We start from the raw sequence: 72089 nt of genomic DNA, 5'->3' as shown, positions 1-72089 counted from the left end.
TTTAATTTATTTATATCTCCTTAATATGACTAATATAATATGATGTTTAGAAGGACATAAAGTTAGAATAGCATATATTTTCAAAATGAATTAACCTAATGCCCTACTTTAGAGACATTTAGTAACTTATCCAATGTCTTATTGTTTATGGCAATCTTTATGACTTTCAATCTAATACTCCTTTAGAGCAGATTAAGTGTTATGATTTGAAGCATTCAGATAATAATCTGGACCAGCAGAACAATAATATGCCTATTTTGAGAATAACTCCTGAAATACTATTTAAAGATCCATTGTTTTACATTAACAATGTGTTATCCATAATCTATTAAACGGGTAAATTATATTATGATTCAGAATCCATAATTTATGAGGAAGGACACCAAAGAACGATAGAGAGAAAATATCCAGAACATGAAACTCTGAGTCATAAAGTAGAAAAGAAGCTTTTTCGGCAAAGGTGGAACTTCAGGGATGAGTCAAGGCATGCTATCTTTGTTTGGAATTAGGATAATGAAAACAAATTTCATCTATTTCCCAAGTTTGCTTCAGGCTGGCCATACGTAATTCCATGACAGAAAGCTGTTGATTTCTCTAATTCATTTTATTATGAATATAAATATTTCAAGAGTAAAATTCAGACAATAGAAATGAGAGGAAAGAAGCTTTTCTCAAGGATCTTTTTAATAACAAATTAGCAACTGGCAAAATCCAAAGTCAAATAATAAATAATCATGATTGTCCCTGAGCAAACATTTTGAAGTATTATTCCAGAAATTACTTATATGAATACATTTAAATTCCTTTACCATTTCAGGTTGGATATAATAAAAATTTGATTTGTTATTATGTCTGATGGCCACAACATAATTCAAGAAAATACTTTATGATGGTCTACTTTCTAATTAAATTTCAATTTCAAACATGTTCTCCTTTTTATCCTCACAAATATTATTCCAAATGCTTTTTTAAAAGCCCAAAGTACAAACTCCATCTTCACTAAAACCAAGAGAGGAACCCCAAATATATACATAAAATTGGAGAATAAATGAAAAAAGTTGAACATGACTTAGAACAGGAATTGAAAATCTAGCTTCCTACAGAGAAGGACACTGACAAAAAGCTAGTCAATTTACCCACAGAAGACTGGAAAGACTCAGGGATCTGAGCCATGGAAGGCAGAAGTGAGAAATGGGGCAGGAAACATAAGGATTATTTGAAAGTCTCTAGAGAGAAAACTAGATTATCTTCTCTGTTCTATCCATAGGAAATGTGGTATTTATTCCCTTGCTATTTATTCAAAATGTTCTATGAAGACCAGCAGCATCAACATCACTCAGAAGCTTAACAGAAATATAGACTCTCCAGCCTAACTTTAAACCTAATAAATCTGAACTTGCATTTTCATAATATCCCCAGGTATTTCACATGCACATTAGTTTGAGAAACACTGTTATCAAGAAATTTACCTACAGGAGCATAGGATTTTGGAATATCAAGCAGGAGAGGGTAAAGGTGAGACACTAAGTGAGGATCTCTGTATTAAATGGTACAACCCTCAGCTACCTTCCCCTACCCAGCTCTAAAACACCAGCAGACTGATTTCCTGCCTTATCCTCAACTCCTGCTAAAAATCTGGAGAACCATCTCTAAAGAAAATGAACCCCTAAAAGTAATGTTCTCAGACAAGGATCAGCAAACTACAGCCTTCAGGCCAAATTTAGCTCACTACATTTTTTATAAATAAAGTTTTATTGGAACACAACCACACCCATTCATTAACATATTGCCTGTGGCTCTTTTCACTCACTATAAGGGCAGAGTTGAGTACAGATCTTCCTCAACTTACAACCGGTCACTTCCCAATAACACCATCATAAGCTGAAAATACTGAAAGTCAAAAATGCATTTAATACACCTAACCTACCAAACATCATAGCTTAGCCTAGCCTACATTAAATGTGCTCAGAATAACTTACATTAGCCTACAGTTGGGCAAAATCATCTAACACAAAGCCTATGTTATAATTAAGTGCCGAATATCTCATGTAATTTATTGAATACTGTGCACTTGAAAGTGAAAAACAATGGTTGTATGGGTACAGAATGGTTGTCAGTGTATGGATTGCTTACCCTCATGATCGTGTGAATGACTGGTAGCTGTGGCTGTCTGCTGCTGCCCAGGATCAGAGGAGATTATTGTACTGCATATCATAGCTCCAGAAAAGATCAAAATTCAAAATTTGAAGTACAGGTTCTACTAAATGCATATCACTTTCACACTGTCATAAAGTCAAAAAATCGTAAGTTAAACATCATAAGTTGGGGACCATCTGCAGTTGTGATGATGACTGTACATAAAGTCTGAAATATGTACTGGTCCTTTATAGAAAAAACTAGTCAATCCCTGGTTTTATATACTGACATTTGAAGGTCAAGAGATTTTTTTTAAAAAAGACTATTGATTGGTTACCTGATGATCCTCAAGAAAAACCCATGATTTAAACATGCCCACCAATGTACTGGGTTAGCCAAAAAAGTTCGTTCAGGTTTTTCCATAAGATCTTAAGGAAAAACTCGAACGAACTTTTTGGCCAACCCGATATATAACTTCCGCTAGTGTTTTAGGGACTCGTTCTAAAATGAATGGAAAGACAAGAAACACCAAATATACAAGCAAAATCTCCATATGGGAATACATACCAAATCAACAGGAAGAAAACAAAGAAATTCAGATGACACAGACAATGGCAGGTACAGAAGAAACTTTAAACTATGAATAATATTCTCAGTGACATAAAAAATGATAATGCATCTATTAAAGACAAAATACTACAAGGATCAAAATGAATATTTATAGAGCAAGATAAAGTTCTCAGGTTTTAAAAATATGGCAGAGGGGCTTCCCTGGTGGCGCAGTGGTTGAGGGTATGCCTGCCGATGCAGGGGACACGGGTTTGTGCCCCGTCCGGGAGGATGCCACGTGCCGCGGCGTGGCTGGGCCCGTGAGCCATGGCCGCTGAGCCTGCGCGTCCAGAGCCTGTGCTCCGCAACGGGAGAGGCCGCGGCAGTGAGAGGCCTGCGTACCACAAAAAAAAAAAAAAAAAAAAAAAATGGCAGATGAAGGTTTTTTTTTTCATGAGTAAAGAAAGGTTAGATGATAAAGTCAAATATATCTCCCAGAATGTACTGAGAGAGAAAATGATGGCCAGAAGGAGAAGAAAGGCAGGAAGACAGGAAGGGATGGAGGCAAGAGAGAGAAATAGAACAAGTGGAAAAGAGGGAAGGGGAGGAGCAGGAAGGGAAGAGGATGGGAGAGAAAATAAAGAAAAGAATGAAGGAGTTATGGGATGGCACAAGGAATCCCAAAGGTGAATTAAAAAATTTCCAGAAATTCTATTGTGGTAATATTTCACAATATATAGATATGTCAAATTTATCATGTTGTACACCTTAAACTTACACAAAGACATATGTCAATTATATCTCAATTAAGCTGGGAGGAAGAAGCACTCCTGGAAAAAAAGAACAGAGAAAGTGGAAGAAAGGAAATAATTTTAAACAAAAACTACAAGAAGATTTTCTAGAACAGAAGGAAATGAGTCTCCTTTGAAGAGTGCCCAGCAAAATGGATGTAAAAAGATCTACACCAAGGCACATCCTTATACAATTTGAGAACAACAGGAAAAAAGAGATGATCCTAGAAGGATTAGGTCACACAAAAAGAATGAGAAATAACATTATCAATCTGTCTAAAAGCCACACCAACATGAAGGTTAGAAGGCAGTGGAACATGACTTCCTTATTTCTAGGGCCAAATTATTTCTGGCCTAATGTGTATATCAATCCAAATTATTAGTCAAAAAATAGGGTAGAGAAAAAAACATTTTCTAACATTAAGCATATCAAAATTTTACCTCTCATGAATTCAGTATCATGAAGCTACCAGAGGAAATACAGCAAGGAAGAGGAAGACATGGAATTTGGAAAACTAGAGATCCAAGGGGAGAGGAAAAAGGAATTCCCAAAATAGCATTTCTGCAGATCTTAGCAAGCAACTATAGCTGAGGAGACCGGAATTGTGTCAGATTTATGAGCAATTTACCAAAGACAAACAAAACTGGAACAGATATAGTAACTGATAAGACTTGACTCCGTGGAAAACTGTAATGAAAGGCATTTTATCGAGCTCCTGGGGAGGATAAAAGAACCAAGATGTCATAGATTAAAGAAAGTTAAGCAGATGAAAGAAAAAAAATAAACAAAAGGAAAAGAAAATTAGGTAATTCTCAAAGCAGAAAAAATATGATTCTTAGCTGAAAAACAAAATGTTGTACAAGAACAGAAATGTAAACAAGGCACACTACTTGGCTTGGCAGTTAACCTTTCTTACGTAATCATACTATGGAAAGAATGACCATGGATTTAACAGAAACTTTTAATATCACCATACACAGTTAAAGAAGCAGAAAAGGGGGACATAAAAGAGGTAAAATCGGGGCTTCCCTGGTGGCGCAGTGGTTGAGAGTCCGCCTGCCGATGCAGGGGACACGTGTTCGTGCCCCTGTCTGGGAGGATCCCACATGCCGCGGAGCAGCTGGGCCCGTGAGCCATGGCCGCTGGGCCTGCGGGTCCGGAGCCTGTGCTCCGCAACGGGAGAGGCCACAACGGTGAGAGGCCCGCATACTGCAAAAATAAAAATAATAATAATAATCATGCAGTATTTAATTGGTTAGATACATGGAAGTAAATGCCAGAAGTAATAAACAAAACACTGTAAGATAGTGTTGGGGAGGTGGCAGGCATGACCATTTTTAGTAATGTTTAGCATTATTGGACATTTTAAACCATGATTATGTATTTAATTTAAAATATTTTTAAATTATAAAGGTAAATGTAACACTCCTACAGGAAACTCACCACTGTTATATGAACAACTCTCCACAACTTTTTTTTTTTTTTTTTTTTTTTGCGGTAGGTGGACCTCTCACTGTTGCGGCCTCTCCCGTTGCGGAGCACAGACTCCGGACGCTCACAGGCCCAGCTGCTCCGCGGCATGTGGGATCTTCCCAGACTAGGGCACGAACCCGTGTCCCCTGCATCGGCAGGTGAACTCTCAACCACTGCGCCACCAGGGAAGCCCCACAACTTATATTTTTTAAAAAGACTACTCATCTCTTGAGAACTGTGATGACAGATATAGCCCTGGAGGCCTTTGAGAATTTGTGAAAATACAGACTAAAATAAAATTCAGAAAACTCTTTCATATATTCCCTTTAATGAGCTCCTGTGCTATATAACTAATTCTATCATTTGAGACTCCCAGATTATCTTGATGGCAACATTTAGAATTTTTGGTATTGCAAAAAAAGTGGAGACTGCTATGTTAATAAGTCCCACGTGTGTTGAAACCCAGAGTTTCATTTTACATTGCTTCTTGGCCCTTTTAATTCAATTTTGTGACTCAAAATGCCTCAAGATTTGATCTGTGTGTGGTCCAAATGCTGTCAGTAGCCTAGTGAAAGATTTGATATTTTTATTGTCAAATATGTCTCCAAAAGTTTTAACCTCCTTAATCTCTCCATTACTCCTTTGTAAAGCAGGCTAATGCAATATTGGCGTCACAGTGAGTCAATGAAGAAGCAACTCAAAATACAAGGAAGGAATTGTCAGTTGTTGGAGGCTTAGCGGGACTACTTTTCCAAACCCTTAAGGATAGTAAGTTTGTTGGCTGTAGGACTGTTACTTGGGTTTTTTAAAAAAACACTTGTAAACCAGATTCTTGTATGGGAATTTATTTACTGTGTCTAATTTGTTGGAGCTTAAATTTTACTTTTAAAGTAATTAGAAAAAAGAACTAGTAATTAAGGGAACTGAGATCCTAGTCCCAGTTCTATCAATCATTCAATATATTCAACAAACACTTAATGAACACCTCAAAGCCCTGTCCTAAGATATTACAGATGTGTTAAGTGGATGGCGAACAAGATCACTCCCTAGGAAGAAAGATCAAATTATCTGCACTACAAGCTTACAGGTTTTCCAGATAATTTTAAACCCTTGATGATAAGGTGATGTCAGACCTTTAGAAACTCCCTTTCAGGAAAATGACTCACATTTAGAGGATGATTATTGCAAAGTATAGACTCTACTTCATCTCAAGCCTTGATTTTAATTATTACACATAACCACAGTGTCCCTGAGAAATGCAGGGAAACAAAGCAATTAGTGTTCCACAGGGTTAGAGCTGACCTTAGGTACCTGACTTTTATAAAGTAAACATTTGGAATGTTAACTCCTATTTTGCTATTGCAGGAGGGAGAGGTGTTGATAAGCCAACAGAGCCTGCTTTGAAACACTTTCATATTAAAAGGAAAGGATTTTGTTTGTATATCCAACCCTCATGGGCATCTTCCTATACTAATTCCTTGACTAGTCCCTTACTCCTTGGTCTCTGCATCATTACATACCTCTTAAGGTACTTCTCTAAGTATTTCAAATGGTATTGAGTATGAAAATAGTAAAAGAAATAAATATGCTAAGAAAGCAGGAACTTTAAGGTCTATAGGGAAATTCACCTAATATAGCTCTCTTTGTATCTATTAATAAAGACGTAGAGAACAAGGAAACAAGTCATCTATTCATTAGCTCCTGGATATCCCTGAGACATTTTTATTCTAGTCTGAAATTTTGCTCAGTTGAGGAGCATTGTGAAAGCTATTAAGGTTTAAAAACTCTGACATTCATAGTAAGTAAGGGGGTGAATTCAGTTGCTTAATTATAGACATTTGAGTTAGGGAAATGGATAGCATCACAGTGCTTACTGTTATTTAAGACAGAAATTATAGTGTACAAAAATTCAGTTCAACTCTTCTGGTATAATCTCTCCCCAACCCAGCTAAAATAATTACTCCATTAGAGTAGCCATTAAGTCTTGAATGTTCCTTCTATGTGAAAAGAGTGTGCTTTTCTCTCAAATTTAAATCGCTCAATATCTTTCTAATGTCTTTTGCATGTGTATTGAATCCACAGTAATCAATAATCACTCATTCGATTCTACCGAGATTTTCATTCCTAATAGTCAAATATTCTTTTCCTATATTTTACCCCTTTTCACAATGTTTTCTCAAAGCCCACTTCACATTTTCTTCTGCCCACCAGTCCAAACACCAGCACTCAATGGCATAACCACTGCAGGCAAAATGTGAATTTTATTTCTCCCCTCACTGAAGCTTATCTAGTCCCATTTCTCCCCAAGTTGTTCTACAGATTCAACCCAATTCCAAATAAAACCCCAGCAGGCTTTTATATAAAAATTGTCAAGCTGATTCTAAAATTCATATGGAAATGGAAAAGACCTACAATAGGCAAAACAATCTTGATAAAGAACAAAATTGAAAGACTAACACCCCCTGATTTCAATATCTAATGCAACATTACAATGTGGTATCAAGATCAACAAATAGATCAATGGAACAGAATAGAGAATCCAGAAATGAACCCATACATATATGGATAATTACTTTTTACAAAGGTAAAGAAATTTCAGTGTAGAAATGATGGTCTTTTCAAAGAGTTCTCAGATAAAACAGCAAAGGCATGATTCTATAAAAAGCAAAACGATAAACTGGACATCATCAAGATCAAAAAACTTTTCTTCTGCAAAAGGAAAAGGAAAAGCTATATAGGGTGGGGAAAAATATTTTGCATATCCAACAAAGGACTTATATCCAAAATATACAAAGAACTCTCAAAACTCAGCAGTAAAAAATAAATAACCCCATTTTTTAAGTGGGCAAAATATTTGAACAAATACCTCACCAAAGACGACATGCAGAAGATGTACAACTAATAAGCATATGAAAAAAGTCCCAAACTTATTAGCCATTAGGGAAATGCAAATTAAAACACTGAAATAGTACTAGACACACCTAATAATATGGGAAAAAAATTTAAGGCTGAGAACTGACACCACCCAGTGCTTGTCAAGATCGTGGATAAACTGGAACTCACATATTTTGCTGGAGGAAACACGAAATGGTACAGCTATTCTCAAGAACAGTTTAGCAGTTTTTTTACTGAGTGAAATATATACTCACCAACGATGCCACATTCCTCCTAAATTTTCAATCACTCCTTCTCAGTTACCCTCACCTGCATCTGGTGTTTTACCTAGACTATACTGATATCTCTAAAGGCTCAGTTATTGTCCCTCTTTTATTCTTATACTCCTTTCTTATACTGTGTTTTCTACCCAGGCAATCTAATCTACATCTATGACTTCTATAAACATCCAATCACTAATAAGTCCCAATTTTATATCATTATTTTTGACCTGTTCTACAGCTTCAGATCTACATATCTGCAAGATCTCCTGGATGTATCAAATGGATCAAAGTTGCCTCAAACTCAACATGTCCAGAAGTTCTTTCCTCCTAAGCTAGTTTACTTTGATGTTTCCTTGTTCACTGAATGGTACAATATATTCAGTTCCTCAAGACTGAACAAGAATCAACACTGACAAGTCTCTCTTCTTTACCACCCCTTCCTCTATGCGCTATTAATCACCAGTCTAATGATGTTTTCTTTAACTGTCTGTGAATTCCATCCTTTCTTTTCATCTCAACCTTATTAGAAGCTACCATCATATTTCCCCAGGACCACACCTAGACCCACCCAGCTTATGCCATTCTCCTTTCATCTACACTGTCTCCCTTCCCTAGTTCATTCTCAAAACAGTACATGAGCTGACCTTTTAAAAATACAAATCTGATTTTATCATTTTTCTGCTTTAACCTTTTTTCATATTGCTTTTAAGATGAAATTTCAAATTCTTATATGGCCAAGTCCCTCTGTAATCTCCATCTCTAGCCTCGAGTCACACCATTATCGCTCTTTTATCTAAAGTCAGGTCCTTGAAAGTGCTGGCCCTTTGCACATGCTGTTTCCTGTTCGTAAAATGAATTTTTTTTCCCTTCCTTGCTCTTACCATTTTACAAAGTATCTATATTCATTACTCCAATCTCAAATCAAACATAACTTCTTCAGAGAAAACTTCACTATTCAATCTAAATTAGGCTCTCATATTATGATCTTTCATAGTTCACAATACTGTCCTTCACAACAGTTTGCCAATTTGAAATAATAGGTTTATTCGTGGATATTCTTAATGCATCTCCCTCTCTATGCTCTAAGCTCCATTAAATCAATAACCATAGCTGTTTTGCTGGGTACTGTAACCCTAGCACTTATTCCGCGTCTGGTACATAATAAAGACTTAATAAATATTTAAGGTAGAAATACATCTGAATATTATAGATACAGAAACTGTAACTTAGAAGGATAATAAAACTTGCTTCTAAGTCACACTGCAATAAGGAGGAAGCAGAATTCAAATCCAAGTATGTAGAATTCTAATGTCAATTCACTTATTCAGCTGAACCCCTCCCTTTACTTTAACTGTCTCAGCTAATCAGATATACAGAGAAACTTATGACAGGTTTGCCCATCCTTTCCCTTTAGTTTAAATAGCTTTGATGAACAGTTTCAAACAGCAATTATTATCTCAGCACAGTGCCAACTGCCTGAGCCTACAGTACCCACTCCACTTATGCAGTAGCAAATTCTAGATGACCAATGAGAATGACAGCCAGTCTATATGACTGACATGTAAGCATAACTAGTGAATCAAAATGTTTTTTACGAGTTAAATTTATCCTCCATTTTGTCCAGCAGCTGGCAAAGCTATAATTGGCAACTGTGAGGAAACTGTTTGCCACATGCAGGTGGTAGAAGAGAATTAAATTACAAACACATGAAAATGTGGTTTTCAGCTGTTCCACAGTGCTACTTTGTTGGCCAAGAAATCAGTGGAATTTCTACTGGCTTGAATTTCCTGAGATTTTATATTTGAGTCAAATGAGTTCAAATTAAGGGCAAGACTTCCCAAACAACAACAACAACAACAAAAACACGTGGCTTTTCCTTTTGTGTCTCTACTATTTCATATCGAGCCTAAGTTGGAATTATTGAGTTATAATGCTGGCTGACTTGGCTAACGTTAACTGCTGACATTGACATTTTTTCTCTATTATTAAATGATTGTCCAACACAGTTTAATAACTTTCTTTTGAAATTCCCCTCATAAATTTTGACAAAAGTTTTGTCAGAATTTTGAAAATAAAAAAAAAAAAGCTGAAGTGGTATCTTCTATCACCCAATTGGCAGGAATATCTGTTTCTTATAAATATAGAAAATTATTATGTCTGTAAATAAGGGAAAGTTGATGTTTAATATGATAGGTTCCTCTGATAAAAATGTGGGGGGTTTTTTGTCTTCCTTTTCTGTTACTTTCCATTTCCTATATTTATATTATCAGATTTTGGATAGTGTTTGCTCAGTAACTTTCGTTAAAAGTCTATCATTGTTCTTCCTGTTCACTCTCACCCTGTGTTGCTGAAAAGAGAAAAATCCATTTTAAAAAAACAGAATTGAACAAGAAGAGGTAATATATATCAAACTGCAAGGTAATATATATAATACAATTAATATAACAGTGTAACATAATACAAATGAAATGTGTGAAGGTACAATTTTGCTAGGTGGTGTGTGGTTACAGGTATTCCTTAACCGTAAGAATTCAGAGAAAACAGAAGCAGCTTATCCAAATCTATCCCAACGAAGTCACAAAGATTTAATGAAATTATCCGTCTTAAAACAATGTTTTAAAGAGCAACTCCAACTTCCCCTTGCCCCCAAGTCTCTCACTCTTCATTATGTCAGAGCATTCTCTTGTGGTATTTCCTACCCTAAAATGAATACTACATTAAAATAGTGATTCCTCTGAGATCGTGACTGCCTGTTCCTGGGGCCTAGCTTCTCTTGCTTCCGCAGGAGGTGGAACCCAAAGAGTTGGATCAGGCATCAGCCTGATAATTCAAACAATATATACACCCCTTCACCAAGACTCATCCAACCCTAGTGATGCCCCTCTCCTGCCACCAAAATCTGGGGTCTAATTCTATGAGACACCCAAGATTGTTACATCAAGTAAGGTTTTCCCCTCTCCGCTAGCCATGGACACATTCAGCACTTGATGTTTTCTCTAACAGGTTTCCTACCATCAGCTTCTTCCTTCCCTTCTAGTAAATTCTATTCATTCAATAAACATTTACAGAACACCTACTCTTTTCCAGGCTCAGTGCCAGGCATCTCTCTGACAATGAACAAGACAGAGACCGTCCCTCTTCTGGCAGAGATTAGACAACTAATATGAACATCGACATGAGTAACAAATTTGATGTTATTGGTCTCTCCCTTATTGTTCACAACTCACATGCATGATTCCCCCACATGGACTTCCTCAAAACAATATTTCAATAACTAGATTTTTTAAGTTTCTTTAAAGGAACAATAACTTTTAGAGGTACATATAGCTGATATTTTTACAACACCTCCTGGAATGCCACAAAATGAAGAAAAACAGTAATTCTCTATTAGTATTAGTATGATTCAGAGAAAAGAGTCCCCAGTTTCCTCCCGTTCTGGTTTTAAAATAATGAAGCTTAGACGGGGCGAGGTGCATCATAGTTAAATTTCAGTATTTTTGGTTTGGTTCCCCATTAATGCCTGTAGTTTTATAACAGATGATATAAAGCAGTTAATCTCGTAGTTTTTGCTCCTCACTAAAAAATGACAGGAAAGAGTTTTGTGGACAAGTCGTGTAATATTGTGGTTCTCAGCCCTCATGAGATCACCAGAATCACTTGGAGAGCAAAATAAACCAAGACAAAACAAACCTTGTTCAGGCACCTCATTGGCGCTGGTATTTTTTTTTTAAAGTACTCCAAGTAATTCTCATGTGCAGCCAGAATTAAGTTGTAACCTGCAAATCCAACATAACCATTTGCTTATGGACTTCTGCACTCTCTGCCAGAGTCTCCTTCCCAACTTTTTATTCACTGCCCCATGTCCAGAGTTTCATGTAGATCTTTTTATTGATAGAGTATACGTTATTTGATCATTTCAATTTGCCCTCTGCAGCATGCTTACAGAGATACTTTTCATTTTTGCTGACTGTCAGGTAACTGATTTCTCAGTTTTTCCCATTCTAGTATCCAAACTGCCTAGAAAGTCCTACCTAGATCATTCCAACCTTTGCAACAAAGCATATCATTGCTGCCTTTACTTACAAAATGTTATGCCAGAGCCTACTGAAAAGCATTACAGGTTTCATTTCGATGATTTCTAGCAATCTGAAGGAAAGTGTTTCTACTGATGCAACACTATTGCTCACAGATTTTTCCATAGTCATGACAAATGGCAGCACATTTTCTGTCAGGAAGAAAATAACTAGCCATTTTTAGTAGTATCAAACAGATAGGGAAAGTATTTTTCTACAGAAAATCATCGTAAGGATTTTTTTTTCAGGGACACATATAAAAGCACATTTACTTATGTGTTTTTCGTGTACATAATGAAAGCATTTATTTATCTCATTTATTTTTAGTTAAGTAAATAAAAATCTCTAAATGTCTACTTAAGTTTCATATTATGATCAGTAGAGCAGAGGTAATGGTAAAAAGAAAAAGACAGTAGAACAGAAAAAGAATGAGAAAGGGAAGAAAAAAGAATAAGAGGAGAAAAGAAAGATATCTCAGGAGATTAAAGGAAGGGAAGACACGTGCATCAAGAGGAGTTTAGAACCACCTCATCTCATCAGGTGGTGCAGGATGTGCCCTACTCAGGGCCTCTAGAGAGTGGGGACTGGAGATGAACCTCAGATTTACTCACTTGTCTCCTGCATCTTGGTACAGGGTTGCATACTTCAAGGAAAGGACATCTTTTTTAAAAATTTGTACAAAGTTACCTATGGGTTTGCAGAAGTCTAGAGGAAGGCATTAGAGAGAAAAGAAATTGAAGAGCAAAGCATATGCCAGAGAGAAAGGGGGAGAGGAAAGAAGAGCATGAATGAGAAGGAAAAGGAGAAAAAAAATGAGAAGAGTGATGGGCAAAATAATACCAGTGTGTCTTTGCAATGCCTTTCCTCTTAGCTGGAATGACCTTAAGACCCCTCGTTCAACTTGTAAACCCTTTCATGAAGTGTCAACTCAAACACCTTCTGTGATGGGAAGCCATTTGTGAATCTCCAGGCAGAATTGATCACTTCTGTACACACACATACATATACATATACATGCACATACACAGACACATACACTATGTATACAGATACACAGATACATATATATACTACACTAATTTATCAATATCCCCCACATATTTGTCATATTCGTCCACATACTATGAGTCCCTTAACAATAGAAACAAAGCTATGTTTGAGACCCCAATGCCTGATACACTTAAATTTAGCTAATGATTGTTTGATGGATAATTGAATATGTGAAACACTAAGAATATTTGTAAACACTATGGCATAAGCTATAAAGCAGTGTGTGTAGAAAAAGGAGCCTGGGTTTCTGTCAGGTTTAGATCGAATGACTTCTTCACCATCTCCAAGATGTGATCTTGAGTATATCAGTTAATCAATTAATCCTACATTTCCTCATCTCTAAAATGGTGATAATGACTACTTACATGATAAGATTACCAAAAATCATATAAATATGGTTTGAGAAACTTCCTCAGATAAAACAGCTCTATAATAAATATCATTCCCATTACCAATAAAAGAATGTTGTCATCTATAGAGATGGAAAGCAGGTTAGTGGTTGCAGAGGGCTCAGGGTGGGTGGGAAAGAGAGTAAAGGAAAATGGGTACAAGGAATCTCTTTGGTGTGATTAAAAATGTTCTACAACTGGTGTGGTGATATTTGTACAACTCTGTAAACTTACTAAAAGATACTGAGTTTTACACTAAAAATGGTTATGATTATGATTCAGTAAAGCTGTTTTGCTTTTAGCGTTCCAGAGAGTTAAAGAAGGGAGTAGGTGGAAATTAAATGAAACAGCCATAATTGCTTAGACTGGGTTTTGGGCGTCAGGGGTTTATTAAGCAATTGTCTTTAATTTTGCATATATTTCAGAATTTCCATAATGAAAAATAATTTGAAAAAAGAATGTTGTAGTTAATGACAATTAAGTTTTATAATTTTAACATTGTTAAATTTACCTAGTTCCTTAAACTAGATATAAGGTCTCATTTCTTAACAAATATAATGCTAGTAAAAAAATAAGAATAAAGGATGACTGGAAGGCATGGGCCAAAATCTTTCCAGCTGTCACTGAGAAGCATAGGTTAGTTGGAGGTTATTCTTAGACTGTTGCAATTATTATTTATATTACCATAGATATCATTTGTCTTTGCTCAATTGTAAAGATGAAATTTCCTCTTTTAGTGAAAATTCAACATAAATTTAAAGCAAGTAGTAGAGGGTTCTGAAACACAAAGCATCAAGAATCAGAACATTTACACTCAATGTGTTCAAAACTAACGTTTGCCAACCCACTCACACCAGTTTTCTAACAATGTCTAATCCTTTATTTGGATTTCTCTGCATATCAGTGTACAATCAATCACACACAAAAACAGTTGTAACTATCTACCTCCCCTTCTCTTCCTCATTTTCCACATCCTATTGCTGAGCATTTTCTAATTATACCACTTGACATTTTCATATGCATCCCCAAATTTCCATCCACAAAAACGATTCCTTAGTTCGGGTCACATCAACCTTCGTGAAGATAACAGATCTCCAGCTGGTATTCCTACTTGCCTCTCTATGCTCTCTACATTAGTCACTCTCAATCTGCTTTTCTTCTGAGAAGTGTAATGAAATGTAATGAAAGATGTTGACAAGTATACAACCAGGTTTTAATGAAACTGCAAAAAAAGCATGTATGAATAGTAGTAATTTATTCATGGCCATAACTATCAATAGTACCTCAATTTCAAAGGTCCAAGTAGTTAAAAGACAGGCCAGGGGTACTGTGTAATTCCAAGCCAAGGGCACTGCTCTTTCTTCTCCAGTAAGGAAAATCAATCAACAAATAAATAGCATTATTAATAAAGAACATCTCCCAATACAATGACCAAATCACTTTCAACTTAAATTTTTCTATGGTTCCTTACTGTCTACAGAATAGAGTATGCATTCTTTAATGAAGTTTATAAGTTCTCCCTCCCCATAACCTGACTCCCTTAATGGGGCCCTGCCCATAGCTTCAACCTTGACTCTTGCCATATTCCTCATCTATGTTCGAGCCATAAGGAACCACTTGAACTTCTCTGAATTCTCGACTGTCTCTCCTATTTTAGAACCCCAAGAGTAGTTGTAAACGTACAGGTTTTAAAATGAGGGCACTAAAATTGACACAGTGCAAGCCATTGGTGAACAAAGAACATTCTCTGCAAGATACTGTAACAAAATAATGGAATTCAGAGGCCTCGTGCTCATCCACCTTATCTTAATCTTAGTTATCTTTACCACAGCTAATATTTTGTATTTCTGCTCCTCATTCCCAAATTTGCCACTGGATCTGGAATCTGTACCTTCTTAACTTTATCACACATTAAACTGCCTCATCCATAAGAATAAAATAACTATAAAATTAATATTACACCATATCATGTTGAGTATATGATACACTAACTAACTAGTCATAGTTACTGAGCAAGTAGTTACATTTTTAAAGAAATTCACATGATTTTATTTGTATTTTACTTCAAAACTCTGAATTTCAGAATATTTTAAAAGTACTTAAAATACAAATATCTTTATAGAATTATTTGTATAAGAAAAAGTAAAATAAATAAGATGAAGAAAAAGAAGTGGAGGAGGAAAAGGAAGAAGAAAAAAGAACAGGTGCACTTATTAATTTTCTAATTGCTAGATCTAGATATTTGGCTTTGACAATAATTTATGAAAAAAATGAGAATTATTTTATTTTAAAAACTTGTATAATGGAAAGAAAATAATGCTATTTACGGCATTTCTTTCTACGTATAAATGAAATACACCATTCTTCTGAGCTTCTTCGTGAGTTTGCATATGCAGTATTTTGAGTTTAGGAGCTGGAAAGACATGAATTTATTCCTCTTCAAAAATTGAGAATAAGTTGGGATTACTTGGGGCAAGAGAGGAAAAGGGGATAAGGTAAAAAAATTAGGAAAATGACAAGAGGAAAAGAATTTAGCAAACTAGTTTCAGGCAAAAGTGCTATATGAGGTGAGATGCCCATTAATAACCCCCTGTTGTAGGGTAGCCAAAGAACTTTTAAGACAGAAATATCTGATTATAAGTTGGTTACGCTGTGAGAATGTTAAACACCCAAACTCATTCAGTCACACACCTCTCTCCTAAACTGAGGCAGGCATATGGCTTGAGTAACAGTTTTGTTTGTTTGTTTGTTCACTTGATGTAAGTCACAGAACAGAGATGAATTCCAGGTCTGAGCCAACCTTTAGAGGAGGTGAGATAATCTATAACCTGAACCAAGTCAACAGAACCAGAGGCTAAAAGCAAGAGGTTACTGAAGAATGAAAGTCCTAAGGGAATTTACACAAGTGCTGAAGAGGGCTGTGAACCTCTAAAGGGTCTGAAATGGAGGCTCAAGCTAAACATACCTACTTCTGAAGCAGCAGGGAGACCCCAGCTGATAATCAGACTACCTTAGCTTTCCAAAAATTTCTCACAGCTACCAAATGCTAATTGGCCCAAGTGGGTATTTGCTTCATATCAAAAAAGGATACATATTTGATATTTATCTAAGAGGAGCCACAGTGGGAATAGAATCTGATGGCTTACAGGCAAAATCCCATGGATTTGATGCTGATTACCAGCCCACTCAAAGCAGAAATATATAAAGAGTTCTGTTATACACAAATGAACCTATCTATGAGACAGAAACAGAATCATGGACATAGAGAACAGACTGGTTGTTGCCGAGGGGGAGGGGGAGGGCTGGAGTGGGAGGTTGGGGTTAGCAGATGTAAGCTTTAATATACAGAATGGATAAACAACCAGGTCCTACTGTATAGCACAGAGAACTATATTCAATATCCTATGGTAAACCATAATGGAAAAGAATATAAAAAAGAGTGTATATATATATGTATAACTGAATCATTTTGCTGTACAGCAGTAATTAACACAACATTGTAAATCAACTATACTTCAATAAAAAAAAGAATTCTGTCATAAAGTACCATAATTATCAAGTTATTCATATTACAATCCTAAAAATCTATGCCCACTTTTAATAGATTAAAGAAATATGGCAATATTCATACTTCATTTATAAGGATATTGAAAAGAAACACCAAGCATTAACATGATTTTCTCTGGATAGTAAGACCGTGAGAAATGTTTGCCTCCCTTCTCCCCATCCATATGGAATTTTTTTCAGAATATTTTTATTTTGTACTAGAAAACAAATTATAATTTTTAATTATATATTATATATATAATATATATAATTATTTTGTACTAGAAAACAAATCATAATTTTTAATTATATATTATATATATATTATATATATAATTTTTAATTATATATTATATATATATTTTGTACTATTTTGTACTAGAAAACAAATTATAATTTTTAATTATATATTATATATATAATATATATTATATATATAATTAAAATTATATAATTTTTAATTGCTTAATTATATGGATGTAGTTGGAGATAAATGCATATCTACAATAGTTCCATGATTATTCTAATTACTAAGGCTACGCTCCTGTGAGATTTCCAAATAAGAATCAGTATATATCAGTCTTCTTATTAGTTTTACATTTTCTTACATTTTCTTAGAAAGAGACTTTCAAAAGATAATCTGTTGACAATACAGTTTAACTTTCTCCCAGACTAAAGATACTTTAGTCTTCCACTGAAAATGTTATTGCTTTTTAGCTGAATCCATTGAAACTGGATATTCCTTACCTTAGGTGATTCACATTTTTAAATGCTTAAGTCTACCAGGCTGCTGCCATATTTACCCTCACATCCGTGTCAGCAACAGCCTAGGCGTCGCATTTATTTGTAACTGTTTTGTTAAGGATAAAGATAAGTGAAAATAAGAGAAAACTGCAGCTGCTCTGCTGGATGAAGTCTACATTCTAACCCTTTAGGGCTGTCCAATAAAGACCAAATTATTTTGTTCAGTAGAAACAGTGGAAAAAATAGAGGTGTCATTTCTCAGTAACTTAGGAACCTGAAACATATCTTTTCTCAGGTAACGTGTGTGTGTGTGTGTGTGTGTAAAATTGAGAGAGCGAGAGAGAGTTGTCAAAACTACAGGACTTATTTTTTTTAAGAAGACATTCTGCTTCTTTTTTTAAGAAGACATTTTTAAGAAGACATTCTTTAATATCAATTACTTTTCTTTCTCAGCTATATAATGCTCTCATAAACCTTTAGAATATCACCCACTAATTCTTCACCCTGAATGCCAACCCTCGCTTTAGCAGTTGAAAAACTTTTACTCATTCTAGAACATTTAGTACAAACTCTACCTTTTCTGTATCTTCATAAACTGCTTAGGCAGACTCATACTCACACTTCTATTCAACCAGATTACCCCTATAAAACAATTATCTTTTATTGAAACAAACTGTACTGTTCTTGAGGATAAAGACAACATATTTCCATCGTTGTATTCCAAGGACCAAGAAAATTAAATATTCTTGAAAAACAGATCTTCAGAGTATGGCTGCCTGATTCTAATACTCCAACACTTACTGATTTGGGGACATAGCAAAAAAGTGAAACTTTCTAAGTCTCCATTTCTTTTTTTTTTTTTAATTAAGATTTTTTTTTTAAGTCTTTATTGAATTTGTTGCAGTATTGCTTCTGGTTTTTATATTTTGGTGTTTTGGCCACGAGGCATGTGGGATCTAAGCTCCCCGACCAGGGATCGAACCCACACCCCCCGCACTGGAAGGCAAAGTCTTAACCACTGGACTACCAGGGAAGTCCCTAAGTCTCCACTTCTTTATCCTAACATTGGAATGATGATGAATCCTATCTCATAGAAATGTTGTGAGGATTAACTCAGATAATATTTATACAACTTCTGGGATAGGGCCTGGCACATAATAAACACTCAGGAAATACTAGCTCTTGTTCTTGTCAACTGAAAGAAAACATACAATGTAAGATCAATGGGTTTCAGTTTTATGTGGGGACCTTAATGAGGACTATAGCTGGGGAAACAGCCTCTCAGTTCTGAGGAACAGCTCTGAAGAGACAGGGGACAAGCATATATATATATAGATACTTTTTTGGCTGTGAAATACATGTAGTCAAGCATAAAAAGATTACTGCTAGTCACAAAGAGCAGATATCTCAAGTTAATGATTTTAGTGCTTTTCTGTGTATGCACAAATCTGGGGTCATTGAAATTTTCCTTAGATACGCAACTTAATTATCTAGGTACCCAAATATCCAAAACACAGAATGCTTCATCCTGTTTTTTCCATCCTGAATTCCCCTCAGGGCACACTGTTGGTGGGTTGTAACATAACCTTTTGTACAAGGGGATGATGAGCAACACTCTTTGTTCTTTTTGTTTACATTTTGATAACTAATAATAGCTCTGCTTTGTGTATAAATAATCTCATTTATTTAAAAATAAAAGAGAAAATTCAACACACATTTTATATTAGCATTATCATTTATCGTACTCATTCCATACCATTTGGGTTAAAATGGAAAATCATTTTTATCAAGAAACTTTTATATTATGAATAAACTGTATTTCATTTACTTTTTGTCATTTTATGAATATCCTTTCTTTAAAAACTAATTAAAAAAACTATATCTCATCATATTTCTGATGAGAAAACATAGACATGACACATTCTTAAGTTTTCCTTCTTCACTATCAAACATTTTACCTGAGATTTCCATTTGATATAAGAAAGTTGTTTTCTGAACTAGAAAAATTTAGGTTCCTAGTAAATTCCTCCAAGAGGTGATTAAAGTCACTGTCACAGATGACTGGGTTTATAGGTCTTTAATTTGACTTTTAAGTTACCAGTGGATCATTAGAGGCTACACATGCCATTCTTTTAAGTGTAGTCAATCTAGCTGAAATCCAAGTCATTAAATAGTAGCCCAACTGGGATGAATTTAGGCTGTGTTTACATCAAGAAAATTGTTTCCAAACATTTTGATACAATTATTTCTTAAAGCTACAAAATAAAAGTGCTAAGGTAATACAGATAATTTATGACCTTAAAATGTATGTGATGCATGTAGGAAATTTGGAAGTAGATCAAAGAAGCAGTAATCATTAAAAGATTGAAAAATAAATCCTTTGAGAACAGCACAGCACTTACATACCTTCTAAATCCTGTAGATGCTATTCCCCTGACCAAAATTCAATTTAGTGGTTTTAAGAAGATACTTGAGTGAATTAAGCCACTTAGGACTATTTCCTCCACCTCTAAACTATCATTAAATTAAGGAAAGAAAAGTAAAGAAAATTTTTATCTGTTATCTACTATCTGTAAAACACACACATGCATGTGCACACGTGCACCCACACACACATATATACACAGCAAGGATTCACCTCAATCAACCACAGGGTTTCAGGAATTTCAGGAATATGAGAGATGTAAGGGATTGATAGTTGGATGAATCAGCCTAAGATTCAACACAGGCAAAAGAGAAGAGTGCCTAGAATACAATGGGTAGATTTTTCCCATTGAGCACCTCAGAAGTCCCAGAATCAGAGAAACAGAAACTGGGAACAATAGAGAGCAATTTGGATGCAAACAAAAACAAATTACTTAAGAGTGAGGTCACCATGAGGGCAAAGTAGGAAACCCTCACCCCTGTGCCTCCGCAAGGATCAACAATTATACAGCTATCCATGGACAAAACAGCTCTGGGAGAGTTCTGAAGTCCACTTAAGAAACTTCAACAGAGAAGGAACTTGACAATAACCACACAAAAAGGGAAGAAAGAACAGCTTCATTTTGGCTGCATCAACCCATTCCCCAAGCCGGCATTCCTCACAGCCAAGAGGAAACTCCCCAACTAGAAAGAATTTCCCTTCCTGGGAAAGGAAAAGCAAGACAAGTGACCAGCTTCCCCAGCCTTTCAGGGCACTATATGAAGGAACAGCTTTGGCTTCACCCCACCCAGAGACAAAGCTGAGATGTATAGAGAAGGTTAAGAACAAGGAAGAAGAGCCAGGACTACCAGTATCAGCCATGCAGTAGAAGCAACCATGGTTTCCAGCGGCCAGTTCTGAAGAGGGCCCCAACAGTTACACCACTGAAGAAATCAATGGCCAGTACAGACCCTGTGGACCTCCTGCAGAGTTTACCAGTTTTCACCCTACAAGTCTTCATGTTTGCCAGCTGCCTGACTCCTCAACAATCCCTCCCCTACCTTACCCCTGCCAGAGCCCAGGACCCACACCAGCAGCCAAACAAGGCCTCTACAGCTTCATGAGTACTAGACACCAGCCTCAGCCTCCACTCTGAGCCCCACCACTGTATGCATACTTGGAGCTAGGCTCTCAAGCTGTGCACTTGCACGGTGCTGACCTGATGCCTGTCAACAGCCTTCAAGATCCTGCAGCCACAGATGTGTTCACCAAGAGCCAAGGTCCTCACAGCTCCTTGTGAGCCCCAATTCGACCCATTCTCTTACCACTGGGCTCACTTGCAGCGAGCTCCCTGAGCTGTGCAACTGAATGCCCCCAGCCTGACTCCCATCAACAGTATTCACTGCCATGCACCCACAGCAAGACTCAGCACCCACAGTAGTGTACAGCCAGGGCCACTGCAACTGCTAGTGTTCCTGCATTTGACCCCAGCCTTTGCTGCTTGCACTAGATCCCACCATTATTTGTGTGTTTGCAACCAGCACTACCCCTACTGAGGCACTTGCAGTTGGCCCTCTCAGCTAAGTGTGTGTATACCACTGGCTCTGGCCACCACTGCTGTCTGCCCTGATCCCTAACCACTGAACCTGGGACTTACAGGACCCCATTAAGAAAAACAATTTATGTATCACTGGGGTCCGAAAAGATGAGAGGGAGAAAGGGACAGAAAGTTTATTTTAAAACATGATGGCTGACTCTCACCCTTAATTCAACATAGTACTGGAAGTCATAGCCAGAGAAATTAGGCAAGAAAAAATAAAAGACATCCAAATTGGAAAGGAAAAAGTAAAACTGTCACTACTTTCAGATGACGGATATTATACAGAGAAAACACTAAAAACTCCACCAAAAAAAAGCCTGTTAGAATTAATAAACATATTCGGTAAAGTTGCAGAATACAAAATCAATATACAAAAATCTTTTGCTTTTCTATACACTGATAACAAACTATCAGAAAGAGAAATTAAGAAAACAATTCCATTTACAACTACATCAAAAAGAATAAAACACCTAAGCAAGGAGGTAAGGTATTTGCCCAAATGAATCGAATTGAACTGAAAATGAATTTCTGTCCATACAAAACCTGCACACAGATGTTTATAGCAGCTTTATTCATAATTGCCAAAGCTTGGAAGCAACCAAGATGTCCTTCAGTAGGTGAATGGATAAATAAGCTGTGGTATATCCAGACAATGGAATATTACTCAGTGCAAAAATGAAACGAGCTAATAAGCCATGAAAAAAACATGGAAGAAACTTAAATGCATATAACTAAGTGAAAGAGGCCAATCTGAAAATTCTACATATGATTCCAACTGTATGACATTCTGGAAAAGGCAAAGCTATGGAGACAGTAAAAAGATCGGGGCTTAAGGGGTGAAGCACAGACGATGTTTAGGGCTGTGTGATACCATAATGATGGATGCATGCAATTATACATTTGGCCAAACACACAGAATGTACATCACCAAGCGTGAATCATAATGTAAACTTTGGGTGATTATGATGTGTCAATGTAGGATCATGAGTTGTAAGAAATGTACCACAATGTGGGGAAGGGATGTTGATAATGGGGGAGGCTGTGCATGTTTAGGGGCAGGAAGTATATGAGAAATCTCTGTACTTTCTTTTCAAATTTTGCTGTCAACCTAAAACTTTTCTAAAAAAAACTGTCTTTTAAAAAAGACAGAGGCATTTAAATTTGTTAGAAATCTAGAAATGTAGGTTCCTAACAGATGCATCTAAATTTTCACCAAAAACTGAAATAAACAAATGGTCTGAGATATACTAAATAAAGCCTTATTAGAAACAGAAGGAAAGGAATGATGAGCATATATGAATTGAGTTCACAACATTAGGTGTATAAGAAATTTTTAAATGTTCCTTACTTTTTTGTATAAATTTATTCATTTTTAACCCCAAGCCTACATTCTGCCAAGCTGGAATGAAATTCAGACATCAGCCATTCTTGGGATTCCTATTTAGGGTTAAATTAAGGTCTTGGGTTCCTAGTCAATACTAGGATATTGGGGGGTGGACTACTTTAGTCATCATTTGTTTATATTGAATATCACTTAGTCTTCCATTAGTCCAGCCCACATGGACCTTTCAGATCTATTGTTCACTCTCTCACTTCTGTGGTTCACACTGGGTACCAAGTCTTTAATGAAGTTAGGATTTCCTGGACTAAAATCAGTTTCCCTGATGTACCCAGTGGCCATTCCCTCTGAGGACTTCCACATCTGAGACATTACCAGGGAACAGGGAGTAGATTTCTGTGGTACATGAAACCCACAGATCTTTCCCTCCTATCCCCAGCAGAAAAGGAAATTCTTTGCAATCTGTGGGAAATCCCTCTCTGTAAGCTCTCTTTCACTGGACCCTATTCTCTTCAGTGGGCTGAAGCTTTTGGAAACAAAATCCAGGAAATAAGTCTGGTGTACAACTTCTACTCCTACACGGCCAGAAAATGTCCAGGAGAAAAATTACAAAATTGACTGCCTGCTTGAGTAGGATGAGGAAAATGGGAAATTAGCAAAAGAAAACACGTATGAATGTGTCAAACATTTTTGTGCCACAGTATACTGCTGAGGTTGCTGAGCAATGTGACCAGAGAATCTTATTTCACAAAAGTATATGTGCACCTGCAGTTTCTATGGGGGTAACTTGGATAAGACATGACACATTTAAAAGAAACCACCCTGAATTTTTAATGAGAAAACCTAGGTGTAAAGGTTTTATTATTTTCATGGGTCTAAGAAAAGTACTTCATTTCTCTGAGCCCGCAATTTCCTCATTAGTAAAATAAAGATTCCTTATAGAAATATTGGGGAATCAGAAACATGTAGAGTAATAATATTATTATGATTTCTTCTACACTCTCCAGCCTATAAATAGAATGTATTCATTTATATCCTAAGAGAGTAAAGCTATAACTAGATGACCTTGCTCTTCAACATTTCTCCACTCTTTTCTCTTACCATAGAAAAGAAGGAAATTTGGTAAGTGTCAGAATTATTCCTGAGGGTCTTTTTAAAACTGGAGTGTGCTATACTCCTACTGAGTCACCTGCTTACAAAGTTCAGGAGTCCCCAAAACTAGTATCATCTTGACACCAACACAAAATTCAGCAGTCCCCAAAACAACACTTACTTTTGACACCAATTGCAAGTCCCCAAGACCATCTTCAAGTTCCATAATCTACTAGAAAGATTCAGAGAATTCACCAAAAGCTGTTACATTTATGGTTATGGTTTCTTACAGTAGAAGGATACAAATTAAAATCAACAAGGGAAGAAGCACAAGGGACAGAGTCCAAGATAGTTCCACATCTGAAACTTCCAGCTGTCCTCTCCCAGTGGAGTTGTAGACAGTGCTAACTTCTCCAGGCAATGATGTGTGACAGTATTCATGGAATATTGCCAACCAGGGAAGTTCACCCAAGCCTTGGTATTCAGAGTCCTCATTGGGGTTTACGCACATAGACATGGTTGACCACCCACATGACTGACCCTAAGTTTGCAGCCCCTCTGGAAGCTGAGCTGACACTGTTGGCCAAAAGCCCATACCATAAATCATAGTGTTAGATTACACAGTGTGGCCCAAGATCCCAGGTAAACAAAGACACTCTTATCAGGCAGATCAATCCAAGGGCTTAGAGGTATCTCCCAAGAACAAAGGTCAGATCTCTCTGTGAGTAACGTTAATCTATACTACACAGCACTTTTCAAATGATAGAGTATAAAACACAGAGTTGTCAATGGTGTTGTTGTTGACTGACAACTCCTCGAAAGACCATCAGAAAACAAACAAAGCTAAGTTGTTTAGACCTACTGTAATAAGGGAAAACATCACCATCAACAAAGTCATGATAGTGTCTCAAAAAGAAGAGGACAGGGCTTCCCTGGTGGCGCAGTGGTTGAGAGTCCGCCTGCCGATGCAGGGGACACGGGTTCATGCCCCAGTCCAGGAAGATTCCACATGCCGCGGAGAAGCTAGGCCTGTGAGCCATGGCCGCTGAGCCTGCGCGTCCGGAGCCTGTGCTCCGCAACGGGAGAGGCCACAACAGTGAGAGGCCCGCGTACTGCAAAAAAAAAAAAAAAGGGAGACAAGAGAGAATACTATTTATAGAGTTTGGGGGTCTAGGCTAAAGTGGTTTACGGCTGGTCTTTCAAGGCAGGAAACTAATTTGGATTGGGCAAAGTTCATGATATAGTAGTTTAGGATTGGTAGGCAATGAGGATCACATTGTGTTCTTTCTTCACAAGAAGATGAAACACATCTTCATAAGTGAACTGATATTGATACATTTGCTATTTGCCCAGGTGAGCAATCTCTTCCTGGGTAAGAATTTCCTGAAACAAATATTTAGGCATGTTGACACAGGCAATCTCAGTTCTCACCCCTAATTGTTTAGTAACGTGGACGTAAGTGGTCTCAGCTCTCAATGGTAAGAATAGAATTCTAAAGCTCATTTGGAAGTCTTACAAAAACAGAAAACTAGTACTACAAAAGATGGCGTTAGGCTGCAGGTTTCTATGAAGTATTTGAGTCCTTTCAGACAGTTGAGGGATTTTCCTAAAAATTTTGGCTCATCTATTAAAGAATAAACAATTAAAACCTTAAATCCTCCTGAGACTCGATCTCTCTATCTTTAACATGGAAATAGTACCTCCATTGAGGTATTGAGCAAGATTGAATAGCTACTAAATGAAAAAGGTGGGATACAAACCCAGTCTGATGGACTTCCAAGCCTTCCACCATACCACCTTGCCTATTCTCATTCTTATGCTGCAGTAACTGAAAATTACGTAAAATATGTGAAAGCACTTTCTAGAACTTGGTGCATGGTGGGTATCAGTAAATATTAATTTCCTTCCTTAATTTTTGAAGATTATTGCTCTCCATTTAAGTTCAATGACAAAGAGAAAAGGGTCTAAATAAAGGAAAGTAGTTAAGACACAACACACACCAAAAACTTTCTGAACATGTACAATAAAGTTCCTTCCCTGTTCCTTGTAAATGAAATAATATGCATCTATTTCTCTGGACTGAAGGTAGAGGGAGTAGAGAGGTGACAGTGGCAGGTAAGGGGTAATGATATAAAATGGTTTTGGGGATTGAGGGTCATAAAAGGAAGAATTTAAGAACTTCTGCACACATCTTTAATGTTTAAATGTTTGATAACCTGTGAACAGAGTTTTTGTGTTTGAAATAGTTGATTCTTTTTCCTTTATGACTCACAGTCCCAAAAAGATTCTCCGTCGCCTGTAAAGGAATTGTATTCTTTTTCAATCAATATGCAAGTCAAACTCAAAGTTCCATTTTAAAATAACAGTAAGAGCATTTGTCCTTGGACCTTTCATATTGGGTGACAGCAAGAGAGCATGGAAGGAGGACATAAAGTGAAACTGAAGACAAGCAGGGTTGCTAATATCAAATGGATGGATACTGGCATTTTTATTTATTTCAGTGGCAACAGCCCAATGTGTTTGCAATGCCATGCCTTCCATAGAAAAAGTTTGGAAAGGTTGCTGTTAATAGGGTTAGTCAGATTGTCTTTTAAACATGCATGTTTCTAAACAAACATTCCTAAACTCAGCTACTAAACTCAGATCTTCTTGCAGCAATACCTCACAGTTTTGCCAACTCACTGTCAAGACTGGGAAAGTTGGAGCATTTTCTTTCCTGGAGAATATTAAAAGCATCATCCTCAATAAATTTGCTTAGCCTTCAGATAAATTCTATTCTTTCAAATATTGATTGATATTTTGAAATGGCAATCATATATATGGAAACCTCAAGTTCAGTCTGGTACCTGATGCTTCGCTAAAAATTCAGATAAAATCAGTTAAGACTGCAGTCAGCTGCATTCAGTAGAAACCGTACCACAATGTGGTTCATATGTAACAAAAGGTCCATTGGTGAGCAATCCAGAACCCATAGGGCTGATGGAACAATTATCTAGGACTCACTTTCCTTCTAACTTACTGTTGTGTCATCTTTAGGGTCTCATTCTCATGATTATATGATGGCTACTCCATCTTGAGACACTGTATCTGCATTATAAGCAGGAATAAGCAGGAGGATGGAGAGCAGAAGGTACCTGCCAGCTGAGTTTGGCCTATTTCCAAATGTTCCCTGAAGTTCCTTTCAACAATTTTTCCTTGCACTCATAGTTCCCAAACCATGTGCCAAACTACTTCATGGTATCATAGCAAATTCACTGGGGCATAACAGAATATTTTAAATTTTTGAGGAAAGCATAGTAATGTTCAACACCTATCAGACACTGACTGAACTACTAACTTGAGCAAATTCAGTTTCAACATTTATCATGCTATACTGAAATGACATATCTTTGAAAAGCTGGGAGTTTGACAATACTATTGTTTAAAGAAATATAAGTACCATACGAAAATCAATGTGGAACAGGAAATGAAGACAACTGGGTCCAATCTGATTTCAAAATTTGAAAAGTTGTGTAGCATTCAAGGCACAAGCCCCCCATTAATATGTAATCTTGGTTGGTCAAGAATGGAATAAAAATAGTTTTTCTTTTAATTTATATGTATTATTTTTTCAAATAGGTATTACCTTGTTAGAACATAGATATTTACTAAGTTGTTTAAATGGAACCACTTAACAAAACTGTTAGGCGTTTCTTTTGGCTTCAGGGCAGTGTGGAAAAATTACTGAGGCCCAAGAGCTCAGTGACTAAGAAAGTTTGCTAATCTCTGCCTTAGGCCTTTATCCATCTCTAGCTGCAGAGGAATATGGGAAGATTTGAACTTTTGTTAGACACGCAACCAGAGTTCTACTAGTAAAGAAAAAGGAGAGAGTAAACACTGAGCAGACAGCAAGAAGTTTCTGCCCCACAGACAGATCAAGAATTTTAGTCCTACTCCTATTTCTTTTGCTTTTTGTAATTTTATTTTCAAGTCCAAGCAAAGGACAATGTAATAATTGGAAAAATTATGATAAATTACCAGTCAATAGGCTTACTAATTACATTCTTAGATATCATCTTTGTGGATTTTGTAAAACTCACATCACTTTATTAGTTCAAATTATTATATATTCATTCATATATCATAAATTTAAAGTTATGTTAAGTGTCATTGTCGGTTATAAAGAATCTAACAACCACCAGGTATCTGATGAAGTTTCACTAACATTTACCAAAATGGTATTCCAACAGTTAAGAGAATTAGTTCAGCCTTCTAAACCCAACAGAGGAAGTAATTTAGAAATTTTGGATTCAATATCTAGTAATGAAAAAACTTTTAAGCATTTACTAAAAGAGCTTCAAACTGGCATTCTATACATTAAACCCATTCCAAGTCAGTAACCTAGGGCTGTATTGAATTAAAAGAAGCAATAATTATCAGAGAACAGTGTTCTTTAAGTCTCTGTTTTACCACATCATATATATTGTATGACGACAATTCTAATGCAAGTACATAAAAGAGATGACCAAACAGTACTTAAGGAACTAAAATACCTGTCTTAAACTTTACTTCGGCAAGTTGATACTCATTTAGATTATAGACCATTGGTATAATGTCTTTCCTAGTAATCACTCCCAGAATCACTTAACCTTTAAAATACACAGTGCCTCCATCAGCCTGAAGATTAGAAGCACAAAATATAAGGAGCAACTGACATCTTTCTAAAAAAAAAACACAATATCCTTGGTAAATTTGACAGACATTTTAATTCAAGCCAAAAATTGCCACCTGATTCTATAGAAACTGGTATAAGTATAGTACATCTTATGAATTGAGCCCACCCTTCTAAAAATAACAATAAAAGAAGCCAAAAAACATAAACTCTAATTAAAAGGCCTACATCTGGAAGTCTCTACTGTCTACTGTATTGTCCCTACTGTAATCCATATATTTCAGTTCTATTAAGAGGCCATCTCATGTCTTCCAGGGAAGTTTATCAAACATCCATAATATAATAATATTTTTTCAAAGAAAATATTTATTAAATCCTTTTGTTGACAAATAATTTCATCAACATGAGACTTAAAATACATCCACATAAGTTATACATGGCTAATCAAAAACAAATTTTAAAATTAATATTTAAAGTGAAAAACAATAGATTGGGGACTTCCCTAGTGGCACAGTGGATAAGAATCCACCTGCCAGTGCAGGGGACACAGGTTCAACCCATGGTCCATGAAGATCCCACATGCTGCAGAGCAACTAAGCCCGTGCACCACAACCACTGAGCCTGCACTCTAGAGCCCACGTGCCACAACTACTGAACCCGCACGCCTAGAGCCCGTGCTCCGCAACAAGAGAAGCTCCCATTCGACTAGAGAAAGCCCGTGCGCAGCAAGGAAGATCCAATGCAGCCAAAAATAAAAATTAAATTAAATCTTAAAAAAAAAATAGATTGATATATTAAACATTTTCTGAAGCTAAATTGTCATTAATGGGTTTAGTTGTAAATAGATAGTATTAAACTGACTTTGATTTTGAGCATAATGGGATTTCATTCAACATTAGTGTTATCATAGCTTTTTTTTGAACTTAAACCACTAAAGCATTATTTTGATAGGCTACTCTACTTAACAGTGGATACCAAAAAACATTAACATTAAAACAATCATTTAAAAATAATTTCTTATTATGTATTATTTTAAACATTTACTACTAATGAATTGATTCAAGTCATTAAATATAAAGACAGAACCTTTGAGCAACATCTATCCACAATAAAATATGGTAAACACATGCACATGCACACTATATAGTTGATTCTTTTGAATATGGAAAGCCATGATAAATTTATTCTCCCAAAACTTTTCTTTATTTGAACTATTGTGAGATGTTTAAATGAGATTGAGATGAAAATTGACCATCTCTTAAGAAACATCATTTATACATTAACTTCTGCCAGTATTCTTTTCTCAGTACTGTAAAATAACTAAAGTAGCATATTTCTCCAATATTCCATGTTTCTTTCTTGTCAGTTTAAAGCCACAGTTTATTAAACAACTTAAAGAATTCTTGTATGAAAATGCCATGTGACTTGATTGCTTACTGCAAAACATAATTTTTTTCTTAATAATGGATAAAAATTCAACATGAGTACAAGAGCAGAAATGGGATAACTTGTGTTATTTTGACACTAGAAAATGTCATCTTAAGGGTCAGACATTTTTACCAACACTCTGAAAGTCAAATAACATTAGATGTCATTTGATACAATGCAATTTTGGACACAAATATCAGGCACAGAAACAGCATGACTTACAGGTGAGGTTCAGCTAATGCAGAATCTGCACTGATTAAAAATTTCACCATCATAGACAATTTACAAACTGTCCTAGAGGATGCAAAATCACTTGTGCTAATTCCTCCTAGTAATCTTAGGCAGCAAGTACTATTATTATTTCCTCTTAAATATATACTAACAAAATTAGTATAAACTCCTAATCAAAGCAAAGTTAAAAATTAATATTAAAACTAAACTAAAAACATTAAATTTCACTTCAAGTTAACATATAGAAATTTTTAAGATAAATTCTGAATGTAAATTGATGAAGCAAATAACATCAAAACACCTAAAATAATGATTCCATGCACAAATACCAGTAACTATGTACTTTGTTCTTGGGGTGATCATATAATTTATCATCCTGATGGGACATTTTCAGAGTAAAGAGAACTGTTATTAATAATTATACTGAGGAGGGCGGAGTCAAGATGGCAGTGTGGGAAGACCCTGAGTTAGCATCTCCCCACAACTAGGGTGCCTGCTGGCCACTGGTGAAGAACACTGACACCCAAGGAGATGGGAGGGACATGATGGGGGACAGAGGGGAGGAGGAGAAGTGGAGGCCAGACAGGATCTGAGTCTCTGAGGCCGGGGAGATCAGGAGAGGTAGGTGGGAGGGGCAGGAGAGGAGAGGAGGGCGTTTGCCCCACCCACTTGAGCCCAGGAAGGCTGCTGGGCTCCCAGGTGAGGTCCCCCGCCCTCTGACACCAGCTATGGGGGGCACGTCTGGGCCCCTTCTGTTCCTTGAGCCTAAGCCCCTACCCCCACAGCCCCAAGGAGCTTTTCCAGCCCTGTGGGTCCTTAGCATAGGCTCCGCCCACCACCCAAACCTCTCCCTTGCTTAGGCCCCACCCTCCACAGTGAAGGCCATACCCCCCCCTTTTTTTTTCTTTTTTCCCTCCTCCTCTTTTTTACTATTATGGTACTGTTATAACTTCCAGTTGTTGAATCATCTATATTTTTATATTCTTTCTAACATATCTGTTAGTTTTCTAGTCTAATTTTACTTTTTACTTTGTCATTTTTTTTAAATTTATTTATTTTACCTATTTATTTTTGGTGGCATTGGGTCTTCATTGCTGTGTGTGGGCTTTTCTCTAGTTGCAGCAAGCGGCGGCTACTCTTCGCTGCGGTGCACAGGCTTCTCATTGCGGTGGCTTCTCTTGATGCAGAGCATGGGCTCTAGGTACTCAGGCTTCAGTAGTTGTGGCTCACAGGCTCTAGAGCGCAGACTCAGTAGTTGTGGTGCACGGGCTAAGGTGCTCCGCGGCATGTGGGATCTTCCCAGACCAGGGCTCGAACCCATGTCCCCTGCATTGGCAGGTGGATTCTTAAACACTGCACCACTAGGGAAGCACTTTACTTTGTTATTGTTCTCTCTTTTTTTTTTTTTTTGCCACCCCACGTGGCTTGCAGGATCTTGATTCACGAGCCGGGTGTCAAGCTGAAGTTCCTACGATGGGAGCTCCGTGTCAGAACCACTGGAATAACAGAGAACCTCAGACCACAGGGAATACTCATTAGAGTGAGGTCTCACAGAGGTCTTCATCTCAGCACCAAGACCCAGCTCTACCCAACAGCCTACAGACTTCAGTGTTGGAAGCCTCAGGCCAAACAACCAGTAAGAAAGGAACATAATCCCACTCATTAAAAAAAAGAAAAAGAATGAGAGGGCAAAAAAATATGTCACGTATGAAGGAGCAAGGTAAAAACCTACAAGACCAAATAAATGAAGAGGAAATAGGCAATCTACCTGGAAAAGAATTCAGATTAATGATAGTAAAGATGATCCAGAATCTCAGAAATAGAATGCAGGCAAAGACTGAGAAAATACAAGAAAAGTTTAAGAAAGATCTAGAAGAACTAAAGGACAAACAAACAGAGATGAACAACACAATAACTGAAATGAAAAATACACAAGAAGGAATCAATAACAGAATAACTGAGGCAGAAGAACGAATAAGTGAACTGGAAGACAAAATGGTGGAAATAACTGCTGAGGAGCAGAATAAAGAAAAAAGAATGAAAAGAATTGAAGACAATCGCAGAGACCTCTGGGAAAACACGAAATGCACCAATATTCGAATTATAGGGGTCCCAGAAGAAGAGAAAAAGAAAGGGACTGAGAAAATATTTTAAGAGATTATACTCGAAAACTACCCTAACATGGGAAAGGAAATAATCACCGAAGTCCAGGAAGCACATAGAGTCCCATACAGGACGAACCCTAGGAAAAACACACCAAGACATATATTAATCCAACTAAAAAAAGATTAAATTCAAAGAAAATATTAAAAGCATCAAGGGAAAAACAAAAATTAACGTACAAAGGAACCCACATAAGGTTATCAGCTGATTTTTCAGCAGAAACTCTGCAAGCCAGAACACAGTGGCAGGATGTACTTAAAGTGATGAAAGAGATAAACCTAAAATCAAGATTACTCTACCCAGCAAGGATCTCATTCAGATTCGATGGAGATATCAAAAATTTTTCAGTCAAGCGAAAGCTAAAAGAATTCAGCACCACAAAACCAGATTTACAAAAAATGTTAAAGAAACTTCTCCAGGTGGGAAACACAAAAGAAAAAGACCAACAAAAACAAACCCAAAATAACTAAGAAAATGGTAATAGGAACATACAAATTGATAATAACCTTGAATGTAAATGGATTAAATGCCCCCAAAAAAAGACACAGACTGGCTGAATGGATACAAAACAAGACCCATATATATGCTGTCTATAAGAGACCCACTTCAGACCTAGGAACATATACAGACTGAAGTTGAAGGGATGGCAAAAGATATTCCAAGCAAATGTAAATCAAAAGAAAGCTGGAGTAACAATACTCATATCAATAAAATAGACTTTAAAATAAAGACTCTTACATGAGATAAGGACGCACACTGCCTAATGATCAAACTATCAATCCAAGAAGATATAACAATTATAAATATTTATGCACCCCACATAAAAGCACCTCAATACATAAGGCAAATGTTAACAACCATGAAAGGAGGAATCAACAGTAACACAATAATAGTAGGGGACTTTAACAAGCCACTTACACAAATGGACAGATCATCCAAACAGAAAATAGAAAATAAATAAGGAAACACAGCTTTAAATGACACAATATATCAGATAGATTTAATTGATATTTATAGAATGTTCCACCCAAAAGCAGCAGAATACACTTTCTTCTCAAGTGCACACAGAACATTCTCCAGGATAAATCACATTTTGGGTCACAAATCAAACCTCAGAAAATTTAAGAAAATTGAAATCATATAAAGCATCTTTTCTAACCACACAATGAGATGGGAAATCAACTACAGGAAAAAAACTGTAATAAACACAAATACATGAAGGCTAAACAGTGAACTATTAAATAACCAAGAGACCACTGAAGAAATCAAAGAAGAAATAAAGAAATACACAGAAACAAAAGACAATGAAAACACGATGACCCAAAACCTATGAGATGCAGCAAAAGCAGTTCTAAGAAGGAAAGTTTATAGCAATTTAATCTCACCTCAAGAAACAAGAAAAATCTCAAATAAACAATCTAACCCTATATTTAAAATTACTAGAGAAAGAAGAACAAAGAAAACCCAAAGTCAGTAGAAGGAAACACATCATAAAAATCAGAGCAGAAATATATGAAATAGAAATGAAGAAAACGATAGCAAAGATCAATAAAACTAAAAGCTGGTTCTTAGAGAAGATAAACAAAATTGATAAACCATTAGCCAGACTCATCAGGAAGAAAAGGGAGAGGATGCAAATCAATTAACTTAGAATTGAAAAAAGAGAAATCACAACTGACACCACAGAAATACTAAGGATTATAAGAGACTACTACAAACAACTATATGCCAATAAAATGGACAACCACGAAGAAATGGAAAATTTTTGGAAAGGTACAATTTTCCAAGACTGAACCAGGAAGAATTAGAAAATATAAACAGACCTATCATAAGTAATGAAATTGAAACCATAATTAAAAATCTTCCAACAAACAGAAGTCCAGGACCAGATGGTTTCACAGGTGAATTCTATGAAACACTTAAAGAAGAGGTAACACCAATCCTTCTCAAATTCTTCTAAAAAATTGCAGAGGGAAAAACACTCCCAAATTCATTCTATGAAGTCACCATCACCCTGACACCAAATCCAGGAAAAGATATCACAAAAAAAGAAAATTATAGACCAGCATCACTGATCAAGATAGATGCAAAAATCCTGAACACAATACGAGCAAACAGAATCCAACAGCACATTAAAAGGATCATACACCATGATCAAGTGGAATTTATCCCAGGGATGCAAGGATTCTTCAATATACACAAATCAATCAATGTGATACACCACATTAACAAATTAAGGAATAAATACTGTATGATCACCTCAATAGATGCAGAAAAAGCTTATGAAAAAATTCAACACCCACTTATGATAAAAACTCTCCAGAAAATGGGCATAGAGGGAACATACCTCAACATAATAAAGGCCATATATGACAAACTCACAGCAAGCATCACACTCAATGGTGAAAAACTGAAAGCATTTCCAGTAAGTTCAGGAACAAGACAAAGATGTCCACTCTTGCCACTCTCACTCAACATAGTTTTGGAAGTCCTAGCCACGGCAATCAGAGAATAAAACAAAATAAAAGGAATACAAATTGGAAAAAAAGAAATAAAACTGTCACTGTTTGCCAATGACATGATACTATACATAGAAAATCCTAAATATGCCACCAGAAAACTACTAGAACTAATCAACAAATTTGGTAAGGTTACAGGAAACAAAATTAATGCACAGAAATCTCTGGCATTCCCATACACCAACAATGAAAAATCAGAAAGAGAAATTAAGGAAACAATCCCATTTACCACTGCAACAAAAAGAATGAAATACCTAGGAAAAAACCTGCCTAGGGAGGTGAAAGACTTGTACTCAGAAAATTATAAAACACTGATGAAAGAAATCAAAGATGACATAAACAGATGGAGAAATACACCATGTTCTTGGATTGGAAGAACCAACATTGTGAAAATGACTATACTACCCAAAGCAACCTATAGAGTCAATGCAATCCCTATCAAACTACCAGTGATATTCTTCACAGAATTAGAACAAAAAATTTTACAACTCGTATGGAAACACAAAAGACCCCAAAAAGCCAAAGCAATCATGAGAAAGAAAAACGAAGTTGGAGGAATCAGGCTCCCTGACCTCAAACAATACTACAAAGCTACAGTAATCAAGACAGTGTGGTACTGGCACAATAACAGACATATAGATCAATGGTACAGGATAGAATGCCAAGAGGTAAACCCATACACATATGGCCACCTAATTTATGACAAAGGAGGTAAGAACATACAATGGAGAAAAGACAGCCTCTTCAATAAGTGGTGCTGGGAAAACTGGACAGCTACATGTAAAAGAATGAAATTAGAACACTACCTAACACCATACACAAAAATAAACTCCAAATGGATTAAAGACCTAAATGTAAGTCCAGACACTATAAAACTCTTAGAGAAAAACATAGGAAAACCACTCTTTGACATAAACCACAGCAAGGTCTTTTTTGACCCACCTCCTAGAGTAACGGAAATAAAAACAAAAATAAACAAATGGGACTTATTTAAACTTAAAAGCTTTTGCACAGCAAAGGAAACCATAAATAAGACAAAAAGACAACCCTCAGAATGGGAGAAAATATTTGCAAATGAAACAACAGACAAAGGATTAATCCCCAAAATATACAAACAGCTCATGGAGCTCAATATCAAAAAAACAAACAATCCAATTAAAAAATGGGCAGAAGACCTAAATAGACATTTACCAAGGAAGACATACAGATGGCCAAGAGGCACATGAAAAGATGCTCAACATCACTAATTATTAGAGAAATGCAAATCAAAACTACATTAAGGTATCACCTCATGCCAGTCAGAATGGCTATTATCAAAAAATCTAGAAACAATAAATGCTGGAAAGGGTGTGGTGAAAAGGGAACCCTCCTGCACTGTTGGTGGGAATGTAAATTGATACAACCACTATTGAAAACAGTATAGAGGTTCCTTAAAAAACTAAAAATAGAACTACCGTATGACCCAGCAATCCCACTACTGGGCATATACCCTGAGAAAAGCATAATTCAAAAAGAGACATGTACCACAATGTTCACTGCAGCACTGTTTACAATAGCCAGGACATGGAACCAACCTAAATGTCCATCAACAGATGAATGGCTAAAGAAGATGTGGCACATATATACAATGGAATATTACTCAGCCATAAAAAGAAACAAAATTGAGTTATTTGTAGTGAGGTGGATGGACCTAGAGTCTGTCATATGGAGTGAAGTAAGTCAAAAAGAAAAAAGCAAATAGCTTATCCTAACACATATATATGGAATCTAAAAAAAAAAAAAAAATGATACTGTTTAACCTAGTTGCAGGGCAGGAATAAAGATGCAGACATATACAGAATGGACTTGGGGACACGGGGTGCGAGGGGGAAGCTGGGGTGAAGTGACAGTAGCATCGACATATATACACTACCAAATGTAAAAGAGTTATCTAGTGGGAAGCAGCACCACAGCACAGGGAGATGTGCTCAGTGCTTTGTGTGACCTAGAGGGGTGGGCTAGGGAGGATGGGAGGGAGGCTCAAAAGGGAGGGGATATGGGGATATATATATGCATATGGCTGATTCACTTTGGTGTACAACAGGAACTAAAACAGTATTCTGAAAAACAAAAAATAGTGACAACCAGTGTAAACTGAAAAAAAAAAAAATTCATGGAATAGTATAGGAATGGGCAAACTATGAAACCTGTCCAACTTGCCTGTTTTTGTAGAGCCTGTGAGCTGAGAATGATTTTTACATTTTTAAGTGGTTGAAAAAATCAAAAGAAGAATAATATTTTGTGACATGTGAAAATTATATGAATTTCAATGTCCATAAATAAAGTTTTATTGGAACACACACACAAAAAAAAAGATGTTGGGGGAGGGAAGACTTCCTGAATATGGAAGAAGCCAGTCTCAAGGCTCTGAATTTGGATCCTAGATACAGTATTGCTTTAAGATTCATCCCAGGGGTGTGATGGGACAAGGAGCAGGCCAGTTGGATTCTGCCCCAGATATATATATATATATATATCTGAAGCACTTTGCTGTATACCTGAAACTAATACAACATTGTAAATCAACTATATTTCAGTAAAAATTTTTAAAAATAATGAAAAAAATAATAATTATACTGAGACAACAAGCATATACCAGGACTACATCTGGAAAACTGAAATAGGTGGTCATTGTACCTCTCTCACACATTTTTTTTCAGCACAAGGAGATGCCTCAAATCTCCAGCTATAAGATAAATAACAGCAGAAATGCAGAAAAAAAAACTAAAAGTAGTTATAAAAGCATAGAAAAATATTCTAAATTATCACAGTCACTTTTCATTTTCTCCAAGGGCCAAAATTTTTTGTAAAGGTACATGTACAATCTTTGCTACAATTTGTGAGTTGAACTAATAAAATATTAAAAACATCCCAAAAGATTTAAATCACTTTTAAGGAGTCATTCTTTGTTCACTTGGTGATAAACCTAAAATGTGATTCTTTCGGAATTGCTTCATTTTCCAAGCAAAAGATTCGAGATTTTTAGTAGTACTTCATTTCTACTAAGCTAAATTTATCATTTGGAATCAGGGGAAAAGTGCTGAATGAACAAGACATTCCCCCCAGTAAGTTGAAAACAAGAGCTTAAGTGGTTATTGTGTTAAATAAAACAAAAAAGGGTATGTTATGATTGTTGGGGATTTAAGAAGTCAAACCAATAATATTTGCTTGTTCCCTTCCTAGCTTTGAAAATAATTGATAAGATTCAAATTTCACACAAAATGTCACTCATTTCTAATGAAATGGGTTGGAGTATATGGTTTGATCTGCAACTTTGTCAGGAATCTTAATACTTTCCCTGAGTAAGACAGACATATCTTCAGGCAAAAGCAGTACTGTCCAGGATTCCCCCAAAGGCAGGCAGAGATAGACCCAAATTCAAGTACTCTGCGGCAGTCAGGCTGAATAACACAAGACGAAGGGAAAGAAGGAGGATAAAGTGACTCAGTTCCTCTTCCCAAACTCACCAGGTGAGTCATTCTCTCTCAGAGAAATAAATGGAAGATAGAGATAGAAACTGGAACATTATACTCCATGAAGTCCCTCCACATGGAAACAAAAGGCCAAGGATACAGAGATTTCCTTCAGGGATGTATGCTTCACAATTCCTATTTGAATACTGGGGAAATTCCTAGGAAATGCCAACTTATACTAAAATTAAAATGGTTTTATTTTTAGTCAAATTTCAGTAAACCATTTCATAAAGAAAGGAAATGTTTGTATGCTTGTGCATATGCTTTTGTTTTCCCAGGGACCTATGGACAGAAAGTAAATTCAATAACTTTTACTGAAATTCCTATATACTACAGACATAAGAAAATAAATAGCCATGTAATTAAGGAAAATAATTAAATATGAGAACAGATAGAAACCATAGGCCATAAAGCGAAAACCATCAGAATGTTGTGGACAAGAGATTCAGTAGGGTCAAATAAAACTTTCAAATGATGAAGACTATTTGGTCAGGCCTAAAAATTACAGAGATTTCAAATTAAGTAAATTACAGAGATTTCAGTAAAGGTTGAATAAGCTACATTTGAGAGAAATGGCTGCTGTATTTAAAATGAGGGTGTGTGTAAACCTGTAATACTATCACAATGCCAAGATTCCTGACAACCTTTTTTATATATTGCCAACACAGCAAGAAAAAATGGTGATCTGATTTCCATTTCTGGTCAAACTCTCTGTTCATGTGATTTTTGAACATCAAGGACTGTAACAGTCCCTGAAACACGGAAGGATACTTCCTGGAAGTGCCAGAGCTGCTAATGTTTAATGGCCATCATAATGTCCTAAGTAGAGTATAACTTGACAGAATTGGTTCTGTGACTTATCACAGCAACTACCTTAAAGTTACATATGATTTTAAGAATAACTCCCTGACTCAATATTGATAAAAGTCTTCAAATATTTAAATTTTTACCAGTGTTTAGCTAAGAAAAATATACTTAAAATCATGCTTGCTTGTAATCATACCTAAATTGCAATGTCACCCAATTTCTCAAAATATGTTTTTGTAACCTTCATCCCAGCTCTCATCTAAGCATCTAAATAATTAAATTTTATTGAATTCTATCAGAGAGTAATAGTTTGTTGAAGTCTGCTTTTGAGATACAGATGAAATCTTTTTACTCCATCACAAAAGATCCGTTCTCTATTCTTGCAATTATTTTGACAAAAATGTTTATTGAAATATATTCACCTATTTTAAAATCATTTCAATCTATCAGCTGCTCTCAAATTTTAGTTGTTACTTATTATTAGTATGTGCACTGAATGTAACAAGCACAATGTTGTTATTTATCAAAATTATTTCTACCATATATGTTCTAATTATGTAATTATGAAATAAACTTGTAACTGTTCCCTATGACAGAAAGATAAATATCAAATTTCAAGTTAGAGTTGAAAACTTTTTTTCTACTTCTTAGATTAACTCTTTTTCTATCGAGTACTCCCTCATTCAGAGGATGATGTTATTTTGTCATTATAGTATTTAAGAAAGAACATTAGAGGGCTTCCCTGGTGGCGCAGTGGTTAAGAATCCACCTGTCAATGCAGGGGACACGGGTTTGATCCCTGTTCCAGGAAGATCCCACATGCCGCGGAGCTACTGAGCCCGCGTACCACAACTACTGAAGCCTGCGTGCCTAGAGCCCGTGCTCTGCAACAAGAGAATGAGAAGCCCACACTCTGCAATGAAGAGTAGCCCCTGCTAGCCGCAACTAGAGAAAAGCCCGCATGCAGCAACGAAGACCCAATGCAGCCAAAAATAAATAAATAAAATAAATTTATAAGTAAAAAAGAAAGAGCATTAGATTAATAAATCCCATTTTTCACTAAAATCCCATAAATATCTTCACACTTTGTACTTTAATATTTCCTCCAGTTCCAGTAAGACACTGTTCAAACAATATCCTCAATACAGAGGAAAGAGCATTAGCCTTAACAATTCCTAAGCCATGATTGTTCCAGTGGATTCTATTTCAGAGCAAATTTTATCACAAATTTAATCCCAGAATACTGGAGCTATATACTATTGAGCACACACATAAAATTAAATACCAACATAATTTAATTGATAGGAAACATATATTATTCACCTGTAGGAGAATAAAATAAGAAGAGAATTTTTTCCCTTCAGTCATATTGAATTGGAATTAATATGAAATTCTTCAACCCAAGCCAATCCTGGACCTTGATTACCAGCATTATGTGTATTCTAAGGAATTTCTACCAATAGAAATTGGTTTGTGTTAAGTCAACCAAAAGTCATCTTCCAGGAACTTCTGACTTAAGCATACTCATGTAACACTATTCCCTACTCAGCCCTGCCTTTCTACATTTGCCTCTGTCTGGAAGGCACCTTTGGGCATTTCTTCTTTCTAAACCTTATCAATTTTGCAAGGCCCAGCTAAGGCTCCACATCACCCACGAAGTCTTCTCTGGTCTCCGTAGTCTACAGCAACCTCTCCCTCATCCCTGAATGCATACGGATCTGATTGTCTATATAACTCACAGATATACAAATATAGAGCTTATGACTTGTTTCCCTAACTAGACCAAAAGTTCAATAAGAAACCAGACTCTATAGCCAGGATTATCTACTAAAGACAGTAGGGAATAATAAGAGGAATTATATACTCAGTAAATTTACAAGATAGAAATAAGCACAATCCCTGCTCCCTTATTTCAGTTTATAAGAGCACATATAACCCTCATTAAGTTGTTTGACTTGATAGTAAAATGACTAATAAATATTTGTTACACTGATCTATTTATTCAAAATGGCATCGCTCCCTCATTGTATACATTTCATAAGAACTAAGGCATTCTGATGGGATTTTCCTGCCCTACTCCCTGGCGTTATACATGACTAAAACAAATGGCTCAAACATGTCCAGTCTACAGTCCTTTACTCTGCCTACTGAGCTACTGATCAGTGCACACAACATCACTAATCATCAAGGAACTGCAAATCAAAGCCACAATGTGATATCGCCTCACACTTGTTAGAATGGCTATCATCAGGAAAACAAGAGAAAACAAGAGATCCTTGGCAAGGATGTGGAGAAAAAGAAATCCTTGTGCACTGTTGATGGGAAAATAAATTGGTTCAGTCACTATGGAAAATAGTATGAAAGTTGCTCAAAAAATTAAAAATAGAACTACCATATGATCTGGCAATCCCACACTGGGTATATATCCAAAGGAAATAAAAACAAGGTATGGAAAAGATATCTGCACTCCCATGCTTACTGCAGCATTATGCACAATAGCCAAGATGTGGAAACAACCTAAGTGTTCATCCACAAATGAATGGATAAAGTAGATGTGAAAGAACACAAACACACACACACACGTGTGTAATATTATTCAGCCATAAGAAAGAAAGAAACACTGCAACAAAATGAATGAACCTTCGGGGCTTTATGCTAAGTGAGGTATGAGACAGAGAAAGACAATTACTATATGATATCACCTACAGTTGGCCCTTGAACAACACGGGTTTGAACTGTGCAGGTCCACTTACATAAAGATTTTTTTCAATAGAAAATGCTAGAGTATTTCACCACCCAGGTTGCTTGAATCCACAGATGTGGAGCTACGGATAATGAGGAACCTCTTATACAAAGGGTAGAGTAAGTTACACACAAAAATCTCACTGAGCAGAGGGTCATCGTCCTTAACCCCTGTGTTGCTCAAGGGTCAGCTGTATCTGTGGAATCTAAAAAAAACCAAACTCATAGAAACCAAGAGAGAATGGTGGCTACCAGGGGTAAGGGGCCTGGGGAACTGGGGACATGTTAGAGAAACAGACTTGCAACTAGAAGATAAATAAGTTCTGGATATCTAATGTACAGCCTAGTGATTTTAGTCAATACTGCATTATATACTTCAAAGATGCATTATATACTTCTTAAATGTTTTCATCACAAAAATGAAATGATAATTATAACATGATAGAGATGTTGGCTAACACTCTCCTGGTAATATACTGCAATTTATAAATGTACCACATCAACACGTTGTAGGCTTAAACTTCCACAGTGTTACATGTCAATAATATCTCAATAAAAGTAAAAATAAATGGCTCAAGTGAACTGCCTAGTGAGCTTATAATCTGGAAATCTCTATTTGTCAGTACAAACTATTGCATTCCTTTGGCCTTGAGGCAATAAATAATTCAACTCTAATCTCAATTAAGAAATCTCAAAAGATTCCCAAATTCTTGTTAGAGTCAACAAACCATATAAAAATTAGCACAGATATTTATCTTAAAGTGTTTCTCTTCTCTTTTACAATAAAAATTCTTTGCAGAGGGACTTCCCTGGAAGTCCAGTGGTTAAGACTTCACCTTCCAATGCAGGGGGTGTGGGTTCGATCCCTGGTCAGGGAGCTAGGATCCCACATGCCTCTGGACCAAAAAAAACCAAAAACATAAAACAGAAGTTATATTGTAACAAATTCAAAAAAGACTTTAAAAATGGTCCACATCAAAAAAAAAAAGTTCTTTGTAGAAATACATGTTAGAATGCACACTGTTTTAAGTTCAGCCTTAAACTGATAAAGTGTCTATTTGTTATGTTAGGTCCCAGGTCATACACTGTAGTAGTACTTGGATCAATAAGTTTTGCAATTCTTTAGGGCTAAAATATTCACCCTAATCGCAGACTTTCAAATGGGCACTGTTGTTCACAAAGCTAGAAAATAGCTCCAATTCTTTCCCTTCTTAAATAATGAGATCACAGTTCAGAGACCTCTGGGTTCTAATGATCCTTCACTAAAAATGACCATCTGTTTTATGAATAAAAAATTATTCACTGAAGTAAGATTAAATGTTCTCTGGCTCTTCTAAATATTAAGATAGGTTAAGATGAATTAAAAAATGAAATCAGTGCCTAGGTTTTAATAGGATCAATTATTTTCATCTATGTTGGTAGGTTAGGGTGGATCATGAAATCCTTTACCCACTTGCTCTCAGCAAAAAATTGCAACAACAGATTTTACAAAAGAGATAACCTCAGCTAAATGGTGTATTACGTATATTTCAGAGAAGCAATATAGAATAGTGGGGTTAAAACTGGTCTCTAACACTACACTGTCAGGGTTTGAATGCCAGCACTGCCTCTCTTTAGCCTATAGCAACGTTAGATAATTTGCTGACCCTCTCTGGGTTTCAATAATAGTAGAACCTATCTCACAGAGTTATTGAGGGGGTACTGCATGCAAAGGACTTGTAATAATGCCTGATATATAGTAAGCACTGGCTAAATACAAATTAGAGTTTGCTATCCTTATTTTTTTTTAAGATTTTTTTTTTTAGTGAGTAGCTTTCACTACCTAAACCAGAAAAAGGAATACTTTCTAATTTCAGAAACATTAGTCACTATGTCTCAACGCATAAGTCACTATCTCTCAATGTGTAAATATATGGTAGACTTCAATTGGGCGCTAAATGAAGAGAAGGGTAAGATAACAAAACATTTCATGAAAATAAATAAATAAATAACTCAGTGGGAAACATTCCTGATGTTGCCTAGCTGCCTTCCTTTTGATATCCTGCCTGTCAAACCCACCAGCGACCCGAAATAAGTCCAGCTGTTCAGACCACATCACCCTGCTAAGCCTTTCAGGCTACTGGGATCCAGTTCATGTCTTCCTGCCTTCCCTCACTGTTTGCTCCTGGAGTAAATATGTCCAGGAAAGTTCTTCACCCACAGAGAAGCTACCCCACCAATCTTGGTTCCTTGCCTAAACCGGAAAATAACCGTGAAAAGAACTGAAGTAAAATTCTTTTGTAATGTCTCTCATAACACCATGTACAGGAATGTCAACATCATTTTCTTTAAAAAAAAAAAAAAGACCTCTAATTTAACAGACGAATGTATTGTTTAAAAATGTATTATCTTAATGACATCCATTAATCCAAAGTTGAAATGTATATTTGGCAGCTTATTTTCTCTGTTTTAAATGAACTATTATTTTAATCACAGGCATCTGCAAAACAGTTTGATTTTTATTAATTAATGTGTGCTAAATTACTTATGATGGACACATTCTTTTGCTAGAGGTAAAACAGATCTGGCGTGTGGTTATTAATCCCCAGTTTGCCCCATACAAAATTATTAATTGAGGTGGAATTTTTCTGCCAATGTACTTTAATTTCTCTTATCCAGATGAAAAGATGTAGGAGTGTGACTGACTGGCCTGCCTGTCCAATGAAGGTAGTAATTTTTCGGTGCCTGTCAGCTTGAAGACAGTGTTTCACCCCAGTGTTTTCTTTCAAAGAGCTCCAGAGGAAATTTACCAAGATTAGGAGAGGCACAATGGGACTATAGAAAAGTTATTGGCTCTTTTTTTTTTTCCTTCTTCTTTTACACATTGTATACACAATAGTGACATCTTCTGGTTGGCTGGAATACTGACATTTGGACCAAAGCTTTGAAGCCATGTCCCACTTCTTTTCTGATCACTCATCAAAACACACCTGTTTTTGCATTAAAATACTATATTAAATATTCCTGAATTAGAAGCAAGTCATCTTTAAATATGTCATCAAAATTCCAATTTAAGTTTTTTAAGATAAAACATAATAGAAAAGCAGATACTTATTTCCTCAAAACAAATTTAAAAGAGGTTAAGGGGCTTCCCTGGTGGCGAAGTGGTTTGAGAGTCCGCCTGCCGATGCAGGGGACACGGGTTCGTGCCCCGGTCCGGGAAAATCCCACATGCCGCGGAGCGGCTGGGCCCGTGAGCCATGGCCACTGAGCCTGCGCGTCCGGAGCCTGTGCTCCGCAACGCAAGAGGCCACAACAGTGAGAGGCCCGCGTACCGCAAAAAAAAAAAAAAAACAGGTTAAGTGCAAAATTAACCGACATTAAAAATTCATTTGACATAATTAACAAGCCTGAGTTTAAGCATCTGCTTTGCAAATTTCACTTTTTAGGAAGTTCAGTAACAATTGAAGAAAATAATAAAGAGAAAAGTTCAAGAAGATGATATTTTTAGGTTATTTTTAGTAAGACATGAGAGATTTAGAGAATTTGAGAGAAGAAAGGTCCTAATGATAATGACATTCCTTTCCTCTGACTTTTTTCAGAAGACTCTATCCCTGTGCAGAGCACCATGGTCCCCTGAGCATGTGCTAAGGGAATTATCTTTAACGCTGAACTCTCATTTCACTGATGCAGCTCTGTCCTAGTGCAGGCAGCCACCCCAGAGCAGCGTTGGGTCTAGACTGATTCTGGTGATAGCAGCCTCAAGGGTCCAGAATTCCAACCCCCTCCATGAGGATTGAGCCTGGCATAAGGCTGACATACATGACATGTTTATATTATGACCCCTTTCTTCAGACAATAGAGGAAGAGTGACTTCAGTAATTTCAAGGTGATTTTCTTGTACCTCTCTCACTAGAAAAGATGAAAAGCACCATGTATACTTATCATAAATCAATTAAATAATCAACACCAGAAAACTCTAAGCAAAGACTAAAGCAAACAATTTCATATCAGCAGCTATTTTTAAGAGATGTAAAAAATTAAGAGAAATTGAATTAATATTATTCCTTCAGTTCATGAATGCAATGCACTATACAAATTCTAGTCACATATTTTGAAAATAATTTAATCTTAAGAAGAAAAAAATGTGCAGATCAGGGTGATTTAAAGTTGTTTAAATAATAAACCAGATAAGCTTATTATTAAAATTATATCACTTATATTTATCCTATCATCTGGATCAACTAGTATCTCTCTTGGTAATAACAGCTCTTCACAATCTTGTTACTATAAGTGTAAATAGATATTTGTAAGGAACAGACCATGAGATTTTTATTGGGATAACATTGATTCTATAGATAATTTGGAGACAATAGACATCTTTACAATATGGACTCTTTCCATCATGAACATGATCTATTCCTTCATTTATTAATAATGATTGACTAGTAATATATCAACAGTAATGTTTTGTAGCTTCTGTATAGAAAATTTTCTGTATCTATATTTTGTTTTATAATAAAAGGTTTAAAAAAAAAGACCATGAACATTTTTAATGTCAGGAAATATATTAAAGGATATAGGTCACATTCTTTGCATTTAAAAATTAAGACATTTACGTTATCTGAAATTGCAAATCGAATTTGACCCAAAAAAAGCTATAAATAATGTGTAATTATCCCCTAAATGATGCATAAACTATTATGATTAATAGGAATTTACTATTATCAGGATTATATGAATATATTTCTGAATTCATAAAAAATTATACTCTCAAAAGTGACATAGATAAGTAATTGATTCATTTCCTTACCTAACCTATAAAAGCTATGCTGTTGTTTCTGGTATTGTTACTACAACAAGCATAGTTGAGTTCTAAGCTCATTTTCAAAAATGTTCTCTCTGTAGGTGGATGGACCTAGAGTCTGTCATACAGAGTGAAGTAAGTCAGAAAGACAAAAACAAATACCGTATGCTAACACATATATATGGAATTTCTAAAAAAATGGTTCTGATGAACCTAGGGGCAGGACAGGAATAAAGATGCAGACGTACAGAATGCACTTGAGGACACACACAGTAGGGGTAGAGGGAAGGGGAAGCTGGGACGAAGTGAGAGAGTACCACTGACACATATACGCTACCAAATGTAAAATAGATAGCTATTGGGAAGCAGCTGCATAGCACAGGGAAATCAGCTTGGTGCTTTGTGACCACCTAGAGGGGTGGGATAGAGAGGGTGGGAGGAAAGCGCAAGAGGGAGGGGATATGGGGTATATGTACATATAGCTGATTCACTTTGTTATACAGCAGAAACTAACACTACATTGTAAAGCAATTATGCTCCAATAAAGATGTAAAAAAAAGAAATGTTTTCTCTGTAGAGAAATAAACAAGCCTCATGGAACAAATATGCCTACTACAACATTTTTCAAATAGAATTTTCAATGTCCTTCAAGTATACAGTAGTAAAATATGCAAAATAAAGGTATGGGCTGTTATCTGCTTGACAATAAAATTGACATTATTCCATGCAGAAAATATAAAAATAAGTATTGTCTTTAGACACAAAATGTAGAGTGTCCTAGCAATTTTACTCAAATTTATTAGGTAAATAAAATGCTAATATTGACTTGCCATTTATATAATTTATAAGAGTTCGGATGGATCAATGCAAGCTACATTGAACTCATCTGTACCACGATCTATCTAAACAACTGCATTAACCAAAACAACTTTTAAATGATCCAATATCAAGAAAACTCAAAATAATCAAGTTACATGATTACCAAGAATGCCATTCTAGATCGCTTCTATACACTATGTTTTATAATAGCTATTTTTAGTCAAAATATTGACTTTTTCAAAATAAAATTAAATGCTAATCTTTTAAAGATGTTTATCTTTTCCAAATTATTTGCAAGGTTTAATGTAATTCCAACCAAAGCTCCAATGGGATTTAATTTTACTCTTTTTAAATTTGGGTGACCTCTATTTCTTTAAATAAATGCTACTGAGTTATAACACATATAACAGAAAGTACACAGATCCTAAGTATATCTGACTGAGCTATGCCTCACTCTTCTAAGAATTTCATAACTCTTCTACTCAGCTCCTTTTTCAAGCCAGGGTAGTTCAGCAGCAGTGGGCTTGGTAAAACAGTACACTCTCCATGAAACTGATTTGGGGAATTTAGTGAACCTTTCTTTGCGAACTAGGTTACTGTCAATTTTTATAAATATCTCATGTGTGTGCTTGGAAAGAATTTCTTCTTCTTGCTGGGCATAAATTTATGTAAAAGCAAAAGTATCCTACCTGTATTATTCAAACAGTTTTACTTATTTCTTCCTTACTATCTAATTTTCAAAGGAATATATTAAAATCTCCACCTATATTTGTTGTTGGTTTATTTACTTATTTCTGTAGTTCTGTCAGTTCCTGCTTTATTTATGTTAAGAATATATTGTTGGCTGCAAATATGTTCACAACTATATTAAATATCTTTGTATATCCTGTATGACATTTTGGCCATGAATTGTATTTTGCCTGAAATTAAATTTACCACTCCTGTTTTCTTGATTTATATTTGCCTGGTTATTTTATTTCCAATTTTGTAGTTACTGTATTTGAAAACACTTGAAAAATCAATATGAGATTCTCTTCTTCTTGTCAGGAAGGCCCAGATCTGAGCAAGGACGACTGAGGTAAGGAAGTAGCCTAGACCAATGGAAAGCCACTATGAAGAGTCATTCCTGTGTGCTTTCCCATAGAACAGTCATATTTAGCATACAGGTTTAGTTTTCCCCTCCCACACTGTAATATTCTTTAACTACCCAAACTTTTCTGGGCTATTGTTGAGAATAAATATGTAACATAGTAAAGGAATATACAGTAGCATACTGCTGGAATATCTGTGTTCATGAATTTTCAGTAACCAGCACCAAGTAAAACGGGGTTCCAAAGAAGACAGTAGGTATAGGAAAGAGTGTGTTACCATAAGGAAAACTAAAATGTGGACAACTCAAGTAGGACAAAATAAAAAACTCAACGGTCTAACTCGCCAAATAGGGAAAGACTAGCCCTGGGTGTACATTTAGAAACACATGCCAGTCTATGTTCTTTAAGTATAAAGTAAAAAATGAAACAGTTACTCCTGTCTACATAGTATATAAGAGGAAGTTTTACAGTACTTTTTTCACCTCACCCCATTCTTTTTTTCTATTGGCTGATTTGGGGAATATAGACCCAGATTATGCTTTTTTATTATTTTCACCTTTTAAAATATAATCATCCTTTTTTATAATAATTTCTAAAATGTGCCTTTAATTCTGTGATAATATTTTCACTTTATGATTTCACTCACCACAAGTCCTTTCATATGATAACTTACAATTCTTGAGTTTTCAAGAATTTCAAGAATTTTGATCCTCCACCTGATCTAAGATTCTTTCTCTCTTAGCTAAAGCCTTGGAGATGATCTCTCTACTCTCAACTACTCTACAGAAAAACTTCGTTTTGGCTCAGAGGATGAAGTTGTTAAATCATGTTTCTGAAGCCATCTTCATCAGTTTTAAAGAACATGGAATTATCACTTCCTATCCTTCTTGTAGTAAACTCTTGCCTCCATTTTTCCAATGCCCATGTAGGTTTTACTTTTCTACGTCTTTTTTAGAATTCCAATCAGAGGTTGAGAAGGGCAAATCAGCTCTTTATTATGCCACCATTCTAACCTGGAAGTTTAATATTTCCAATCATTGATTTCACAGAATGCAATTTCCAATCTTAGTTTATAAGCTTTTATTGGACTGGCCAGCTGTGACTCCTAAATAATAAAGAAATACTCCATTTTTTAACTGATATAATTAAGTTATCACCTCCCAGGTCTGCTCTTTCAGTTAACTTTTTTTAAATTATTAAATCTGAAAGAAAGACTAAGTCTCATAAATATTATTCGTCTGGAAAAGAAAACATATGAATCTTCTTAGATACACCAGAAGTATGCCTAGGGCTTCCCTGGTGGCGCAGTGGTTAAGAATCCGCCTGCCAGTGCAAGGGACACGGGTTCGAACCTTAGTCCGGGAAGATCCCACATGCCACAGAGCAACTAAGCCCGTGCGTCACAACTACTGAGCTGTGCTCTGGAGCCCACAAGCCACAACTACTGAGACCATGTGCCACAACTACTGAAGCTCACACGCCTAAAGCCCGTGCTCCACAACAAGAGAAACAACTGCAAATGAGACACCTGCACACCACAACGAAGAGTAGCTCTCGCTCGCCGCAACTAGAGAAAGCCTGCGCAGCAACGAAGACCCAACACAGCCAAAAATAATAAACAAATCAAATAAATAAAATAAATAAATAAAACTTTAAAAAAACTATGCCTAAATGATGAATTAGGTATTTTTATAAATGCAACACACTTCTGTCATCATTCATAAGTGTTTTCATAACTAGTGTTTTGTTACAAAAGTAAATAAGTATTTCTTAAAGTGTCAACTTATAGAAATTAAGAAATGAGCCAAGGGAATTAAAGAGAACAAATCTACTTGCATTCCAATATCATTTTTAAGAACCAGAGTCCCTTAGAATTTGAAAGAATCTTAGAGATCACCTAGTTCATCCTCTAAGGAAGTGCTCTTATTACTTCCACCCCTGTTCTTGACTCCAAATTACTTATCATATTATCATTTTTACATGATCCTCTAGGCTATAATCCTCAAACCTATGAAAAGTAATAATGAAGCAAAACACATTGTTTTCATTATAATGTATGTCTTGCACATACTACTGGAAAAACGTTTGTTAGAGAAAACAATGACTAGTTGAACACAGGCATCCATCCTAAAAATCCCAGGCATACGTCTTCATCTTCTGAATACTTTCTATAAAAGTGAATGTACTAATTTAGTCTTAAGAAATAAATTTTGTGTTTTTACAACTATAACTCTGCAGAAGTTTTTCCAAATGTTAGACTGAAACTTGCCTCTCTTCAGATTCCACCCTTCATTTCTTTCCAGCACTGACTCAGTCTGTTTTTTCCTGCCTTCAGCTTTGAGCTGAAACATTGACTCTCCTGGGTCTTGAGCTTGCTGGCATTCAGACTGGAACTATGCTATTGGCTCTTGTGAAATACAAAGTGTGATCAGTGAAAAGGTGTACTACACTCCCAAAGAACTACTTGAATTTTCTAATATACAGATAGAAATCTGGGAACATGTGTAGAAATGAATATTAGGGTGTGGGATAATGGTAAAAAGAACATAAAGTTGGATCAGGCTACATTTGCTGACATGGACTCACTAAGCAGAGATTCTGCATTTAATGCAGCTTGGAGAGTCAAAAAGGTCTCTAACAATTTAATTGGTTGATTGGCTGAAACATGGGCCAAAAAATTGCCCATGATAAGCAAGTTAGAAATGCCAGACTTTCTTTGGTTTAATGTAGAGGAAGGGATTCAGAGGCTTAGGGAGATTGGACTGTGAGAGTGGACTTACAATTTTAGATCTATTCAACCATACTGGGAGGGTCAAGAAGACATACCTTTCACCACAGCTATAAGGAATAAATTTGTGAGGGGAGCCCTGGAATCCTTGAAGAGCTCTGTGATCACTCTCCTCTGTAAGCCAGATTTTACAGTGGGAACTACAGTCACTGTAACAAGAAACCTAAATGCAATGGGAGTAACTGGATCCCAGGGTAGCATGGCCAATGGCAGCACTCAACTGTCAAGGGTAAGGTGGGCATGGTTACCATTACGGACGGCAGAGTCAAAGCCACAATCAGAATAATCTGATTTGCACAAACTGGTGGCGGTGGCTAATTGATCATTGTGGTGCTAGATTTGAAATAGATAGGAAGCCCACTAAATTCTTACTTGTTCTGTATAAGTAGAAAAGTTCTTAGGTCAAGTGAACAAATGGCTAACTTGAGTCATAAAAACAGAGTCATGGTGCCTTAGTTAATTCCCAGATTAGCCAGGTTACAGACTCAGAATCTCTTAAATGAAGTGGATGCCAAAAATGTATACTGTTAATCTTTCTCCAAGCCTTCCCCAAAGGGGACTTACAGCCTTTTATCAAAGTAACTGTACTTTGGCAAAAAGAACATAATCAGACCTTTCAAGGACTACTGGACAAAGTGGCTCTGAACTGACACGAACTCCAGGGGATCCAAAACATCACTGTGGTCCACCAGCCAGAGTAGGGGCTTATGGAGATCAGGAGATCAATGGCATTTCAGATAAGGTCTCACAGTGGACTCAGTGGGTTCCTGAACCTATTCTGTAATTATTCCCCCAAGTTCCAAAAACCATAATTAGAATAGACATACTCAGCAGCTAGCAGAATCTCCACATGCTTTCTTATCAAATGCTTGAAAAACTTATCACATTTTCTCAAGTCTTCTCCAAGACACCTGTTTTCACTCCTTTTTATATTTCCTTAAATGAAGTTATTTCTAGGGTCTTCATCATGCCTAACATTGTATTATATTTTTTAATGCATGACTAATATTGAAATTGTATTTGCCAAAATCCCATGAGAATTTTTTTTCACATGAATTGCCAACAAGCAGAGCCATTCTCAAACGCACTAAAGCAAACCATTTGAGCCTAAATAATGAAACTTATATTTACTGCTGTTAAGTTTCACCTTCTTGTAACTAGACCTGCACTAAAAGCTATCAAGATGTTTTGAATCATAAGTAATTCAATAGGCAAACATTTATTGATGGCCTACTCGGAGTCAAGCCTGGTAATGGAGCTATAAAGATGAACAAGACACTGTCTTTGACCTCTAGTTGCTCAGCCTAGGAAGGGACATTAAAAGGTAAATAATATAAATAAGCAATGTGATAAGTACTGTAGGAGTGCCATGTTGAAAAAAAAAATGAGTAGTTGTTGAGAGAAAGATGGAAAATACAATCAACACTGAACACAAGCTTGAGCTGCAGCTGCTTGGGAGATGAAGAAACAGTAGAGAGGGAGGCCAGTGAAGAGAGGAGAGGAGGGCATAAAAAGGTAAGATTGAGGGTCACTGGAAGAGACTGAAGGCTCTTGAACCCTGGATTTCCAAAGCCTGCCAAGGGCCCCTTAAATATTACTATAAACTTTGAAGATAATTTAAATAAATAGGTCTTAGGTAAATTGGTGAATGTGTTAAAATAAAATACATATAATTTGGTGAACTGATCTTTCAACACCTAAGCTTTTGGTAAACCGATCTGGAGCCTAAGATTTGTAAGTCTGGAAGATTGTATTTTCCGAAGATGGCTGCAGAACTATCTCCCATGGCCTATGCTCTTCTACAAAGTGATCTTGTCCCCATTGAGGAGCAGAGTTTATTTTTCCACCATTTTATGACTGCTTTGATCAATATAATACAGCAACTACCATATTGTGAGAAGTCCAAGTTACTCAGAGAGGCAACAGGTAGGTGCTCTGCTTAACCACTCCAGCTGACCATCCACTGCCAGCCACGTGACTGAGCCATATTGGATGTCCAGCCAAGTCAATCTTTCAGGTGACTCCAATTCAAAATCTGACTGGAACTGCATGAGAGTGTCCAAGGACAAGCTGCCCAGCTAAGTCCATCAACCTATAGGAACTTAAGCAATAGTAATACATTACAGTTTTGAGCCATTAAGTTGTGAGTTAGTTTGTAACCATCGATAGTTACCTAGAACAAAAAGATTAAGAAAGACAGAGGAGGGGCTTCCTAGCTGATAAATAAGGATATTTGAAGTATGATGAAATTAACTGAATCACAGAGTGGTTAGGTTAATAAATCCTGATAATAGGGAAAGGAGATACTCTGTTCTCAAAGTTCTGGTATGACCCGGCTATTCATTTCTGGGCCAGTGAAGTTTCCTGGTTATGAGACAATGTGAGCAGCAATGCCATTAACCAAATAGAATTAAATGAGGAAGAGTATGGTTGACCAAGAAATAAAATAAACTGTTTTTAATATGTTGAGTTTGAGTTATTTATAATATATTCATATGTGATGATTAATATGGATTTTGTAAATACAGAGTTTTGAACTTATGAAGGAGATATGAGCTATACATAATAGAGTCATCAGGATACGGAAAGATATTTATTGAAGCCATGGGAGGTAGTTATATTACTCAGAGAATTTATAAAGAAGAGAAGTTCCAAAAGAAAGCCATGAGAAATAACAACAACTAAAAGATGAACAGAGAAGAAAGGTCTTTTTGATACAATCCTATTAAACACTATCATTTTCCACTTTCAAATAGTAATGTATCCTATCATTGAGAATGGAGAAAAGAAAGAAACACTGTTCTTTTTTACACAGCAATACTGTATAAATTTTAGGATTTGGACAGGGGGAGAACTGGTGATACTGTCACATATGACTGAATTCACACTAAAATTACAAGATGATGAAATACTTTATCAATAAAAAACTGTTTAGGACTTGCACTGAATAAGTAATGTATATATAATGTATATGTGATTGAGTCTATAATTTCTGCAGCAAATAATATATCACAGACCAAAACTGAAGTTATATGACCTATAAAACATTAGAAAACTAATTCTTTTTACACGATGTTTACAAAGCGCTGACAGTTTTATCTTATTTTCATGACAACTTTAATCTCTGCATAAAGCTCACAGATCAGGTTGTAAATTCAGGCTGTCTGAGGTTAAAAATACATAGCATACATTTTAGTGAGAAAATCCCGGTGAACATAATTTCAGGAAAAACAAAATATTTATTCCAAGTATCAACACAAAGAAATGAAAATAAAAGTATTCTTTGTGAATATATAATTGGATATTTTTTCTAAATGTAAACTTTTATTTGGTCACAAAAGCATACCACTACATTTACTGTAAATAATGTAGCTATTAATTAACAGTAGAAAGGCAGTGTGGTAAATTCCATAATGTTCAGCAAATGCTACTCCTCATCCTAAACTTCCATGGAAAGAGTACATTTTCCCATTTCATTGATATTGGACTAAATCACATGACTTGGTTTGTCCATTGGAATGTAGGCAGAAGTGACAGAGTACCAGTTTCAAGCCCAGGGCTTAAGATATTTCCACTCACCCTTTCCACCAGCACCGTTAACAAAAGACAAAACAAAACAAAAAAGATGGCCCCAGGTAGCCACCTTCCTGCATTTTGGGAACCAAAAGGCATTTGGACCACAGCTTCCCTGACTGATTCACACACTTGCAGCCAGAAGCAGAGTCAGAAGCACAGCAATTGCACATAGCTCTAAGTGTAAGAGGCAGCATCGTTTTAAGCCACCAAGTTAGGACAATATGATTGAAGTAATACCTGACTGAAACCTCTCGCTCAGAAAAAGCCAATATATTAATTCATATGAAAAAATTTTCTGGCATTAAAGTCTTTCAAAACCTCATACTTAATTTGTAAGAAGTAGGAAAAAATAAAGGCATATTATATTTTTAATATGGTTAGACCTTGACTATGATAAAAATAAAGGAGCATTATCTGTCAAACATGCTATATAATTAAAGTTTAAAAGAATGAACTGCGGTCGGAGGAGTTTCAAGATGGCGGAAGAGTAAAATGCGGAGATCACCTTCCTCTCCACAAATACCTCAGAAATACATCTACATGTGGAACAGCTCGTACAGAACACCTACTGAACGCTGGCAGAAGACCTCCCCCACGTACCTGGGTAGGGCAAAAGAAAAAAGAAAAAACAGACACAAAAGAATAGGGACGGGACCTGCACCAGTGGGAGGGAGCTGTGAAGGAGGAAGGTTTCCACACACTAGGAAGCCCTTCCACGGGCGGAGACTGCAGGTGGTGGAGCGGGGAAGCTTCAGAGCCACGGAGGAGAGCACAGCAACAGGGGTGCGGAGAGCAAAGCGGAGAGATTCCCGCACAGAGGATTGGTGCCAATCAGCACTCACCAGCCCGAGAGGCTTGTCTGCTCACCCGCCAGGGCGGGTGGGGGCTGGGAGCTGAGGCTCGGGCTTCGGAGGTCGGATCCCAGGGAGAGGACTGGGGGTGGCTGCGTGAACACAGCCTGAAGGGGGCTAGTGCGCCACGGCTAGGCAGGAGGGAGTCCAGGAAAAAGTCTGGAGCTGGCAAAGAGGCAAGAGACATTTTCTTGCCTCTTTGTTTCCTGGTGCGCGAGGAGAGGGGATTAAGAGCACCGCTTAAAGGAGCTTCAGAAACGGGCGCGAGCTGCAGCTATCAGCGCGGACCCCAGAGACAGGCATGAGACTCTAAGGATGCTGCTGCAGCCACCAAGAATTCTGTGTGCAAGTACAGGTCACTATCCACACCTCCCCTCCCGGGAGCCTGTGCAGCCCGCCACTGCCAGGGTCCCGTGATCCAGGGACAACGTCCCCGGGAGAACCCATGGCGACCTCAGGCTGGTGCAACGTCACGGAGGCCACTGACGCTGCAGGCTCGCCCCGCATCCGTACCCCTCCCTCTCCCCGGCCTGAGTGAGCCAGAGCCCCCGAAGAAGCTGCTCCTTCAACCCCGGGCTGTCTGAGCGAAGAACAGACGCCCTCAGGCGACCTACACGCAGAGGCAGGGCCAAATCCAAAGCTGAACCCCGGGAGCTGTGCGAACAAAGAAGAGAAAGGGAAATTTCTCCCAGCAGCCTCCAGAGCAGTGGATTAAATCTCCACAATCAACTTGATGTACCCTGCATCTGTGGAATACCTGAATAGACAACGAATAATCCCAAATTGAGGAGGTGGACTTTGGGAACAAAAGATATATATTTTTTTCCCCTTTTTCTCTTTTTGTGACTGTGTATGCTTCTGTATGTGATTTTGTCTGTACAGCTTTGCTTTTACCATTTGTCCTAGGGTTCTGTCTGTACATGTTTTTGTTGTTTTGTTTTACTTTTGAAATTTTTTTTTAATAATTATTACTTTTTATTTTAATTATTTTATTTTATTTTACTTAATTTTATTTTTTTTTATTTTATCTTCTATTTTTTCTCCCTTTTATTCTGAGCCGTGGGGATGAAAGGCTCTTGGTGCTCCAGCCAGGCATCAGGGCTGTACCTCTGAGGTGGGAGAGCTGAGTTCAGGACACTGGTCCACAAGAGACCTCCCAGCTCCACGAAAAATCAAACAGCGAAAATCTCCCACAGATCTCCATCTCAACGCCAGGGCCCAGCTTCACTCAGCGACCAGTAAGTTAGTGCTGGACACCCTATAGCAACCAACTAGCAAGACAGGAACACACCCCACCCATTAGAAGAGAGGCTGCCCAAAATCATAATAAGGCCACAGACACACCAAAACACGCCACCAGACGTGGACCTGCCCACCAGAATGACAAGATCCAGCCTCATCCACGAAAACACAGGCACTAGTCCCCTCCACCAGGAAGCCTACACAACCCACTGAACCAAGCATAGCCACTGGGGACAGACACCAAAAACAACGGGAACTATGAACCTGCAGCCTGAAAAAGGAGACCCCAAACACAGTAAGATAAGCAAAATCAGAAGAAAGAAAAACACAATGCAGATGAAGGAGCAAGGCAAAAACCCACCAGACCAAACAAATGAAGAGGAAATACGTAGTCTACCAAACAAATGAAGAGGAAATACGTAGTCTACCAAACAAATGAAGAGGAAATACGTAGTCTACCTAAATTCTAAGAAGAATTTAGAATGATAGTAAAGATGATCCAAAATCTTGGAAATACAATAGAGAAAATAAAAGAAACATTTGACAAGGACCTAGAAGAATGAAAGAGCAAACAAACAATGAAGAACAATACAATAAATGAAATTAAAAATTCTCTAGATGGAAGAAATAGCAGAATAACTGAGGAAGAAGAACGGATAAGTGACCTGGAAGATAAAATAGTGAAAATAACTACTGCAGAGCACAATAAAGAAAAAAGAATGAAAAGAACTGAGGACAGTCTCAGAGACCTCTGGGACAACATTAAATGCACCAACATTCGAATTACACAGGTCCCAGAAGAAGAAGAGAAAAAGAAAGGGGCTGAGAAAATATTTGAAGAGATTAGAGTTGAAAACTTCCCTAATATGGGAAAGGAAATAGTTAAGCAAGTCCAGGAAGCACAGAGAGTCCCATACAGGATAAATCCAAGGAGAAAAATGCCAAGACACATATAAATCAAACTATCAAAAATTAAATATGAAGAAAAAATATTAAAAGCAGCAACAGAAAAACAACAAGTAACACACAAGGGACTCCCCATAAGTTTAGCAGCTGATCTTTCAGCAGAAACTCTGCAAGCCAGAAGGGAGTGGCAGGACATATTTAAAGTGATGAAGGAGAAAAACCTACAACCAAGATTACTCTACCCAGCAAGGATCTCATTCAGATTTGATGGAGAAATTAAAACCTTTACAGACGAGCAAAAGCTAAAAGAATTCAGCACCACAAAACCAGCTTTACAACAAATGCTGAAGGAACTTCTCTAGACAGGAGACACTAGAGGAGGAAAAGACCTACAATAATAAACACAAAACAATTAAGAAAATAGTAATAGGAACATACATATTGATATTTACCTTGAATGTAAATGGATTAAATGCTCCAACCAAAAGACATAGACTGGCTGAATGGATACAAAAAAAAGACCTGTATACATGCTGTCTACAAGAGACCCACTTCAGACCTAGGGACACATACAGACTGAAAGTGAGGGGATGGAAAAAGATACTACATGAAAATGGAAATCGAAAGAAAGCTGGAGTAGCAATTCTCATATCAGACAAAATAGACTTTAAAACAAACACTATTACAAGAGACAAAGAAGGACACAACATAATGATCAAGGGATCAATCCAAGAAGAAGAAATAACAACTGTAAATATTTATGCACCCAGCATAGGAGCACCTCAATACATAAGGCGAATACTAACAGGTATAAAAGGGGAAATCGACAGTAACACAATCAAAGTACGGGACTTTAACACACCACTTTCACCAGTGGACAGATCATCCAAAATGAAAATAAATAAGGAAACACAAGCTTTAAATGATACATTAAACAAGATGTACTTAATTGATATTTATAGGACATTCCATCCAAAAAGAACAGAATAAACTTTCTTCTCAAGTGCTCATGGAACATTCTCCAGGATAGATCATATCTTCGGTCACAAATCAAGCCTTGGTAAATTCAAGGAAATTGAAATCGTATCAAGTATCTTTTCTGACCACACTATGAGACTAGATATCAATTACAGGAAAAAATCTGGAAAAAATACAAACACATGGATGCTAAACAATACACAACTTAATAACCAAGAGATCACTGAAGAAATCAAAAAGGAAATCAAAAAATATCTAGAAACAAATGACAATGAAAACAGGACGACCCAAAACCTATGGGTTGCAGCAAAAGCAGTTCTAAGACGGAAGTTTATAGCAATACAATCCTACCTTAGGAAACAAGAAACATCTCAAATAAACAACCTAACCTTACACCTAAAGCAATTAGAGAAAGAAGAAGAAAACCCCAAAGTTAGCAGAAGGAAAGAAATCATAAAGATCAGATCAGAAATAAATGAAAAAGAAATGAAGGAAACAATAGCAAAGATCAATAAAACTAAAAGCTGGTTCTTTGAGAAAATAAACAAAATTGATAAACCATTAGCCAGACTCATCAAGAAAAAAAGGGAGAAGACTCAGATCAATAGAATTAGCAATGAAAAAGGAGGAGTAACAATTGACACTGCAGAACTACAAAGGATCATGAGAGATTACTACCAGCAACTCTTTGCCAATAAAATGATAATCTGGAAGAAATGGAAAAATCCTTAGAAATGCACAACCTGACAAGACTGAACCAGGAAGAAATAGAAAATATGAACAGACCAATCACAAGCACTGAAATTGAGACTCTGATTAAAAATCTTCCAACAAACAAAAGCCAAGGACCAGACGCCTTCACAGGCAAGTTCTATCAAATATTTAGAGAAGAGCTAACACCTATCCTTCTCAAACTCTTCCAAAATATAGCAGAGGGAGGAACACTCCCAAACTCATTCTACAAGGTCACCATCACCGTGATACCAAAACCAGACAAAGATGTCACAAAGAAAGAAAACTACAGGCCAATATCACTGATGAACAGAGATGCAAAAATTCTCAACAAAATACTAGCAAACAGAATCCAACAGCACATTAAAAGGATCATACACCATGATCAGGTGGGGTATATCCCAGGAATGCAAGGATTCTTCAATATACGCAAATCAATCAATGTGATAAACCATATTAACAAATTGAAGGAGAAAAACTATATGATCATCTCAATAGATGCAGAGAAAGCTTTTGACAAAATTCAACACCCATTTATGATAAAAACCCTGCAGAAAGTAGGCATAGAGGGAACTTTCCTCAACATAATAAAGGCCATATATGACAAGCCCACAGCAAACATAATCCTCAATGGTGGAAGACAAAAGACCTCTATGTAGAAAACTAACAGACACTGATAAAAAAAAGTAAAGATGATACAATTAGATGGAGAGAGATACCATGTTCCTGGATTGGAAGAATCAACATTGTGCAAATGACTCTACTACCCAAAGCAATCTACAGATTCAGTGCAATCCCTATCAAAATACCATTGGCATTTTTCACAGAACTAGAACAAAAAATTTCACAATTTGTATGGGAACACAAAAGACCCCTAATAGCCAAAGCAATCTTGTGAAAGTAAAGCGGAGCTGGAGTAATCAGGCTCCCTGACTTCAGACTATATTACAAAGCTACAGTAATCAAGACACTATGGTACTGGCACAAAAACAGAAAGATAGATCAATAAACAGGAGAGAAGACCCAGAGATAAACCCACGCACATATGGTCACCTTATCTTTGATAAAGGAGGCAAGAATATACAGTGGAGAAAAGAGAGCCTCTTCAATAAGTGGTGCTGGGAAAACTGGACAGGTACATATAAAAGTATGAAATTAGAATACTCCCTAACACCATACACAAAAATAAACTCAAAATGGATTAAAGACCTAAATGTAAGGTCAAAGACTATCAAACTCTAAGAGGAAAACATAGGCAGAACACTCTATGACATAAATCACAGCAAGATCCTTTTTGACCCACCTCCTAGAGAAATGGAAATAAAAACTAAAATAAACAAATGCGACCTAATGAAACTTAAAAGCTTTTGCACAGCAACGGAAACCATAAACAAGACGAAAAGACAACACTCAGAATGGGAGAAAGTATTTGCAAATGAAGCAACTGACAAAGGATTAATCTCCAAAATTTGCAAGCAGCTGATGCAGCTCAATATAAAAAAATCAAACAACCCAATCCAAAAATGGGCAGAAGACCTAAATAGACATTTCTCCAAAGAAGATATACAGATTGCCAACAAACACATGAAAGAATGCTCAACATCATTAATCATTAGAGAAATGCAAATCAAAAGTACAATGAGGTATCTATCATCTCACACCAGTCAGAATGGCCATCATCAAAAAATCTACAAACAATAAATGCTGGAGAGGATGTAGAGAAAAGGGAACCCTCTTGCACTATTGGTGGGAATGTAAATTGATACAGCCACTATGGAGAACAGTATGGTGCTTCCTTAAAAAGCTAAAACTAGAACTACCATAGGACCCAGCAATCCCACTACTGGGCATATACCCTGAGAAAACCATAATTCAGAAAGAGTCATGTACCAAAATGTTCATTGCAGCTGTATTTACAATAGCCAGGACATGGAAGCAACCTAAGTGTCCATCGACAGATGAATGGATAAAGAAGATGTGGCACATATGTACAATGGAATATTACTCAGCCATAAAAAGAAACGAAATTGAGTTATTTGTAGTGAGGTGGATGGACCTAGAATCTGTCATACAGAGTGAAGTAAGTCAGAAAGAGAAAAACAAATACCATATGCTAACACATTTATATAGAATCTAAGAAAGAAAAAAAAAGGGTCATGAGGAACCTAGGGGCCGGACGGGAATAAAGACACAGACTTACTAGAGAATGGACTTGAGGATATGGGGAGTGGGAAGGGTAAGCTGTGACAAAGTGAGAGAGTGGCATGGACATATATATACTACCAAACGTAAAACAGATAGCTAGTGGGAGGCAGCCGCATAGCACAGGGAGATCAGCTCGGTGCTTTGTGACCACCTAGAGGGGTGGGATAGGGAGGGTGGGAGGGAGGGAGATGCAAGAGGGAACAGATATGGGAACATATGTACATGTATAACTGATTCACTTTGTTATAAAGCAGAAACTAACACACCATTGTAAAGCAATTATACTCCAATAAAGATGTTTAAAAAAATAAAAATAAAGAGAATCAGTCCCCCCCAAAAGAAAATACAGCATCGTAAAAATGTGGACAGTTTGATTTTTACTAAACAATAAAATTGAGGTTCAGTTTCTCACACTTGTAAAATAACTCAATTAGTTTTAAGGTTCTGAAATAGCACTTATATGATGATTATGTTTTATAATTATAATAAAAGAACAGAGGGGAAAACACCCATAATTGAACTTGAAATAATTATTTTCATATTCTAGTCTTTGTCTCTATGAATACAAATTTTTACAAGATTAAAATTATAGGTAGGCATATGATTTTGCTCTGCTTTTTGTATTTTCCTGCTGGCACAGTTATTTTAATAAATGCATACTGCTCAATCAAAAAAAGAATGAATTGCTAAATGATTTATGCCTATATTCATAATCAAAGTCATGAAAATTTAGTAACTGGTAATGAATAATAAACATTCAAAAACTAAAAAATTACGTATTAATCGAAGAGTAAATTAATATCTATTTCTGAAAAGGAAGAGGAAAAGACAGCGGTAAATATATATCAAATTAGTACCCATAAAAGAAATAATGTATTGATTTGAGCTCTCTAAAATTAGAGGAAGTGCTATTATGACCATTGAAAGCATCTAACGTGAGCTGAACTTTTGACTTCTGTATTTAATTGGTTACTATCTGATCAGAAAAGTCATAAAAAATCATTCAAGCCTCTCATACATCAGGAATTGAAAAATATCACCAAAACAAACTAAAACGTCTCACATGAATAAATAACTCGTCTTTCTCTAAATTTCTCTATGCACTTCTTGACATTTGCCAGGAAAAAGAAAACAGTGTCATTTGCAATAAAAGTCTACATATATTTTTAAATAAAAACTTAGGTAATATTTTAAAAAATCTCTTATGAAAAAGAAGAATTACGATCTTCCTATCTCAGTGCCTCAATCCAGAAAAAAATTTGAATATCATTCCACAATTAATGTTTTTAATGTTTTATATTTGAAAACGAATTTGAGAGAATTCATTATCATGGTAACTTGGAGCAATTAAAATAATACAATTTGGTGCTTTTCATTTTTAAAGATCTTTAAAAATTGCATCCAGCTTGAACAAAAACAAACTCAGACTAGATTATATCAGATCATAAGCAAAGCATGATCATAAGCAAAGCAGTACCAAGAAAATCAAACCAGATTAAAAGAAGACTGAAGCAAGAAAAGTACAGATATGAAATACAAGATAGTAGAAAATAGAAATGGTATAGTGAGATAAATCTAGTTTTGAAAAGAGGGAATATTAATGAAAAGGAAAAAAGTAATAGGCAACCATGAAGCAGTTTAGTTATGGTAGATGCAAATAGGATGAGAAGTAAATGCATGGCCACTATTAGCACCAGAAGGCATGTTCAGTAAAGGCTGAGGCTGGAATTGAGATAACTCCCTTTATGTTATTTTTGGCAAGGTGACTCTCTGAACATAGCATCAAAAAAACGTCTTGCCTTGGAATAAAATGATTCATAATATTGTGGTGACCTGTGTCTAATATATCAGCTCAGACAAGGAGATTGATGCAGTTGTCCAAAGCATTTTCCCTTTTTATAGGATAAGTAGAAACTAGTGTAGATGATTTAAGACTTACGATGAATCATATTATAGATCATAGTAAAACTTATGATCCTTAGAGTGCTTTTGAATGAGGCAATGGATTACAGTTTTGAATCACAATAAAAATGCACATCAGTTTGACATTTTAACAGTCCAAATAGCTATTTGAAATAAAATAATCTGTAAATTGTTATCCCAGTTTACTAACAACCTATATATACACAAAAGGTGTAGTGAGGGAGAGAAAAAGAATAAGCGTTAGAAGGATACACTGTAAATAATCATTATTTCCATAGAGTGAATTATATAATACAGAGTCCCTTTCCTTTACGTGCTTGTCCATAATTTGAATTTTTGTTAGCTTGTCTTCTTTTTAGAATTTAAAAATGTTTTTAAAAGTCTTACCTCAGAAGGATTTTTTTCAAGAAAATGGACTGAGTTAACTCTATTGCGCTTCCCATTCTGTGCACACTCCTTCCTTCATACTTACACACAAAACAGTGCATACAGAATTTAGCACAGTGGCTAGACATATGATCAAAATACAAAAATCAATTGCATCTCTAAATACAAGAATCATCTGGAAGGGAAAAATAAGACATCATTTACAATAAGATCAAATACTGATGAATAACTCTAACAAAAGATGTTTATAAACTGTGGGAAAAATCTAAAACTGAAAAAAATTAAAGAAAGATATACAGTCTTCATGGATGGCAATACTTAATATTACAAAGCTGTCAATTCTCCCCAGACTCATCTCTACCCACAATGCAATTCCAGTCTGAATCCTAACAGGGTATTTTCTAACTGGAACTGGGAAACTAATTTTTAAATTATACGGACATGCAAAGACCAAGGATAGATAAACATTTTTGAAGAAGAGCATGGAGGGGGAATTACCCTGATAAGATTTGGGTCTTCTTCTAAAGCTATAGTAATTGAGACACTGTAGTACTACTCTAGACATAGACAAATTGAACAATGCAACAAAGCAGACATAAGGGAATTTGATATATAACTGAGATGGTCTACCACATCAGTGAAGAAGGATCTATTATAAGTGAGGCTGAAAATAAATAAGGGAAAAAATGAAATTGTATTCCCTACCTTATACACACACAAAAAAAATTCCAGATGAATCAAGTACTTATACAGTTGGCCCTCTGTATCCACCGATGCAGAACCCACAAATAAAGAGGACCAAGTGTACTACTTCATTTTATATAAAGGTCTTGAGCATCCTTGGATTTTGGTATCCAAGGGGGTCATGGAACCAATTCCCTGCAAATACTGAGGGATGACCATGTCAAAAACAAAAGTTTAAAACTATTAGTGAAAACTCTCTCTCTGGCTTTGTGGTAAGGAGGTATTTCTTAAATATGACAGAAAGGAGTACTAACTCTAAAAGAAAAAATATGTAAATTTATTTTAAATTAAGAACTATTAAAGACTTAAAAACTACGAAAAGTGAGATATTTACAACGAATGCAAAAAAATAGAATTAAGAACATATAATACAATATTTGTTAAAAAGGCAACCTAATTAAAGACATGAACAGTCATTCTAAAGAAGAGGAAAACAATCACATATTGATTAAATGTATGTATAGATTGTCATCTTCATTAGTGAACAGGGAAATGGAACAAAAAAAACCATTTTCATCACTTGATTGTCAAAAATGAAGATGTCTAACATTACAGTAACTGAAGATAGTATTTCTTATGCTTTGCTGGCTGAAGTATAAATTAGGATAGTACTCCAGCAAGTCAACTCTTAGATATGACAGTGAGAAACTCTTCACAAAACAGACCAGGAGACATACATAAGAATGTTCATAGCAGCACTATTTAAAATCCTAGAACCATTTCCAAAAGAACACAGAAGAATGAGTAAAAACTGTGGTTCAGTCACCAGTGGAATAGTATCTAACAGTCAAATATGAATTCCTTTCATATGCAAAACATGGAAAAAAAACAACTCTAGAAGATGTAGTCTGGCAACTCTTTTTTGCCTTCTTTTCTTAATAGACTTTGTTTGTAGAGCAATTTTAAATTTAGGGAAAAACTGAGCAGACAGTGCAGAGAGTTCCTACATACCCCCTCACTCCCACAGTTTCCCCTATTATTAACGTTATGCATAGTGTGATACCTTTGTTACAACTAATGAATCAATATTGATACATTGTTATTAACTAAAGTCCAAGACTACATTAACATTTATTCTTTGTGTTGCATAGTTGCGTGCATTTTGAAAAATGCATAATGTCATGTATCTACCATTATAGTACCATACAGAATAGTTTCTCCACCCTAATTATGCATCCTTACCTCTCTTCATCCTTTTGAACCCCTAGCAACTACCAATCTTTTTACTGTCTCTATAGTTCTGCCTTTTCCAGAATGTTATATGGTTGGAATCATATACACCTGACATCATTGTCAGGTAGAAAACCACAAGGTGATTTTCTACCAGCTATGAACATTTCAAATTTGGAATTAAAAACACAATACCATTTACAGTAGCACCAAAAATTGAAATACTTAGGTATAAATCTAATAAAATATGTACAAGGTCTATACAAGGAAAACTTCAAACTCTAATGAAAGAAATCAAAGAAGATATAAATAAATGCAGAGATATACCATGTTCATGGATAGGAAGATTCAATATTGTTAAGATGTCAGTTATTCCCAACTTGACCAACAGATTCAATGAAATCCCAACCAGAATCTCAGCAAGTTATCTTGTGGATATTATAAAACTGATACTCAAGTTTGTAAGGAGAGGCAAAAGACCCAGAGTGGCCAACACAATATTAAAGGAGAACAGAGTTGAAGGATTGACAAGGTCCAACTTTAAATTCCTTATCAAGCCACAGTAATCAAGACAGTGTACCATTAAAGAAAAGTATAGACAAACAAATCAATGGAACAGAGAGCCCAGAACCAGACCCACACAAATATAATTAACCAATCTTTGACAAAAGGGCAAAGGCAATTCAATGGAGAAAGGATAATCTTTTCAACGTAAGGTGCTGGAACAGCTGATCTACATGCCAAAAAAAAAAACAAAAAAAAATCTAAACACATTCCTTGCACCTAACACAAAAATTAACTCAAAAGGGGTCATAGGATTCAATGTAAAACACAAAACCATAAAACGTCTAGAAGATAACATAGGAGGAAATCTAGGTGACCTTGCATTTAGGGTTGAATTTTTAGGTACAACACCAAAAGCAAGATCTATGAAAGAAAAACGTCTTCTTTGAATGTTTTGCATAATTTGCCAGTGAAGCCATCTGATCATGGGCTTTCATTTTTGATGTACAATTCTTTTTATACATTGTTAGAATTGATTCACTAATATTTTGTTGAAGATTTTTACATTTATTTTCATGAGAGATACCTTTCTGTAGCTTTTCTGTCTCACAGTGTATTTATATTGTATTGGTATTAGGATAATGCTGTCCTCAGAGAATTAGTTAGGAAGTTTTCCCTCTGCTTCTATTTTCCATTAGAAATTATAGAGAATTGGTATCAATTCCTACTTAAATGTTTGGTAGAATTCACCAATGAAACCATCTAGACCTGTTGTTCTGTTTTTTTAAATGTTATTAATTGTTGATTCAATTCATTTAACAGATATAGCCAGATATAGCCTATTCAGATTATCTAATTCTCCTTGAGTGAGTTTTGGTAAATTGTGTCTTTCAAGGAGTTGATCCATTTCATCTAGGTTATCAAATAGAGTTGTTCATAATATTCCTTTATTATCCATTTAGTGTCCATGGGATTATTAGAGATGCCTCCTCTTTCATTTTTGATATTAGTAATTAGTATTTCCTTTTTTTCTTGATTAACTGGGCTAGAGATTTATCAATTCCATTGATCTTTTCATAAATATGATTTTCTCTACTGAATTCCTGTTTTCTATTTCATTGATTTCTGCTCTTTTATTATTTCTCTTCTGCTTACTTTGGATTTAGTTGTTCTTTCTCTACTTTTCTAAGGTGGAAGCTTAAATTATTGATTTTTAGATCTTTCTTTTTTGTAATATATGCATTTATAACTAGAAATTTTCCTCTAAGTACTACTCTCACTGCATCTGAAAATTTTTGATAAGTTGTATTTTCATTTTCATCTGGTTGAAAATATTTTTAAATTTGTTTTGAGATTTCTCCTTTGACCCATGTGTTATTTAGAAGTATGTTGTTTAATCTCCAAATATCTTTGGAGTTTCCAGCTATCGTTTTGTTATTGGTTTCTATTTTAATTCCATTGTGGTCTGAAAACATACGTTACATAGCTTCTATTCTTTTATGTTTGTTAGGTGTGTTTTATGGCAGCAGTCCCCAACTTTTTTGGCGCCAGGGACCGGTCTTGTGGAAGACAATTTTTCCACGCACCGGAAGGAGGGGAGGGTTCAGGCAGTAACACAAGCAATGGAGAGCAATGGGGAGCGGCAGATGAAGCTTCGCTTGCTCACCCGCCACTGCTCACCTCCTGCTGTGCAGCTGGTTCCTAAAAGGCTGTGGATAGATATCGGTGCATGGCCTAGAGGTTGGGGACCCCTGTTTTATGGTACAGAATGTGGCCTATGTTGATGAATGTTCCATGTGAGCTTGAGAAGAATGCATATTCTAGTCTTAAACAGTCTGAGCCTTGCAGTTTCAGCTATAATCCCATTATACTGAAGCCTTGTTGATGTGGTGGTAAAGTTTGGGGGAAGAGAAATGTTCTCTAGTCATATGATTAGATGACATCCTTTTACTAGACCCATGAGTTATGACCTTCACAAGTGCTTCTCAGTTATTTGTCCTCCCTAGTTGAGTCAGAAAGGCTAGATGGGGATAAAGTTGGGTTTTCCTCTTTCCCTATGTTAATCAGGTTCTGGTAGATTATTTCCATTGAGGACAGGCCTTTGTTACAGAGAACAGAACTTTCTGCATATTTTTAAATGGTTACTTTTCACCTCCAACTGTCAGAAGCAGGAAGCATTTTTCTCAATTCTTCATTATGAGCACTTGATGGGGTTCCTGGAGGTAAAACTCACAAAAGTGTGGAAGTACCCCTAAGGCTGGGCCCCAGGAGTTTTTTATTAAGCTAGTCCATGTTTAGTCTCTAGCAATTTGTTAATTACTATTTATATATTCCTACCAGTAACTGGTTCTTGTGGTTTTTACTCAACATAAGCTATGATTCTCTGTATTCACCTGTCTCTCCAGTTTACAGAGCAGGAATTTGCCAATAATGGATCTAAGAATAGTGGTCGATATTCAGTTTGTTCAGTGTTTTTCTTGTTATGAGAGTAGAAGTGATGTCTTTCAAGTCTTTTACATGTTTTTTACAAGCAGGAACTGAAAGTCTGATATCCTTTTCTTAAAAGTTAAAAACAAAACAGAACTAAAACCAAGCAATTTACCTTTAATAAAATAAATGATAAATATATCTTTTAAAAACCAAAGTAAATATAAACACAAGATCAGGATAGTGTTATTCTTTTAAGACCAAAGCCACAATTCCTTGCTATTGTCAGCTTATGTCCATTCTCAGCCTCTAGAGACTACTGGCATTCTTTTGTTTACGATTCCCTTCATCTTACAAGTCAGTAATTGTGCTTCTATCCCTTATCTTTCATCTCTCCTTCCTTCTCTTCTGCCTTTCTCTTTGGCTTATTAATTTCCTGTGATTAGCCTTGGCCTACCCAAATAATCCAGGAATATCTCTCCATCTCAAGGTCCATAATGTCAATAATATCTGCAAAGTCCCTCTGCCATGTCAAGTAATATATCCACAGGTTCCGGGAACTAGGACATGCACATGTTTGGAGGACATTATTCTACCTACCATATAAACTCACAGTATGTAAAATCATTAAACTCATAAAAAAATAAACAATAAACTCACAAAGAAATAAAAATAAATAAGAATAAGATTTAGCAAAGGCCATGCAGTATAGAATGACTCACAATTACTGCAGATATTAGAATTATGAGAAAAATAATATGAAATATGCTTAAAGAAATAAAAAGAAGAGGTTGAAAAGAAGACCAAAGAATAAAAGAATATCAGTATACACCAGGCATATTAGAAAAATAACCAGATACATACGTATCTAGAAATAAAGCATATAATAGATAATAGAAACTCAATGCTTGTATTAGCAAGACTAGTCATATGTGGAGAGAAACTAGTAAACTGGAATCCAAATTGGAATAAATTCACCAAGAGACAAAGATGAAAATTTTGAACATAGGTTAGAAGACATAGAAGATCAAGTGAGATTGGTCAACATACATCTCAATGGAGGACAGAAGGAGATGAGAGACAGAATGAGAGAAAGTACTATGTAAAGAGGTAATGGATAGGGTGGGAGGGAGGGAGACGCAGGAGGGAAGAGATATGGGAACATGTGTATATGTATAACTGATTCACTGTGTTATAAAGCAGAAACTAACACACTACTGTAAAGCAATTATACTCCAATAAAGATGTTAAAAAAAAAAAAAAAGAGGTAATGACCAAGAGTTGTCCAGAACTGATATAATAAATCCTTTCTGAGTTTTAGGAAACCCATCCCAAGCCTCCCTCCAAAAGAAAAAAGGAAACATACACCTAATATTTTAAAATAAAAATTCAAAAAGACTAAAAAAAATGAGAAATAAGAGAGATTATCTACAAAGGAGGGACAATTATTGAGCATGTGGCCCACTGAATTACAACCAATATGGGAAAACAGAGCAGTGATTTTTGAATTAAACATATCCCTAAACACACAAGGAAATAATCAATTATGAGTAAGAGTCAAAGTCACATAACTGCAGATCCACATGAAAAAAAGAAAAGTTACTCTCATGCAAAAAACTAAAATTGATTCATAGTAAATATGTGTAAAAGGCAAAATAATAAAGCTTTTAGAAGGTAATATACCAGAATAAATTTCATGACTTGGGGTATTAAAAGTATTTTAAACAAGATTATGAAAGCTTTAATCATAAAATAAATCGTTCATAATTAGGCTTAATTAAAATAAAAATTTATATTTGCCAAAAGACATCATTTACAGAATTAAAAGAAAAGACAGAGTGAAAGATATCTGCAGCAAATAAAACTAAAAAGGCTCATATTTAGAATATGTCTTAAACCACATGCATCTACAAATTAAGAAAAGATGATGAATCCCAAAAAAAAAGCATAAAAAATGTGCTTGACCTCATTGACATTCAGAGAAATCCAATGTAAAACCATAAACAGTTAACATTTTACTTCACTGAATTCATTTTAAAAAATTAAAATTTGGTAAATGGGACTCCCATCCCCTGCTGATGCATATATAAACTGATACATTCACTTGGAAAACCAATTTGGTATTTCCTCATAAAACTGGAGATGCACATAGGCTACATCCAACAATTCTCTAGGAAGACTCTTACATATGTGCATCAGTATACAAGTTTACTCATAGCACAGTACATAGTTTATTCATTTTTTTAGAGCAAAAAAAGGAAGGGGATAGGTCAAATATCAATCAATAATATAATGGATAAATAAATTGTGGTGTAGTAACAGAATGAAATACTATTCAGCAAGAAAAATGAATGAAATACAAGTATATAATGTTGAGCTAAAAGAGCAAGTCACAGAAGAATATATACAGTGTGAATCCAATATTTATAGTTCAAAAGATGGAAAACTAAACCACGAATTGTAGCATATGAAATAACTAGGAAGAAAGTCTAGGAAATGCAAAATTTAAAATTCAGGCTGTATGACAGTCTTTAGGTCCATGAGTGAAGTAAGTCAGAAAGA

Source organism: Delphinus delphis, chromosome 7, assembly GCF_949987515.2.
Source record: "Delphinus delphis chromosome 7, mDelDel1.2, whole genome shotgun sequence".
NCBI classification, from domain to species: Eukaryota; Metazoa; Chordata; class Mammalia; order Artiodactyla; family Delphinidae; genus Delphinus; species Delphinus delphis.
This window is presented reverse-complemented; position numbering follows the sequence as displayed.